We start from the raw sequence: 71867 nt of genomic DNA on the forward strand, positions 1-71867 counted from the left end.
ATCAGCTGTGCGGCTCCCTTTGGTGGTGGTGGTGGGAGAATTGAGGGGGGGGGAGGGATCCAGATCCGGATTAGCTGGGCAGCTCCCTTTGACAGGGAGGTGGGGAGAGAGAAAGGGCTGGCTTGGGAGAGAGAGAGAGTTGCTTTGCGGGGGGGGGGCTGGCTGGTGGGGGAGAGAGCTGCTTAAGGGGAGTGGGGGGATGGCTTGGGGGATACAGAGAACTGCTTTAGCGGGAGAGAGAGAAAGGGCTGGCTTGGGGAGGGGCAGGCCCAGAGGGGGGGCCACTTGGGCCGGGCCTCCGATTCCAAAGGGGGCCTCAGTCAGCATATTTATCTTGTTTTCCATTTTGTCTTTATATGCAGGTATGGGTCAAGCCTTGAAATAAAATTATTTGTCAGCATAACTTTTGTGAAAATTATTTAAATACTTATTTATAAGACTTCAGTTACCCCAGAGTAAAAAAAATAAAAAAGGTGGGCCACATTATCTACCTGGCCTGGGCCTCTGCCTGGCTCCACAAGGCTCTGGGGAGGGAGAGAGAGAAGCAGAGAAGCTGACTGGCTCCTCAGAGCAAGAACTTTTGCCTCCTTCCCCACCCCTTAAACTCCCCCCTCCCATGTCCAGTTAGCCACCTCCTTCCCCCCCCCACACACCTTTTGCGTGCTCCTCCACCCTCCAATGACAATGGGTAGATCACTGCCAATTTTTTATACTGCGTAGATGGCAGCAAATTTGACGTTGGATATGCCTGTTCTAGTGCAATAGTGCTGTTTCTCTATTAAGGAAAAATTTGGCAGAGCTGTGGAGGAGGCAAGAGAGGGCATTGGGAAATTTAATATGTCCATTTTTCTCCCATTTTATTGTACTCAAACAGCTCCCCTTTCCATTCCTCAGGTACTATGTGTACTCATGGTACTAGGTGTTGCAATCAACATCAAGTGTCCTTTTCTACGTGGTACATTAAAACATATATTTAATATAAGAACTTCCATCATATATGTATGTAGATTGGGACCTTAGTATACATCTGTTTAAATATGTTTTCCTCTCAATGTAGCTCTTCAAATGAACCTCAGTTTCTGCACAATTCTAAATGTGAGCAGGGAAAATGTCGGCTTGATGTTTAAAAACATTTGGCATAATTCATGAATTTCTTAGAAGAGCTTGTTCATCTGTGAATAAGGCTCTCCTGGTTTTCAGGAGGAAATCATGGATATCTTAATGTACTTCCTGCTTACTGATTTCAGTTTGGTTAAAGCCACATCTTGACAAATGCTGGCTCAGGGTGGTGCTTTTATCCTCCAGTAAACAGCACAGGAAAGATAAAAAACAAAACATTATTGCTGCCAGTCACTGAGAGAACCTGATAGTAGTATGTTCTGCTCAAATCAATTCACTTTGTGATATTTTCATGTAGGTCAGTCGTCATCACTTTTAGACAGATAGTGGCCATTGTTAATGGCAGGAGTGGTCTGTACAGTGGTACCTCTGGTTGCATACTTAATTCTTTCTGGAGGTCCATTCTTAACCTGAAACTGTTCTTAACATGAAGCACCACCTTAGCTAATGGGGTCTCCTGCAGCCGCCACGCCGCCGGAGCACGATTTCTGTTCTCATCCTGAAGAAAACTTCTTAACCCGAGGTACTATTTCTGGGTTAGTGGAGTCTGTAACCTGAGGTGTATGTAACCTGAAGCATATCTGAAGCATATTGTTAATGGCAGGAGTGGTCTGTACTCTTCTTCCTTAACCATTTCCCTCTTCCATTCCTCAGGAGTCTCATATGAGGGAGACAAAAGCTGTGGAGCCCTCAAATATCATCATAGCACCTCCATGCCATGTTTTTGTACCATGTGTTTCCCCATGAAAGCTTTAGAAATCCAACTACTTTACAGTTGGTTTTACACTGAATTAAATCACACTTTAGTTCACGGTTTTTGCAATCTCCGGAGTGATGAAATGAAGGACATCCTCCCAATAATCCCTACTCAATGACAATTCACTTTGAACTTCACTGGCGAAACTCCCCATACTCTGGGGGCTAGGTTTTCCTAAATCCCACTGTTTAACTACAGCTCATTGGAACTGGATGCAGTTGAATTACTGAACCACCACATATTTGTGTTTTTCAAACCATAAAGTCGTGATCTTATCGGCTGGCGCAGCATCAGATACAAACCAGGTAGGTGTCCTTACCCAATTGGCTGCTGCAGCAGCAGGTAGAAGGAAGGCAGGGTCATAAATGGAAGGCAACCTAGGGAGAAGAGAGCTTACTCTACAAGCAAGAAGGAAGAGCAAACATCTCAGCCCAAAGGAGCAAGTGTCAAAGTAATAAGCAGGACGTTTTGGGGGGAAACCCAGGTATGTATACAAACAATCTGGAAAATGTTTGTTGATAATTCACCATCCATAAGGGGCAGTGAAAGCTAGCTGAATGAGTGTGAATGGGGAGACGTACAGGTTAACATCAGGCCACTTGCCCCCCTTGCAGAAGTTTCTGACTCTCAAAGGCTGCTGTTCTAGGAGCACTAGGCCCTGGTGAGGCTGTATACCCCCTGCCTGAGTGGCTGAAGCAGCTCAGGGCACCCAAACTAGGGCACCCTTCATTAGTGCTGGGGAAGGGAGAATGCAAGGCAAGCCTGCTGAGGATGTTGGGCAGCATCACTGGCAAGGATGATTAGTGACAGGAAGCCCCAGGCAGTCAAAGCAATTTATGCAGATGTGTGAAGGGACAATAAGTAATACCCATTTACTGAATCATTTGATCAAATAATTTGATCTGACCAATAAGGGCACTGTAAGCTCCCAATGTCTGCTGGGATCCAAATCCTGGCAGAACGTACAACTCAGAACGTACAACTAGGCCACAGTCAACAAATGAGAATGACACATTCCCAATAAATGTTACCTTAGAACAAAAAGAATTCCTTTGAGTAGGTTTCCATAGAAGAGTGCTAATGTGTGCTAAAGAGAGCCAGTGTGGTGTAGTGGTTAAGAGCGGTAGTCTCGTAATCTGGGGAACCGGGTTCGCGTCTCCGCTCCTCCACATGCAGCTGCTGGGTGACCTTGGGCCAGTCACACTTCTTTGAAGTCTCTCAGCCCCACTCACCTCACAGAGTGTTTGTTGTGGGGGAGGAAGGGAAAGGAGAATGTTAGCCGCTTTGAGACTCCTTAAAGGGAGTGAAAGGCGGGATATCAAATCCAAACTCTTCCTCTTCTTCTTCTTCTAATATATGCTGGTGTTTTGTGTTTCTGTGTGTTTAGGAAATCTCAGATTGCAATGAAACTCGCCATCCATTTCTCCTTGTTACTGATTGTCCTTCAAGCCCACAATGGTCATGGAAGTAACGATCCACTTCAAGAAAAGCTAGCTTCCAGCATTGCTGACTTTGCATTTAAATTCTCCAGACAAGTTGCTTCACTCCAGGGTGGCAAAAATGTCTTCTTCTCTCCTCTGAGTATCTCCATGGCGTTTTCAATGATCGGCATGGGTGCTAAATCCAACACCCAAAATCAAATTTACGAAGGACTTGGATTGACATCAATTGACACAAGCAAGGTCCTGGAGCTAAGATGGACACAAGCAAGGTCCTGGAGCTAAGATGGACATAGGAAATGCCATGTGGATAAAACAGTCGTACCAAATTCTTCCTAAGTTTTCAGAGGATGTCAAAAGTTTGTACAAAACAGAGAGCTTTAACTTTGAACAATCCTCAGAGGCTGAAGGGCAGATAAATGCTTACGTGGCAAAGAAAACCCATGGGAAAATTACTAAAGCAGTTGATGGCTTAGATCCAAAAACCCTCATGGTTCTTGTGAACTATATCTACTTCAAAGGTATGTTAAAGAAAGATAAGTTACAAATATTTAATGCTTTGTATTGTTCAGTCTGCTAGAACTGGAAGGAATAAGTTATCCCTTCAAAACAAAAGCATTTCTACAGTGAAACCAACAATTTAGTTAAATGTTCTAAAACATACATAGGCGCCGACTCCATGGGGCCTGAGGGGGCCCGAGGCCCCTCAAAAATTCGTTTGGGGGGGCTCAACCCCCCAATAATCTCGGGTGCCCCTCCAGCAGAGCGCCGCCGCCGCGCTGGCTCTGCCTGTCAACGCTTGGCGCGTCTGCGGCTTTTATAGGGTGCCCGGCGCGCACCAGCTTGATAACGGGAACCGGCGCAGCAGGGGGTGCCGGGCCGGGGGAGGGGGCGGCCGGCCTGTCTCCTTGGCAACCCCATTGAGCAGTGCTGGCTCCCCCGGGAGGGCCATCCCCCCGCGCCGCCGATCGCCAACACCGCCGACGCTGTGGCTGCCCGAGCCCAAGCCCGAGCCCAAGCCCGTCAGTCAGTCAGGAAGGAAGGAGAAATGGGGAGGGAGATGAGGGAGGAAAATTGTGCGCAGGGTGAAGAAAGGAGAAGGGCGAACGAGACGAGCTTCCAACCCAAAAAAGAGCTGGAAGACTGGGAGGATGAAGGATCAGGAAAGAAAGCGACGCCTTCCCCGCCCGCGACGTCGCCCGCTTGTCATTGGCAGCGCAGCGGGCGCCCAGAGGGGCTGGGCACCGGCGCAGGGCCGCTCCGCAGCGCAGCCCTTGTGTGGCCCGGTGGCCAGGCAAGCTCGGGCGGCGACCCCCATGCGAATCTAAGACGGGAGAAGAGGGGGTCCCTTCCCCAACCTCCGTTTCTGAGACTTCCCTGCGCCCCAGAAAAGCGAAAGGATTTTCTCTTCTTCTTTTTTGTTATAAATATTTTATTAGATTTTCAAATACAAAGTTAGAAACATACACTGAAGAAGAAAAATAGAAGAACAAGAAAAAGAAAAAAAGAATAAAAGACGAAAAAGAAAAAACCAACCATTCAACACATTTTTTGTATAACTAACTGGACTTCCTCGCATCTCCCTTACCCTGCATTCTTTATAATAAAGATATCAGCAAATTATTACCTTGTTTCGTACCTTATTTTGTACTTTTCAAATACTGTACCTCTAAATTTAACATACTTTTCCTCAATTACTTATATCTTAAATTAAACATAGTATTACCTTAGATTTTAACCTTTTCTTACTTAAAATATAATTTCATACTTCCCAACTTTAATTGCTGAAGCTATAGTTTCCGAATCGTGTAAATTTTTAACATTCATACAACTTATATTGTTTTTGTAAATAGTCCTTAAATTTTTTCCAGTCCTCTTCCGTTGTTTCTTCTCCCAGATCTCGAATTCTGCCAGTCATTTCAGCCAGTTCCATGTAGTCCATCAATTGCGTCTGCCACTCTTCCAGTGTGGGCAAATCTGGTGACTTCCAATATTTTGCAATAAGTATTCTTGCTGCTGTAGTTGCATACATAAAGAAAGTTCTATCCTTCTTTAACACTTTCTGGCCAACAATGCCCAAGAGGAAGGCCTCTGGTTTCTTGGGAAAGGTATACTTAAATACCTTTTTTAACTCATTGTAGATCATTTCCCAAAAGGCCTTCACTTTTGGACAGGTCCACCAGAGGTGAAAGAATGTCCCTTCAGCCTCATTGCATTTCCAACATTTATTATCAGACAGGTGATATATTTTTGCAAGCTTGACTGGGGTCATGTACCACCTATATATCATTTTCATAATATTTTCTTTCAAGGCATTACATGCCGTGAATTTCATTCTGGTGGTCCATAACCTTTCCCAGTCCTCAAACATGATGTTATACCCAATATCCTGAGCCCATTTTATCATGGCTGATTTAACTGTCTCATCCTGGGTGTTCCATTTAAGCAGCAAGTTGTACATTCTTGAAAGTACCTTAGTCTTTGGTTCAAGCAGTTCTGTCTCTAATTTCGATTTTTCCACCTGGAATCCTATTTTTTTATCCAGTTTGAAAACCTCTTGGATTTGAGCATAATGTAACCAATCTCGCACCTTATTTTTTAATTTTTCTAAACTCTGCAGCCTCCAGTTGTCTCCAACTTTTTCTATTATTTCCCAATATTTCGGCCAACCAGCCTCCATATTGGGGTTTTTTCGAGCCTTGGCCTCCATTGGTGATAACCATCTCGGGGTCTTATTTTCTAATAAGTCTTTGTATTTTGTCCAGACAATAAATATTGCTTTTCTGACAATATGGTTTTTAAACATTTTGTGAACCTTTACCTTGTCGTACCACAAATATGCATGCCAACCAAAAGCATTATTAAACCCTTCCAGATCTAGGACATCAGTGTTCTCTAAAAGTAACCAATCCTTCATCCAGCAGAAAGCTGCAGCTTCATAATATAACCTTAAGTCCGGCAGGGCAAATCCCCCTTTTTCTTTTGCATCAGTTAGAATTTTATATTTTATCCTGGGCTTTTTGCCCTGCCAGACAAACTTAGAGATATCTTTCTGCCACATTCCAAAACATTCCACTCTGTCCACAATCTGTAGGGTTTGAAACAAAAACAACATCTTCGGCAATACATTCATTTTTATAGCTGCAATTCGACCCAACAAGGAAAGTTTCAATCTTGACCAAGTTTCTAAATCCTTTTTGATTTCTGACCAACATTTTTCATAATTATCTTTAAATAAGTTCAAATTTTTAGCAGACAAATTAACCCCTAGGTATTTCACCTTTTTAACCACATTTAACTCTGTCTCTTTCTGAAACCCCTCTGCTTCTAAAGGTGTCAATTTTTTCTCCAAAACCTTAGTTTTTTGCTTGTTCAATTTGAACCCCGCCACCCGACCAAACTCATAAATTAATTCTAAAACTCTCTTCGTACTAGATTCTGGCTCCTGTAATGTTAAAACCAAATCATCTGCAAAAGCTTTCAGTTTATATTGTTTCTCTCCGACCTGTATTCCTTGCACCAACCGGTCCTCCCTAATCACGTTCAAAAGCACCTCCAGGACCAAAATAAATAACAGAGGGGATAAGGGGCAACCTTGTCGTGTTCCTTTTTCAATTTTAAACTCTTTTGTCACCACATTGTTAGCTATCAATTTAGATTTTTGCTCTGAATAAATTGCCTCTATTCCATTTTCAAACCCACGTCCCACTCCCATCCCTTCCAAGTTTTTTTTCATAAACTTCCAAGAAATGTTGTCAAAGGCCTTCTCCGCATCTATAAAGATTGATACTGCTTTTGTGTTGATGTTAGTTTGCAAAAGTTCCAAAATATCAATGATATTCCTAGTGTTATCAAACAAATGTCTACCTGGGAGAAAGCCTGCCTGATCTTTATGAATTACTTCATTTAGTACTTTTTTAAGTCTACTTGCCAAGATATCTGCAAAAAAATTGTAATCCACATTTAGGAGTGAGATGGGACGGTAGTTCTTAAGTTGAGTCTTTTCAGTTTCCACTTTAGGTATCAATGTGATGAAAGCTTCTTTCCACGATTCCGGTGCCTTCTTCCCCTCCATAATCTGATTGCATACCTCCATTAATGGTTGTGTCAGAAAGTCTTTCAATATCTTATAGTACTTGGAGGTGAGCCCATCTGGGCCTGGAGATTTGCCTAGTTGCATATTCTGAATGGCACCCTCAATTTCTTGCTGTGTTATTTTGTAGTTCAGGATTGTTCTCTTTTCCTGGGCTAATTTTGGTGAAAGGATTTTCTCTTCAACCTGCCCTCCATCCTCTTGCGGAAAACTCTTTGCCTGCCCTGCCCGTATCTCGTTTTTGCTTTTTAATTCCACACACGCACCCTTCGGACTTCGTGGCAATCGGGCGCGCGGGTGCATTTCCTAAGAGAGTGAGGACCCCCACCTCCTCCCCACTTGCTCCCTCGCCAGCCAGCCAGCCAGCCAGCCGCGCGCCCTAGCCGGAGTGCTCACAACTCGGCCCGGGGACCCCCCAGCAGCGGATCTCCGGCCCAGCTGAAGAATCCGGCAACAAGCCCCCTCCTCCCCAATCGCTCCGCCAAAATACGCTCCAAAACCCCCCAGATAGGTCGCCGGCCACCAAGTCTCGTGGCGCCCTGAGCGAGGGTCTCTCCCCAACACCACCACCTCGAACTGTGTTCTCCTGGCTACCCAAGCGAACCAGCGGCAGGACCCCGGTATGGGCCCCCCCAATATTTTTTATAAGTCGGCGCCCCTGAAAACATACAGCATTTAATGCAGAATTAGAGAAAGATAGGTGTTGAGGCTGAAGTGGCTAACCTGAAGGATTCCAGATGTTCTTGGGCTACATCTCCCACCATACCTGACGATTGGCCATGCTGGCTGATACTGATGGTGGTGAAGTCCAGCAACATCAAGATCCTTGCCCCTGGATGCTTCTAAACCACACAGGAAGCAGTTCCATTTGACTCAGTCCATGATTTAGCCTGCAGGACCCCACTCTTCCCATTTCTTGCTGTCTTCTGAAACATCAATAGAAGGTTGACTTACCCTTGTCAATCCTTCTCCTTTGTCTGCACTCTCCTGATTCAACATACTGCTTTCATACCCATAGTTGAAGGTTCATTCTCTAGCAGGCAGCTGATCCAGTTCTGATCCAGTTCTGCTGGATCTCTCAGCGGCTTTTGATACCATCAACCCTAACATCCTTCTGGACCGTCTTGAGGGGCTAGGAGTTGGGGATCCTGTTATACAGTGGTTCCACTCCTTTCTCCTGGGTTCTTCTGGACATGGGTCCAGAAAGTGGGGGGGGGATGAGTGTTCAGACCCTTGGGCTCTCACTTGTGGGGTGCCTCAGGGGTCTGTCCTCTCCCCCATGCTTTTTAACATCTACATGCAGCCGCTGGGAGAGAACATCAGGCGGTTTGGGTTGGGTGTTCATCAATATGCGGATGATACCCAGCTCTACCACTCTGGTAAATCAGAACCAGTGAAGACAGTGAAGGTCCTGTGTGAGTATCTGCAGGGGGTGGGAGGATGGATGGCAGCTTATGGATTGAGGTTGAATCCTGACAAGACAGAAGTACTGTTCTTGGGGGACAGGGGGCGGGCTGGTGTGGAGGACACTCTGATCCTTCTTGGGGTAACTGTTCCTCTGAAGGACCAGGTACACAGCCTAGGAGTCATTTTGGACTCTCATCTGTCCATGGAGGCGCAGGTTAATTCTGTGTCCAGGGCAGCTGTTTACCAGCTCCATCTGGTACGCAGGCTGAGACCTTACCTGCCCGCAGACTGTCTTGCCAGAGTGGTGCATGCTCTAGTTATCTCCCACTTGGACTACTGCACTCTACATGCGGCTTGAAGGTGACTTGGAAACTACAACTAATCCAGAATGCGGCAGCTAGACTGGTGACTGGGAGTTGCTGCCAAGACCACATAACACCAGTCTTGAAAGACCTACATTGGCTCCCAGTACGTCTCCGAGCACAATTCAAATGTTGGTGCTGACCTTTAAAGTCCCCTAAACAGCCTCGGTCCTGTATACCTGAAAGAGCGTCTCCACCCCCATCGTTCAGCCCGGACACTGAGGTCCAGCGCCGGGGGGCTTCTGGCAGTTCCCTCATTGCGAGAAGTGAGGTTACAGGGAACCAGACAGAGGGCCTTCTCGGTAGTGGCACCTGCCCTGTGGAATGCCCTCCCAGCAGATGTCAAGGCAATAAACATCTATTTTACTTTTAAAAGGCAACCGAATGCGGCCCTGTTTAGGGACATTTTTAATGTCTGCCTCTTTATTGTTTTTAATATGCGGTTGGAAGCCGCCCAGAGTGGCTGGGGAAACTCAGCCAGATGGGCGGGGTATTAATATATTATTATTATTATTATTATTATTATTATTATTATTATTATTATTATACTTCTTTTTCATCTTAGATGACTGGAAATATCCCTTTAACCCTAAATTCACCCATAAACAAGATTTTTTTATTGACGAAGGAAAAACTGTGAAAGTTGACATGATGGAAGAAACGGAGCGTTACAGATATTTCCACGATGAAGCTCTGTCATGCTGGGTAGTTGAACTTCCTCACAAAGGCGGTGCTACTGCCTGGTTCATTCTGCCTGATGAAGGCAAACTGAAGGAAGTGGAGGATGCTATGGGGGAGGAAACTTTGTCCAAATGGAGAACATCTTTAAAAAGGGGGTAAGGCTTTTCTCTGCTGTTTCTAAATGCCTCTGTAGTAGTTAGTATTTATTAGAATTTGGAACGAAGGCATCTATTTTAAAACAGTAAAATGCCTCTATTTAAGGGTATGAAGGTCTGACACTGCAAATGCAGTTTATTGCTAAATGTTATAAAACTCTTCATCGCTGATGATTTAATGTTCTGATTCTCGTTTAGGAAAGAAATTCGTCTGTCCCTTCCAAAATTCTCGATGTCTGCATCCTATAATCTCAAGAAGGTGCTGTCTAGGCTGGGCATTACTGATGTGTTTAGTGACAATGCTGATCTATCTGGAATTACTGGAAGTAGCGACCTGAAGATTAGCAAAGTACGTGTGTAAATATCATGTCTTGGGTATTTTATGGTATGAGATCACGCTTTTAAAAGTAACTGACAAATTTACTTCTAAGCATTAAGAATCGGCCCCTGGACCTTTCCACCTTCTCTTGCAGTCTCTGTAGCAAGAAGACAGTGCCTGATCATTCCTTATCAGGAGACTCTTTGCCTCCTTGCCATAGTAACCAAGTGCATAGGGTCATAGGCAGTGTTAGTACCACTCAGCGATGACCCATTCAGAATAATTTTATTTATTTTGTTAGTTAGTTAGTTCCCATTCTTCACTCCAAGGTGCCAGGGTGAGTTACAACATTGAAACACAACATTAAAAATAGTTTGAAAACTACCTGCAATCATAAAAAGAAGGAGGGTCGTAGAATTGTAGAACTGTAGAGTTGTAAGAGAGCCCATGGGTCATCTAGTCCAACCCCCTGCAATGCAGGAATCTCAGCCAAAGCATCCATGATTGATGGCCATCCAACCTCTGCTTAAAAGCCTCGAAGGTATGAGAGTCCAGCACCTCCCTTGATCTGGATATTATACTGGGATGGACTTCCTTGGCCTAGATGCCCCTTTAAGCCCCTTCTAACTCTACCATTCTATGAGTCTATGAATTATTTTGCACACAGACTAAATTGCATTGCATGTGAGAATTTTGCTTGGGTTAGGGAAATGCTGCACTAAGTTCCAACACATCTGAAAGACGAATCATAAACCCAGTGTGGTGGAGAAAATTAAAATAAAGCAGCCAATCAAAAGACAGTCCAGACTGGAAGTTCTTTAAGACAGGCAGAACCCAGTCCCTCCATTCTTCTGTGCATATTTACAGGCAGCGCTTGTGGCCTTGGAACAAAGGTTCGGAAGGAATTCTTCCTCCTCCTTCCGAGCACCTTGGCCATGTGACTTGAGAAGCACCCAGTGGCCCAGTGGGCTTGGTGCTCACCTCACATGCATGCCAAGCCTCAAGTGCACATTCAGTGACTCAGGGAAAGACGGCATAAGGGGGACCAAGGTTTCCCTTCTTCTTTTAAAAAAAAATTAAATTCTTTTTTCTTTTTCATTCATTACATACATCTCAAATTCTTAACATTTACTATATATTCCTCCCTCCCTCCCCTCCAAGGCTTCCCCCAACTTCTGCTTCTGGTTTGTTTCTATTTTCACTCACTTCGCTAGCTCTTAACAGAAAAAGTTATTAATTACGTAACTTCAAGCCTAAAGACATGAAAATAACAGGAAATACACCATCATATTTCACTATCTTCTAAACATTTTCTAATGCTAATAATATGACTGTTTATTTAAATCCTGCCATCAAGCCTACTGACTTTCTTTGTTTCTGCAAATATAATATGAATGGTTCCCAATCTTTTTCGAAGTCTCTGTTGTCTTTTTCTCTTAGTCTATCTGTCATTTTTGCCAGTTCTGCATAGTTCATCAACTTCTCTTGCCATTGTTCTTTACTTGGTATTTCTCCAGTCCTCAAGATGGATCAAGATTTCCCTTCACCCAGTACAGTGGTGCCTCACAAGACGAAAAGAATCCGTTCTCTGATTCTCTTCGTCTAGCGGTTTTTTCTGTCTTTCGAAGCAAGCCCATTGAAGGATTAGCGGATTAGCGCTATTAGCGCTATTAGCGCTATTAGAGGCTTTTAGAGGCTTTTAGAGGCTTTTAGCGGCTTATCTGCTGATCGGATCAGCTGATAAGTGGCTTAGCGGCTTAGAAAGGGGTGGGGAGGAAAAAAAACCAGCAGGAACTGGCAAGACATTGTCGTCTTGCAAAGCAAGCCCATAGGAGATTCGTTTTGCGAAGCACCTCCAAAACGGAAAACTCTTTCGTCTAGCGAGTTTTCCGTCTTGCGAGGCATTCGTCTTGCGGGGCACCACTGCACTGCCTCAGTTATCTGCCCCACTGTCTCTTGAGTTGTCTTTCCTGCCCTGACTAACAGCCAATTAATAAAATGCAACTGTAGCCTAACCAATTAGTCCCAAACATATGAAGTTCTGTGGGGGGGGGGGAGATTCATGAAGCAAAATATTCCTCCTCAGCCCCCAAATAGGCAACTAACCAAACCCCATACCATGCAGGGACGGAAGGTGGGCACTCCAATGAAAAGACTGGAGTGTTTCCACAGATCGAGGCCTCAAAGCAGCTTCGTCCTCTTGGCTTAGTGCTTGTGTGCATTTTTGTTTGTGGGGTTTTTTTCTTTGTGTGTGTTTGTGTGTTTATTTCCTTGTTTGTGTTTTGATGGTGGGGGAAGCACTGGGAAATGATTCTTGGAATGAGGATAGGAGGATTATAAATGTGTTTCACTTTTCATCTGTGATATGTTGCAGGCTAACTAACTTAGTTGGTCTTTAAGGTGCTACTGGAAGGAATTTTTTTTATTTTGACTATGGCAGACCAACACGGCTGCCTATCTGTAACTGGAACCATGTTGCAGGCTGTGATGGTTCCAAAAATATATCTTCCCTCCTTCCTGTGCAGGCTACTCACGAGGCTGTCCTGGATATACATGAAGAAGGTAGTGAGGCAGCAGCAGTGACCACTGCACACATGATTTTAAAATCTGCGGGACCCCCCTCCCTTCCAATTAGACTAGTATTTGACAAGCCATTCTTTCTCACCATATTGGCACCAAATGATGGACCCATGCTTTTCTTTGGGAAAGTAGTGAACCCTGCTCGAAAATGAACACTAGTTGGACCATTCAGAAGCTTCCAATTACCAGTCATCTTAGTGATGAAAGAGGACTTTCCCCCTTTCTTTGATAGAAGAAAGCGTCATAACCAGTAGTTGTTTTTAAGGACAACTATGTCATCGACAGCAAACTGCGTGTACAATAAAGATAATTTTAAAACATGTCTCTATTTCATTTTTTAATATAATTTTTATGAAATTTTCTTTTTTACAATTAATAATATTCATTTAAACAACCTTAAAATATCAATGACTTCCCTCCTTCTCTTTCCATGGTTTGTTTTGCACAACATAAATCCCTGCATATTTTACATGAATTAAACCATTCAGTATACCATTATTACATCCATCACAACTTATTTACACTGTTGAATTTATCTTAATGCTGGCAACGTTTTCAAGTGTACACAATGCCCCCCCCATATATTCAAGTGTACACAATTCCCTCCCATATATTCAATAAACATTTTCCAATCTTCTTTAAACAGCTGTCCATGGAGGCACTGGTTAATTCTGTGTCCAGGGCAGCTGTTTACCAGCTCCATCTGGTATGCAGGCTGAGACCCTACCTGTCCACGGACTGTCTTGCCAGAGTGGTGCATGATCTAGTTATCTCCCACTTGGACTACTGCACTCTACATGCGGCTTGAAGGTGACTTGGAAACTACAACTAATCCAGAATGCGGCAGCTAGACTGGTGACTGGGAGTTGCTGCCAAGACCACATAACACCAGTCTTGAAAGACCTACATTACCTCCCAGTACGTTTCTGAGCACAATTCAAAGTGTTGGTGCTGACCTTTAAAGCCCTAAATGGCCTCAGTCCAGTGTACCTGAAGGAGCATATCCACCCCCATCGTTCTGCCCAGACACTGAGGTCTAGCACCGATGGCCTTCTGGCGGTTCCCTCACTGCGAGAAGCCAAGTTACAGGGAACCAGGCAGAGGGCCTTCTCGGTAGTGGCGCCCGCCCTGTGGAACGCCCTCCCATCAGATGTCAAAGAGATAAATAATTACCTGACATTCAGAAGACATCTTACGGCAGCCCTGTTCAGGGAAGTTTTTAATATGTAACGCTGTACTGTTTTTAACACTGATTGGGAGCTGCCCAGAGTGGCTGGGGAAACTCAGCCAGATGGGCGGGGTACAAATAATAAATTATTATTATTATTATTATTATTATTATTATTATTATTATTATTAAAAATCAATGGGGGGTGACAAGAAATTTTCCACACCGTGTACCACCTGACCTTCCTACGCTTCTGGGTGGGGATCACCTTTCCCTGTGCCCCCCCCCCATTCCTCCTGGAGTTTGTGTGTTTCCCTGAGTCTGGCCACCTGCCCTTTTGTCCTAGAATCCACGAGGGACACCTACAAGGGCTAGGGTTTTCTGAGCACAATACAAACAATAATAACATAATAATTTATTATTTATACCCCGCCTATCTGGCTGGGTTTCCCCAGCCACTCTGGGGGGCTTCCAACAAAGACACTAAAATGCAACTCCTGGCATTTATCCTGTGACATTCCGGTCACACAAAATCCAAGCTCTGATTAAAGATGGAGAGAGAAATTCAAAGGACATTCACTTTCCTTACTGTGCAGCAGCATGCTGTTCCAAATCACCCTGAAAGAGTGGTGATTCAGGTCCCTGATCTCTGAGAGACCCAGTCCTTGCTGTCAGAAAGGAAATGGCCCCCTTCAGCTCAATTACCCCTAAAGGAGGCAACCCACTGATTTCTTCTAGCAGTGGAGGAGAGTGCAGCTAGCCATAAACCAGAGAAGCAGAGAGACAGAGTGAAAACGGGAGCCTTCAGATCCAATCTGCAAGGTCCCAGTTTTGCAGCTTGGTCAGAGAACAGACTCACTCACACGGCATGCCACTTACATTCCTCCCTCCCTACTCACCCCTGGTGGATTTCTGGACATCCTGCTGGCTTCTAGCTGGGCTTGTCCTGGGAAAACCTCTTTATCACCAAGACCACTGAATCATCTGTGGATTTTCATCCACAAACACTCAATTTTGTGTTGTGCACTGATGAAATCCTTATCCAGGTCCCATTCAGATGGCCTTGAGTGACCTGGGTCCCCATACAGGCCACCAACTGTGGTAAGAATTCACCTCTACACCACTTTGTTCATTACTCAGGTGAGAAACTTTTGAATAAACCACAGAACCAAGGAAACTGTTTTCAAGTCCAGCATCCAGATTTATGAACCCAGCGTTTCTTGTAGCTATTGTAATAGGACAGAGCTCACTCAACTCAATGTGCCAGTTGAGAAGGTCTGCCCTGAGGAACTTCAGAATAAAAGCTTATATTGCAGTTCGAGCACAGCAAACAAAGTCATAAAACATCTTCACATATGCCAGGAAAGGTTACATGTCATGAGAAGTAAAGCACACATGGCTCCATACTGGTAACTTCACCCCCACACCTTAAGAAGTAGATTCTTCATAATCACAGATATTTTATCTAGCCACATCAGCTGGTAGCAATGTTCAGCATTCTAAAGATGTTGATGTCTCATTTAATGAACTTTTATGACAACAAAAAAAGACAGCAATATTTAATAACAAGCTATCATATATTCTTTTATTGTATTGTCTCAAGTCAATGCACGTGAAATTAAATCTAATCTGGCATTATCTGGTTATATATTTATTTTGCAGCCGGGAATTAAGTGGAACTGTTGCCTAACAGTTGAAATAGTGCCGGAATGTAATTCACAAGTTTCAACAACATGACAGCTGCATCATCAGCAGGAAGGGAGAGCATTTTGTATAGGCGCCTTGTTTAATGGTTTGAAATGCATCACACATTCGCAACAGCAGCTGAGGCTCCCCTCTTTGTCGATAAAGCCTTAGGGAGCCTTCCTTTTTAACACGTTGGCATTTCTCTAAGATTCAGCGATTTACTTTCTATGTTCCTTTTGAAGGCATAAATGACGTTACAGATCTGAAATAGCAAATGGATGTTCCCTTGGTGTGTCATGCTTGAAGTGGGTTCACTATTTTCCCCATGAAAAGCATTACCCAGTCCTCTGGTGCCCACATGAAGAGAAAGAACGGCCTGTCCAATTTGAGTAGAACAGGACTTGGGGCATTGGGTCCAATCTTGTCACTTCCAAAGCTGACTGCAGCTGCCTCCGTCCCTCTTTCATTAACATCCAAAACAGCCTTGTGAGAAGCCTGCACAGGAGGAAATATATAAATATATATATATTGTTGGAAACCATTGCAGCCTCCGACAGAACCACAAGTGAAGAGAGAGCCACTGATTTTTAAAAGGGCGCAGTTGTTTCTGCTCTTACACTAATGCATGTATTTACATACGTGTGCATATTGGCAAATATGCACACGTATGTAAAATATGTGCGATATAACATTGTGCCACCAGATGGCGATGTGGAGTCCTGTTTTTCTCTACCTGTTTTTCCCTCTTAAATTTACAATGCTTTAAACTTCGTCACTTTTTTGATGTGTCTAGATCCAGCCTAGGAGTTTTACTGATGGCAACTGAATGCACACAGACAAAACTGCGTTGCGTTAGAGAACTTTGTCTTGGCTATGGAAATTCAGCACTAAACTACTGTGGACCAAGCAGCAAATATACTGTAGCTGCTAATTTCATAAATGAATTAAAGCATACACAACATGCCAATGTAAAATGAATTTAGAAGCAATGAAAACAGCTTTGTGGCTAGAAATGACACCTTAAAACAATATAAAACAATAATGATGAAATGAAGGAACAGACCACGATGCTCGGCACCTATCCATGCTCTGCTAACCTCCAGATTGGGACTGCCCTAGAAGATTACTGAGCAACTGCAGTTGGTCCAAAATGCAGCAGCAGGGTACTGGCTAGATTTCCATTTAATAATAAATAATAATAATAAATTTTATTTATATCCCGCCCTCCCCAGCCGAAGCCGGGCTCAGGGCGGCTAACAACAATAAAACAGTACAACAGTACAACACAACACAACACTCTAAAATCATTAATTATAAAATTAATTCAAATCAAGCCACTGGCAACCATTGGGCCAGAGCTCTGCGAAGATTGCCAAGGGAGGGAGTCAGGCTGTGCCCTGGCCAAAGGCCTGGTGGAACAGCTCTGTCTTGCAGGCCCTGCAGAAAGATATCAAGTCCTGCAGGGCCCTAGTCTCTTGTGACAGAGTGTTCCACCAGATCGGAGCCACAGCCGAAAAAGCCCTGGCTCTAGTTGAGGCCAGCCTAACCTCTCTGTGGCCTGGGACCTTCAAGATGTTTTTATTTGAAGACCGTAAGTTTCTCTGTGGGACATACCAGGAGAGGCGGTCCCGTAGGTACGAGGGTCCTAGGCCGTATAGGGCTTTAAAGGTTAAAACCAGCACCTTAAACCTGATCCTGTACTCCACCGGGAGCCAGTGCAGCTGGTATAGCACTGGGTGAATGTGATCTCACAGCGAAGACCCTGTAAGGAGTCTCGCTGCAGCATTCTGCACCCGCTGGAGTTTCTGGGTCAGTCTCAAGGGCAGCTCCACGTAGAGCGAGTTACAATAATCCATTCTGGAGGTGACTGTCGTGTGGATCACAGTGGCTAGGTCAGTGCGAGACAGGTAAGGAGCCAACTGCTTAGCTTGGCGGAGATGGAAAAATGCTGCCTTTGTTATAACTGCAATCTGCGCCTCCATGGAGAGGGAGGTGTTGAAGATTACACCCAAACTCTTAATGGACGGTGCTGGCACTAATTGCACCCCCGCAAGAGATGGGAGTTGCCCCCCCATCCCATATCGTCCCGTCCCAGCCACAGGACATCTGTCTTCGAAGGATTTAGCTTCAAACGGCTCCCACGTAACCATCCAGCCACAGCTTCCAAACATCTGGTCAGTGTGTCTGGGGCCGAGTCAGGATGGCCATCCATCAACAGATAGAGTTGGGTGTCATCAGCATACTGATGGCATCCCAGCCCAAAACTCCGGACAAGCTGGGCGAGGGGGCGCATAAAGATGTTGAAAAGCATCGGGGAGAGTATCGCACCCTGAGGTACTCCACACACCAAGGAGTGGCGCGATGACAATTCCCCCCCAAGCACCACCCTCTGTCCCCGACCAGAGAGAAATGAGCGTAGCCATTGAAGGACTGTGCCCTGGATCCCCATGTCGGCAAGGCGGTGGTCCAGGAGTTTGTGATCAACCAAGTTGAAAGCTGCTGACATACCTAGAAGAATCAGCAGCCCCAACCCGCCTCGATCCAGCTGTCTACGAAGATCATCTGTTAGGTCAACCAGAGCTGTCTCGGTCCCATGACCAGCGCGGAAGCCGGAGTGGAATGGATCCAGAGCCCATGTTTCATCCAGAAACCCACCAAGCTGTTCAGCAACCGCTCTCTCAATTACCTTACCCAGGAACGGAAGATTCGAAACCAGGCGGTAATTGGATAGATCTAAAGGATCTAATGATGTTTTCTTTAAGAGCGGGCGCACCACTGCCTCTTTCAGTTCCCCTGGGAATGTTCCCATGCCAAGGGACAAATTGATGTGTCGGGCCCGAAACAAACTGGGAGAGCCCTAGTGTCGCCATGGAAAACACCAGGTCCAGAGCCTGTGAGGAGGGAGTGGCATCAGCATGGATGTTGAAGTCCCCCAATACCAATAGGTTAGGGAACTCCAAGGCCAAGCCAGCCACCGCCTCCAGTAGGCCTGACAGGCTGGCTGCTGGTGCGCTAGGTGGCCGGTACACCAGCCAGACAGTCAAGCTCTCCTTGGAGCCCCACACTAGGCCAACACATTCAATGCCAGGGATCGATGGTGATGGGAGAGCCCTGAAAGGACAATCTTCCCGGATTAATAATGCCACCCCTCCCCCCTGGCCCACAGTCCGCGACTGGTGGAAGACGGAGAAACCCGGGGGCACCATCTCTTGTAAGGTAACTGTTTCCCCTTCGCGCACCCAGGTCTCCGTCACACAAGCCAAGTCGACCCCCTGCGAGATAAAGAAATCTAGCAGGGTGGCGGTTTTGTTGCCTATAGACCTAGCATTGCACAGCACCAGTGACGGAGGTGAGTACTGAGAACATTTCGTACAAAGATTACCATAATAAAATACAAAAGTGGTAAGGACCTAACAGAAGCAGAAGACATCAAGAAGAGGTGGCAAGAATACACAGAGGAATTATACCAGAAAGATATGGATGTCTCGTACACCCCAGGTAGTGTGGTTCCTGACCTTGAGCCAGACATCCTGGAGAGTGAAGTCAAATGGGCCTTAGAAAGCACTGCAAATAACAAGGCCAGTGGAAGTGATGGTATTCCAGCTAAACTATTTAAAATTTTAAACGATGATGCTGTCAAGGTGCTACACTCAATATGCCAGCAAGTTTGGAAAGCTCAGCAGTGGCCAGAGGATTGGAGAAGATCAGTCTACATCCCAATCCCAAAGAAGGGCAGTGCCAAAGAATGCTCCAACTACCGCACAGTTGCACTCATTTCACACGCTAGCAAGGTTATGCTTAAAATTCTACAAGGCAGGCTTAAGCAGTATGTGGACCGAGAATTCCCAGAAGTGCTAGCTGGATTTAGAAGAGGCAGAGGAACCAGAGACCAAATTGCAAACATGCACTGGATTATGGAGAAAGCTAGAGAGTTCCAGAAAGACATCTACTTCTGCTTCATTGACTATGCAAAAGCCTTTGACTGTGTCGACCACAGCAAACCATGGCAAGTTCTTAAAGAAATGGGAGTGCCTGATCACCTCATCTGTCTCCTGAGAAATCTCTATGTGGGACAAGAAGCTACAGTTAGAATGTAAATCTTTTTAAAGATAATTATGAAAAATGCTGATCAGAGGTGAAAAAAGACTTGGAAAGTTGGACAAACTTGAAGCTTTCCTTGCTGGGTTGAATTGCTGTTATTAAGATGAATGCATTGCCCAGAATGTTATTTGTATTCCAATCATTGCAAATCATTGATAAGATGGACTGTTTCAAGAAGTGGCAAAGAGACATATCTAGATTTGTCTGGCAGGGCAAAAAGCCCAGAATAAAATTTAAAATTCTTACTGATGCTAAAGACTTTATTATGAGGCCACAGCTTTCTGCTGGCGGAAAGAATGGCTACTTCTGGAAAATACAGGTGTTTTGGATCTTGAAGGGAGTGACAATGTATTTGGGTGGCATGCATATCTTTGGTACGACAAGGTAAAAGCGCATAAGGCATTTAAAAACCATATTGTCAGAAAAGCACTGTTTAATGTCTGGATAAGGTATCAAGACTTTTTGGAGAATAAAACTCCAAGGTGGCTATCACCTATGGAGGCGAAAGCCTTGAAAAAACTTAACATGGAAGACAAATGGCCAAAATACTGGGAAATTTTAGAACAGGAGGGTGACAAACTGAAATTGCAGAGTTATGACAAGCTTAAGGAGAAGGTGCGGGACTGGCTACATTACTTTCAAATAAGAGAGGTCTATAACTTGGATTAAAAAATTGGTTTCCAGGTGGAAAAATCAAAGTTGGAAACAGAACTGTTAGAACCCAATGTAAAGATACTTTCGAGAATGTATAATCTGCTGTTGAAATGGAATACTGAGGAAGAAACAGTAAAATCGGCAATGATAAAATGGGCACAAGACATAGGTCATAACATTATGTTTGCTGACTGGGAGAAGTTGTGGACCACCGGGATTAAATTTACAGCATGTAATGCCTTAAGAGAGAATATAATGAAAATGATGTATAGGTAGTACATGACCCCAGTCAAGCTTGCAAAAATATATCATTTGCCCGATAACAAATGTTGGAAATGCAAAGAGATTGAAGGTACATTCTTTCACCTTTGGTGGACGTGCCCAAGGATCAAGACCTTCTGGGAAATGATATATAATGAACTGAAAAAGGTATTTAAATATACTTTCCCGAAGAAACCAGAGGCCTTCCTCCTGGGCATAGTGGACCAATCGGTGTTAAAGAAGGACAGAACTTTTTTTATGTATGCTACAGCAGCAGCAAGAATTCTCATCGCAAAGCATTGGAAGACACAAGACTTACCCACCTTGGAAGATTGGCAGATGCAACTAATGGACTACATGGAACTGGCGGAAATGACTGGCAGAATCCGAGACCAGGGAGAGGAGACGGTGGAGGAGGATTGGAAGAAATTTAAAATTTATTTGCAGAAATATTGTAAAATTTATGAATGTTGAGGACATTGAAATGAAATGCAGGGGTATTAGCAACAAAGTAAAATGTAAGATTGGATTAACAACAGATAAATTAATAGGCTATGAATTTGCTGAACTAATTTAAAAAGGGATACAGAAATGGGAGACGTGAGGAAGTCCGGAAAATAAGTCAATTGAAGATGTGATGGGATGATAAGCTGCTTGTGCGTAAAATCGTAATCCCTCAGAGTTTGTGCAACTCCACAAACCTCTGTGTGTGACAGAGCTCCTCAAACATGTCTGCTCTAATCGCTTGCAGATTCCGACAGTGGTTGTTTTCGGAATCGTTTCCAGCATAAGAGCTCCTTAACGGAAACCCGCCTTCTGGACTCACGGCGTGACAGTTTCCGGCGAGGCGTGGGTCTCCCTATGGGAGCTTCAGATACCTCCCCACTGTTCTCGCTGGAAGCGTCTCTGAGCCCTCCCTCCTGCTCGCATTCCCTCAGAGATCCACTCCTCCCCCTGCTGGTCCCTGCTTCGGCTGTTGAGTCTCTTCCTTCCTCCCTGAGCCCCTCCACCACCTGTTCCTCCGATGGCAGTTCCCTGACATCCACCTCCCCTCCAGGGCCCCCCTCACCCCTCCCATTTCCTCTCCTCTGGGAGGTGAGGAGGTAAAACCCCAAAAAGAATCTTCTTCATCTTCAGACGTCTCGAACAATTCCCTCCATCGATCGCCGTCCTGGCTCGCTGAATCCTCCTCCTCCTCGGAATCTGTGAACCCCTCCAACCCCTCTTCTTCGTCGGTGGTGGCAAAGTATTCCCTCCGGAACCTCGCTACAGGCTGAGGTTTACGTGGGAACCTCTGATGAAAAGCTTCTATTAAAACCTCGTCATTGACATCCTCTGCCCTGACCCAGGTGTTTTCCGACTCCGGTTCCCCTTCCCACATTACCAAATACTCTACTTGATCTCCCTTCCACCTGGAATCGAGGATCTCCGCCACATTGTAGCTTTGTTCCCTTTCCTCCATTGCTGGTCCCCGAGTGACCCTCCCTTCTCTGTCCCCTTTATACAGTGACAGCAATGACCTGTGGAAAACTGGGTGCAGCTTCATGTGGTTCGGTAACCGGAGTCTGAAAGCCACTGGATTGACCTGTTGTGTGATTTCAAATGGGCCCAGTCTTTTGGGTCTTAACTTCTTACAACCCCCTTTGAAGGGTAACCCTTGGGTTGACAGCCACACTTGGTCCCCCACCCTAATGGTTTCACCTTCTCTCCTGTGTTTGTCTGCCTGCCTCTTATATTCCTCCTTGGCCCTGTCTAAGTTAAGTTGGAGCTGGCGATGGATAGCTTCCATTTCTTCTACGAACTGTTCGGCAGCTGGAACGCTCCATCTCTCCCCTTCCCCCCCTGGGAAAGCCCTGGGATGGCACCCGTAATTTGCCAAAAAGGGGCTCATCCCCGTGGACACGTTCTCCGCATTGTTGTAGGCAAATTCCGCCAATGCCAACTTCTCCACCCAATCATTCTCTCTGTCATTGACGTAACACCGCAAATATTGTTGGAGGATGCCATTGGCTCTTTCCGCCTGCCCATTGGTTTCAGGATGCCGGGCAGTCGAGAAATTTACCTCCACATGCAGTAAGCTCATGAGCTTCCTCCAGAACCTGGAAGTAAATTGTTTCCCCCGGTCTGAAACCACCCTCAAGGGGGCGCCATGCAACCTAAACACATTTTCTACAAACAATTTAGCGGTTTCTTCTGCCGTGACCGCATGTGAGCAGGCTATAAAGTGTGCCATTTTGGTTAACAGGTCTACCACAACCATGATGGCTGTTTTCCCTCTGGACCTTGGCAGATCAGTCATGAAATCTATGGCCACTGCTTCCCATGGTCTTTCTGGTGTGGGTAGCGGTTCTAATAACCCTGCCGGCGCCCGCCTTTCCCCTTTGGCTCGCTGGCATTGGTCACAACTCCTCACATACTCCCGCACGTCTTCCCTGACCTTAGGCCACCAAAATTCCCTGGTCACCAGCCACATGGTTCTGTGCTGCCCAAAATGCCCCGCTGTGGGGCTATCGTGCAGCTGCTTGAGTACCTTCCCCCTCAACTCTCCTTCAGGTATATATAACGCTCCCTTGTAGTACAACGCCCCGTTTCTCTCCTCAAAACCTCCGGGTTTATCTCCCTCCCTCCTGAGTCCCCTGAGTTTGTCCTGTGCGTATTCATCGTTCTCCGTTCCCTCTACCAGTTCTCTTTGCCCCACCAATGCCGCCCCACACACCCAGCGGTCCTCTGGAATGACATGTCTCTCTTCGGGTGCTCCCTCCCCCTCCAAATATTCAGGTTTACGTGAGAGAGCGTCCGCCCTAACGTTCTCTGGGCCTGGCACATAACAAATCTCAAAGTTAAATCTGGAGAACTCCTGGGCCCATCTCAACTGCCGTTGGTTGAGCACTCGTGCCGTTCTCCAATACTCTAGGTTCTTGTGGTCAGTGCACACTTGCACCTTATGTTGTGCGCCAATTAGCAGGTGCCTCCATCTCCGAAAAGCCTCATGAATAGCGAGAAGTTCTCGATCATACACCGTGTAGTTCCTCTCGGATTTGTTCAGTTTTCGCGAAAAAAAAAGCACACGGTCTCCACTCTGACTCCTCCCCCCCTGGCTGCAGGAGAAGCACCGCCCCAATGGCTCTGTCTGATGCGTCTGTTTCGACTCTCATCTTTTTTTGTAAATCCACATGCAGAAGTTGTTCTTCAGAGGCAAAGGCCCTTTTTAGCTCCTCAAAAGATCGCTCCGCCTCCTCAGTCCAAACAAATTTCTTCTTACTGCTGAGACAGTCCGTTATGGGCGCCGTCAGGTGAGCAAAGTTTCGGATGAACTTACGGTAAAAGTTCCCAAACCCTAGGAACCTCTGCACATCCTTCTTTGTTTTGGGAGTTTTCCATTCCAGCACTGCCTGGACCTTGCCGGGATCCATAGCCAATCCCTTGTCTGACAGGCGGTACCCCAGGAACTCTACCTCCTTGGTATGAAACTGACACTTCTCCAGTTTCACCCACAGCCGGTTGTCTAGCAGCCTGCGCAACACTTCTCTGACGTCTCTCACATGCTGCTCCTCATTCTCAGAATACACCAACACGTCATGCAGGAAGGCCACACAATTCTTGTAAAGCAAAGGCCCTAGTACGTGGTTCATCAGCGATTGAAAGCACGCTGAGCCTGCTTGTAATCCAAATGGCATAACGAGATATTCAAAGGCCCCCAAAGGGGTGAACATGGTGGTTTTCCATTCGTCCCCTTTCCTTATACGTATCAGATTGTACGCCCCCCTTAGGTCCAGCTTGGTAAAAATCTTTCCCTTCCGCACCCTGTTCAAAATGTCATCTATTCTAGGCATGGGAAAGGCCAATGGTTCTGACACTGCGTTTAAGGCCCGAAAGTCACACACAAGTCTCGGCTTGTCCGTGTTTTTTTTATCCACAAAAAACACTGGACTACCTCCCACTGCCCTTGACTCTCTGATGAAACCCCTCTTCAGGTTCTTGTCAATGAATTCTCGTAACTCCTGCATTTCTCTGTCTGACATGGCATACAACTTGCCTGCGGGGAGCTGCGCCCCAGGCAGTAAATTGATTTGACAATCAAAGGGTCTATGCGGGGGTAGTTGGTCAGCTTCCCTTTCGCTGAACACGTCGCTGAGATCTGCGTATTGTCGTGGTACCTTCACCTTCTCCGTTACTTCCGTTCCTGCTAGGGTAGCTTGGGCTCCTGCTGAACCCTTTCCCTCCCTGCAGTGTTCTAAGCAATGTGCGGAACCGAAGGAAACCACTCTCTGATGCCAGCCCACCAGTGGATCATGTAACGCCAGCCAGCTCATCCCCAAAATAATGGGAGCCCCTCCCAAGGTGGCCACATTAAACGCTATCAGTTCTGTGTGCCTTGCCACCTTCATTGTCATTGGGACGGTCTGCAAGCTGACTTCCCCTCCCAACAGCTCCCTGCCATCGATCGTGGTCACCTGTAGGGGGTTGCTTAAAGGGATCGTCTGTATCTGGTGTTCAGCTGCAAACTCCTTGCTCATGAAATTGCAGGAGCTGCCTGAGTCCAACAGCGCCTTAATCTTCAGAGGGTATCCGTTTTGCAACTCTAGTGACACCTCTATCACTAGGGCAGGTTTGGGAGATTCTGGCGCGGGCACTTTCACTGCTCTTTGGCCTGGCTGCTGTGCCCCGACGGTGGCAGCCAGGCGTTGGCTTTTACTTGCTCCGATATCTCTTCCACTCCTCCCTCAACAGCTCCCACCATTCCTTGCCATTCCTTCCTCTGGGGGCAGACTCTGGCAAAGTGACCTGGCTGTTGGCAGAGATAGCATTTCCGGGCGCCTTTTCCCTCCTTCCTACCCCCTTCGCTGGGCTTTGAAACTGCGCGCGCGTGCGCTGTTCCGATTTCCATCGGCTCTGCCGGCGGGAAAGCTGGCTCAGGAATGTCTGGAATGCGTAACTCCTTCCAACGTTCCCCCTTACCTTCCCGCCTCTCCAAGGCTCTCGCCTCCTGGCGCGCTCCTATGGTCAGCGCAGATTTGGTCAGCTGATCCATAGAAACCGCCCTGGGGCTCCGCGACAATTCGTCTTTCACAGCCGAAGAAAGACCTTCTTCAAATAGCATCTGAATGGGTGCCGCCGATAAGTCCCACCCCAATCTGTGAACCAGCATGGTAAACTCAGTCCAGTACTCACGGACAGATCGGCTTCCCTGCTTGCAAGCCATTAGCTGTCTGTGCACCACTCCCTCCTCAATATCGCTGGAAAACATGATATCCATTGCACGAAAGAACTTCATGGTGTCCTTTAGGACGTCATTATGCGTTGCCATCAGGGGTCTAACCCAGTCCCTCGCCCCCCTCTCAAGATGCCCAATCACGAAAGCCACTCGCGATTCCTCGTCAGGGAATTCATCAAACTGCACATTGAGGGCATATTGCATCTCTGTCCTAAAGGCATGGTAGTCCTTGGGGTCCCCCCCCAAACTTCTGCACCAATCCTGGTACCTTTCTGGTGAACTGGGTGGCTCTCCCCTTCTTGTCTGCATCCTGAGCCCTTCTCTCCTCAAGCCTCGCCGTCTGCAGCGCCAGTTGGATTTCCAACGCTCGGTACCTTTCTTCCAAGCTTGGACCAGCTCCAACCCCTGCTCCTTCGGTTCCGGCTGGGTCGCTCATGATGCCTTCTCCTGCACAGGCAGCGTACAAAGACTGTCGGAATGCTGTGATGGGATGATGAGCTGCTTGTGCGTAAAATCGTAATCCCTCAGAGTTTGTGCAACTCCACAAACCTCTGTGTGTGACAGAGCTCCTCAAACATGTCTGCTCTAATCGCTTGCAGATTCCGACAGTGGTTGTTTTCGGAATCGTTTCCAGCATAAGAGCTCCTTAACGGAAACCCGCCTTCTGGACTCACGGCGTGACAGTTTCCGGCGAGGCGTGGGTCTCCCTATGGGAGCTTCAGATACCTCCCCACTGTTCTCGCTGGAAGCGTCTCTGAGCCCTCCCTCCTGCTCGCATTCCCTCAGAGATCCACTCCTCCCCCTGCTGGTCCCTGCTTCGGCTGTTGAGTCTCTTCCTTCCTCCCTGAGCCCCTCCACCACCTGTTCCTCCGATGGCAGTTCCCTGACAGAAGATAAGAAATTAAGAAAGAGGGAATTTTTGTTTTTTGTTATTATATGTGCTTTTGTCTCTCTTTTTTTCTTTTGATGTGTTTAATGTTTGTATTTTTGTCTTGTATTTGCTTTTTTCTTTTTTTCTTTTTCTCTGTTTTGTGATGTTGCATTTTCTCTGTTTTTGTATGTTTTTATTGTGAAAACCTAATAAAATATCTTATATAAAAAAAGAAGAAGCTACAGTTAGAACTGGATATGGAACAACTGATTTATTTTTCGCCCTATAGGACACACTTTTCCCCCTCCAAAAATGAAGGGGAAATGTGTGTGCGTCCTATGGGGCGAATGCAGGCTTTTGCTGAAGCCTGGAGAGGGAGTGTGCTGGTCCCGGGGGTAAGGTACCGTGAGTGTAGCAGAGTCCACACAAGGAGAGGCGAGGTCCGATGCAGAGAGCCGGGCGGGGAACAGGATCGCTGGAACAGAAGGCTGAGCAGGTAACAGGAACGCCGGATGGTCGGGAACAGGAGGCCGAGCAGGGAACAGGAGTACTGGATAGTCAGGAACAGGAAGCCGAGCAGGGGACAGGTGTACCGGATAGTCAGGAACAGGAGGCCGAGCAGGGATCAAGAACACAGGAAGGTTCGTAGCCAACAACAACGTTGCTCCCGCAACCTGGGACCGGCCTGACTGGGCTTTTATCCTCTTCTAAGGTCAGGGGCGGTCCCGACCCCCAGGAGCCCCGCCTCCTCTGGCTTTAAGGCGAGCACTCCTCCTGGGGGCAACCAGTTCCCTTCGCCTCTCTGCCCTAAGCCTCTGCAGATCAGGAGAGGCCGAAGGGTTACTGGGCCCTGGAGGAGGCTCACCTGTGGCCACTGAGTCATCAAGCCCCTCTGGGGCCAGAAGGGCTTCACCTGGGACCAGCTCCTGATGCACTGCCACAGGTGCAGGCTCCTCAGCATCTAGGCCTTGCCCCAGTTCAGCCGGCCCTGGAGGCGGGGACTCCTGTGCAGGCTGGGATTCCTCTGTTTCATCCTCCGAATTGGAATCCCAGGCCATCACAGGGAGAGGGGTCGGTGCGCACCGACCCCTCTTGCTCTCCAGGCTTCAGGAAGCTCTCCGCTAGCCTTGGGAGCCCGCGGGAGTTCCCTTTGGGCTTCCTAGGCTTTTGGATAGCAGCCTGCATCTCGAAGCCTGGGGCACGTTGCACAGCACGCCCCGGGCTTTGGTTCCCTGGTTTGTAGGCTGGCGGTGGGGAGAAGTGCGCTTCTCCCCGCTGCCAACCCCACAAGCTCGAGGGACAGCGGGGAGGCGCAGCACGCCATCCCGCTGTCCCCCAACCTGGTTTGGAGGCTGGCGGCGGGGAGAAGCCCGCTTCTCCCTGCCGCCAGCCCCACAAGCCTGGGGGACAGCGGGAAGGCACAGTAAAAAACTTTGAAGTTTTAGAAGACAGAAAGGAAAAGACAAAAGGGGGAAAGCAGGGTCCCATGTGCCAAAATGTGGACTAAGTAGAGGGGCACTGTTTTCTTTGGTAGAAGCTTCCAGGGACAGGAAATTTGGTGCCCTACAGATGTTATGCCCTACCTGGCATGGCAACGGTCAGGGATGGTGGAAGATGTAGTCCCAGAACATCTGTAGGGGCAGAGCTTTGTCACCCCTCCCTCAACCCTTGCCCTTCTTTAATATTGTAATATTTCATTGAACTTATGTATTTTGGAACTTTCAAATCTTTTATACTTTACAAACTCTCAAAAATTGGTCCGTAATATACTATTACAAATATCAGTTCAAGACATGCAACTTTAAAGCCACCCATTTGAAAGTGATAACTTTTCCACCATTGCCTGCCAGATTATGTACTTTAGAGAGTAAATGTTCCTTTGTTTGTCATTCCTGCTATCTTCAGGTGATTAAGTAATTCAAAGCATTAAATATTTGTTACTTATATTTTTTCAACATACCTTTGAAGTAGACATAGTTCGCAAGAAACATGCTAGTGCCTTGAGCTACGTTTCTAACCATTTCGGTTATTTTCCCACGAGTTTTCTTCTTCACATAATCATTTATCTGCTTTTCAGTCACTACATTGTATTTAAAGTCAATAGGAAAGATCTCAGAATTGTAGAAACTTTGGAGATCATTATTGTACTTAGTGGCTATTTTGAGGCCCTTAGTTAAGTAGAAGGTATTCCCTATGTTCACCTTGCCTGCTTTTTTTGAAGGGGTCAGCACCTTGAGGAGCTGTTGAAATCCTGTATGTATCTTGCTTGTGTCAATTGTCGTCAATCCAAGTCCGCTGTAGATCTGATTTTGGGTTTTAGACTTAGCACCCAGGCCAAGTGCTGAGAAAGCCATGGAGATACTCACAGGAGAGAATAAAATATTTTTTGGCACCTTGACGTGAAGTTACATGTTTGGAGAATTTAAATGCAAAGTCAGCAATGCTGGAAGCTAGCTTTTCTTGAAGTGGATCTTTATCTCCATGACCATTGTGGACTTGAAGGACAATCAGTAACAAGGAGAAATGGGTGGCAAGTTTCATTGTGATTTGGGATTTGCTTAAAACAAACAAACCGAACATAAAACAACACAGAATATGTTAGCACTCTCCTTTATAAACCCACTGAAAGGAATTCATTTTGATCAAACGCAAAATTCATTGGGAATGAGACACCCTTATTTGTGAGTGTGGCCCATTTCTACAGAACTATGTAACAGAAATAATTCACTCTGCATACAGGGATGCAACCCACCATCTCCAGCAGGTTTGCGTGATCTCCTCCCTTCCCCAGCACCAGTGCAAGGTGTGCTAGTTAAAGGAGTGTCCTGTGGAGATGGTGTACAGCCTCAATAGAACCTATTCCTATTCCTAACGTTACTTGCGTTTAAGAATGGCAGATAGCCTCTTAAAAACAGCCACTTCAGCAAGGAAGCACAGGGCTTGAGATTAAGCCCACACACCTTCATGAGCTATCTAGTTTACCTCCTACTGCTTTTGCCTGCAATTTCGTTCTATATTTCTACACCCCCCCCCCCAAAAAAAAATGCCCAATCATAAACATTTCCATCCTTGTCCCTTGTGGATCATGAATTGTGAACAAACGTCCCACGGATCCTATTTTATACCTAAAGTGGGTTTATTATAAAATGTTCCCTGGTACCTTGGCACTTGGTCTGTGGGGCCTGAGATGTGTGGTTTTCACTCTTGCCCATAGAGTAGGCTCTCTTGCTGGGTTGCATTCAGTTTATAGCCCTGGCTAACTTCTACTTCCTGCTGCAGCAGGAAGGTAAGGGCAATTAGGTAAGGACACCTAGCTGGTTTGAAAAACGCAAAAAGTACAAAACTGCCTTGGCTGCCCAGTTGGAAGAGAGATGGCAGTGGGGTGTGTGTGTGCGGAGCGTGACCTTGTTGGCTCTCCCTGAGGTTGTAGAACACAGTAGCTTTCTGGATTGGTCCAGGGAGATGGTGGATGGGGTGGGAGCACTGTATTGTTGCACCCTACCCAGTCTCTGAGCTTCAGCCTACAGCCCGTACTAGCTTCCACGTGCTGCCACTGGAACCAATTAGATCAGGGCATGTTTACTTATTCTTTTTGTTACAAACACGTCCTTCTCTAATGGGCTGCTGCAGTGGTAGCTGGAGGTTAGCTACATGTTCTGATCCAATTGGATCCAAATGTCCACGTGGGTGCCTCCCAAATTCAAGTCCAGTAGGTTGTAGTTTACTAGTGGGATTTAGGATAGTTCAGCCCCCTGAGTATGGGCAGTTTTGTCCATTGAGTGGGTGATGTTTGATATTTTACTATGTTTTAAATATGCTGTAAGCTGCCCAGAGTGGCTGGGAAAACCCAGGCAAATTAACATTCTCTTTGGATGCCTCAGAACTCAAATACTGTATTTTTCGCCTTATAGGACGCTCCGGCGTTTATTTCCCCCGCTCCCAGCCCCCAGAACAGCCTGCTATCCGCAAGCTGTGGGAGAGCTGCGCGAAGCCAGAAGCCTGGGGCGTGCTGAGCTCAGCACACCCCAAGCTTCTGGGTGCAGGCAAGCTCTCCGCTAGCCGTGGGAGAGCTGCGCGACTTCATGCAGCTCTCCCACGGCTAGCGGAGAGCTGCACAAAGCCGGAAGCCTGGGGCATGCTGAGCTCAGTGCACCCCAAGCTACTGGGTGCAGGCAAGCTCTCTGCTAGCCGTGGGAGAGCTGCACAAAGTCGCACAGCTCTCCCATGGCTTGCGGACAGCTTACAGAAGCCTGGAGAGCGAGAGGGGTCAGTGCGCACCGACCCCTCTCGCTCTCCAGGCTTCAGCGAAAGCCTGCATTCGCCTCATAGGACGCACACAGATTTCCCATTCATTTTTGGAGGGGGGAAAGTGCGTCCTATAGGGCAAAAAATATGGTACTTTACAACTGGTTTTAAAGAGAATTAATTGCTGAAATCTTTAACATGGACCAATGCTTACTCTTACACTATAGTTTATATTCAGAAACCAATGAACCTCTTAACTTCAGAACAGAGTTTGTATCATATCTCAAATTGCCTGATCAACCTGGACTATTGATAACCATCATCTCGACTATACTTGTTACACAGACGGCTCAAAGGAACTTAACGGTAGAATTAAAAACATGAGCATAAATAAAAATAAGCAGGTTTTGACATCCTAAAAACTCTGTTGATGCAGCGGACAGCCTTCTTCAACCAACTGGGAATCCCACAGAATTGCAAATATTGAATTAGATGGGAAAGTGGCTCTTTGAGGCTGAGTTAGTCAACATTGTGTCACTGTAGTCATTGTTCTCAAAAAATGAACCTGCTCTGAAAGTCCATTGTCCCTAGTTAAACCTTCCTGATTAATCATCTTTGATTGACTGACTACCTGCTCATACTACTTTTTATTATTATTATTTCTTCCTACAAATCTATTTAAGATCAGATCTTAGCATTGCTCATCTCTCCATTGCTGTTTTGCTCCAGCTACAGGTCCTTTGTGGGGAGTGTTTCTGCAGGATCACATGGGTCTCCAAATATACATGTCTGTCCGACCATCCCTCCCATTAACAATGGTCACCCTCTGGTTAAAAGTGACAACAACTGGCCCTACTTAAAAAAACCCCAAAGTAAAATTGACTTGGGCAGAATATTCTACAATCAGGTTATTTCAGCAGCTGGCAGCTATAATGTTTTGTTTTCATCTTTGCTGTGCTGTTTACTGGGGGATGAAAGTACCACAGTCAGATCCTCCACACCAAGGGAGTCTTTAGCATATGTGCCACCGGGGTGCAAAGATCCGCCCAGCACCCCCAAATTTAGTTTAGCCCCCAAATTAACTTTTATTATGCTTATGTCAGACACCACGCTTACGCCTTATCTCTTGATTATGAAAGAAGGGGGGAGAAAGAAACAAGCTTTTTTTTTATTTGCTCATTTATTTTATAATGCACTTATACTCGTTGAGTCTGACAAGTGCCGCCGTTGTGAATGACAAGCTGGCGCAGCGCGTCTTTCATAAATGAGTGCACAAAGTTGAAAGTCCTTTAGTAAAACAGTAGGTATACATTTCGGTAATGCCCAGGTATATATGTATTTTGTTTTTCTAGCATGATCAAAATTATTTATTATTTCATAACAGGTAGATAATTAAGAGCTTAGGCAGCTTCAGCAGCGGCCCTGCTCCACACTGAACCAGCATTTGTCAAGACGTGGCTTTAACCAAACTGAGGTCAGTGAGCACATAGAGATTTCCATCATTTCCTCCTGAAACCCAGGAGAGCATTGATCACAGAAGAACAAGCAATTCAAAAAAAAAAAAAAGCTAACTAAATAAATAATGCATGAATTATGCCAAATGTTTTAAAATGTCAAACTGGCATTTTCCATTGTGCAGAAGCTGAGGGTCACATCAACAGCTACATCTGCCTAGAATTCAATTAACCTTCCCACCAGAAACTCATCCCAGTTATGCGTCCTGATCTTGCTGAGAGCATTGAAGCTATAACACTTCCGTGTTCTGATGAATACTTATCAGATGCTCTACCCTCCATGCTTATCTCATCTTCCTATATGTGTTCTGTGCCCATTTAGATTGCAAGCGTGCATACTCTGCCTGTAACGCTTGTTCTGTTTGTTCTGCTAGTTTCACTGTCCATTAGTTCCACTTTTCCCTATTTTTGTGCCAGCCTATTATACCAGTATATCAACTTAGTAGAGTTCCACACAACCCTATATCCTCGATGTATCTAGTTTCCCCCTTCTCCTAATTTAGTTAGGTACCTTCAGCAATGAGCAATGTTTGCCTCCTTGGCAGCCCAGTGAGGCATCTGGCCTTTTCTCCTTCTGCTGGCAGCTATGAATCATGCTTAATTTAACCTTGAGAGAGCAGAACCTAGTATTCAAATAATTTCAATCAATAGTGGGGGGCTTCAGACATGCTTCACATTCATTCCCAAAACAACAACAACAAACATATGGTTACATGAAACATACTCAATAAACACACAAGACGTAACTGGCTGTACTTTTGAATAAATAAGGTATACTGTTCATTGACCCTGATGTTGGGAAAGATGGAGGGCACAAGGAGAAGGGGATGACAGAGGACGAGATGGTTGGACAGTGTTCTTGAAGCTACTAGCATGAGTCTGACCAAACTGCAGGAGGCAGTGGAAGACAGGAGTGCCTGGTGTGCTCTGGTCCATGGGGTCACGAAGAGTCGGACACGACTAAACGACTAAACAACAACAACAACATTCATTGTATCAAATTGTAGATTTCAACGGAAGTCTCATAAAGTCCAATGGAAAAAGCAGAAGACCCAGTGGATCAGTTCATTCTCTAGTCAGTTCATGCATAAGGTTCATACAATGAATAGTATACCTTATTTATTCAAAAGTACAGCCAGTTACATCTTGTGTGTTTATTGAATATTTATCACATCCATACCCATCTGCCTTCCAGCTTGGCCATAGCACCCAAACTGCCTTGGCTGCCCAGTTGGAAGAGAGATGGCAGTGGGAGGGGGTGCAGAGCATGACCTTGTTGGCTCTCCTGGACCTCTCTGAGGTTGTTGAACACAGTAGCTTTCTGGATTGGCCCGGGGAGATGGGGGATGGGAGCACTGTATTGTTGCACCCCACCCAGTCTCTGAGCTTCAGCCTTCCACGTTCTGCTGCTGCTGGAACCAATTAGATCAGGGCTTGTTTACTGTCGGATTTCTCAAGCCTTATCAGAGGAAACTGGCCACTCTCCAGGCACTCGGCTTGAGCTCCTGGCTGACCTCCTCGTCTGCGTCTCCCGGCAGGATACAGGCTAGGTCACTATCGGCGATCCTCCTCAAGCGTGAGAAGTACACACCACTCTTCCCTCCTCCCTGCCTCCCCCAGGGAGGGGAAAGAGACAGACAGAAATGTATTTACATGTCTTTATTTCTGTCTTTGCAGCAGTACAGAGAAACGCGTCTGTACTCATCAGACTCCAACAGCAGAGAGATAAACTCCACCCCTGTACTTCCAGTACAGGTCAGATGACACTCTGAGCTAACATCCAGTGCTCAGTACAGTGAATAGACTGTCCCTTTGTTCCCATGGTACAGTCCCAAACATCAACATCCTGCTTTGTTTTCCAGCCACCTGCAGCTCGCTCTCGCATTGCTGCTTTTCCGTAACATACTCCCCCAAAAGTATCAATGTGCGTTGCGAGCAAAGCGTGATCCAGAGAAGAAAACAAACAGTTGTTATACATATAACACTCCCCTGTTGTTTCAGTTCCACCCTTGGAACTCCCCGCCACTGGTTTCCCCAGTGTACCTCTCTGGTTGTCTGGCTTCCAAGGAATGAGTGCATCTGCATTACCTTGGCTTGCAACTCTCTGTTGTGTCTTTGTCTCTGACTTAGACACAGCTTCAACCTGTCTTGAGTTGTTAACAATAGCAACACATGCAACAGCTAAGTTAGCAAGCTTTTTTGAATACCTCTTGGGTGGTACACCCTTTGTAACTCTCTCAGACCTGCGTATGAGGTGCTGATCCTCTCTGCTCACTGGTTCAGCCTCTGGACTCTTAGGAGAACCAGTTCCAATAGTAAACAGTGGTTCTTCCTCCACCTGTGAAGGTCTATCCATTATGTGAGACTTCCTCTCAATGACTGTGTCAACTGAGCTCTGTGAGCTATCACTGTCGTTTTCATCACCACTGTAATCAGTAAAATCATCATCATCATCTGAATTGTCCTCTGTGGGAAATGTGTGAACAATTACTTTCTCCTGTTCAGGAGCACTCTCTAGAAATTTTGTGAGAATCACCTGACCAGATTCAGACAAAATTACTCTGTAGAGACCCTTCTCATATCCCACAAAAATGCCTCTGGCATTCTTTACTCCACCTGGAGCTTCTGTTCTCACTTGAGACCAAAAAACCTTAAAATAGGCAACAGAAGGTTTTCTATGGAACAGCTTCTCAAAAGGAGAACTTCCCAAATCTTTTGAAACCTTTCTCAACCACGTGTGACAATAAGACATTAATGACTCCGCCAATACTCATGTGGCTAATGTGAACTAAGCAATTGCGCATTCATCCCCTTTTGCAATTCTTTGTTCACCCTTACACAGACACCCCTGTTCCATGCTTCCGCTGAAACAGCAACCTGGTGGTTAATTCCTTTCTCATCCAGGAACTTCTGAAAATCCTGTAACAGAAAAATTGGCTTCTCATCTGTGAAGAGACAGGCAATGATAGCAGCATGCACATTTTTAACCTTGTCACAAAACTCTTTAAACCTTTCTAAGGCTTCTTGTGGTTTCTCCAATGTAAATACCCACACATAATGAGAGAAACAATCCACACACACAAGATAATATCTTGCATAGCCTCTAGATGGTGCTAGAGGACCAATCACATCAGCATACACCCGCTGAAATGCTCTGTCGACCCTAGTCACCTTCCGGGCGTCCTTGGTCACACCTGCGAGAGAAATTACGTTAGATTCAGATGAATTACATTTCATGTAATCACTTTGATCAAAAGACAACAAATACAGTCCATCTTTCTCTCTTGCAGAACGATACAACTCTCCATCTTTGAAGATCTTGCAGCTCTCATCATCATAGGACAGTTTCCTTCCTTTCTTTGCAATCTGCAAAACACTCAGCAGATTGAACTTCAACTCAGGAACCAGGTACACATTGTCTATAGTCAAGTTCACACTCTCAAGATACACAGTTCCAAACCCGGTCGCTTCCAGCTCCTGACCGTTGGCCTGTTTCACAGCGAAGTTTTGCTTCTTAAACGTCGGAAACAGACTTCTGTGTGGGGTCATGTGTTTCGTGGCTCCAGTGTCAATGACAAACGTGTTCTCCACTTCTGGTGTGGTTCCTTTCGACATCAAAGCCTTTTCAGGTTTCACCTGGGACTTGGTACGACTTTTGCCTGACGCCTCAGGCTTTGCAGAGCTCCCCTTTGCTCCTTTCTGCTGACGTGGCTTCTTACAGTTCCGCTGAAGATGCCCAGTCTGTCCACAATTGTAACACCGGACAGCGCTCAAAGCTACAGACTGCTCTCCTGTAGCAACAGCAGCGGGGGAGTCAGAACTCCGTGCCTCTCTCCCCCTGTCTTTCACATCCAGTGCAGCAAGTCGATCGTGTTCATTCAGAACCACGGCGCACACTCTCTCCGATGTGAGGTCCGCGGCCGGTAGGGAACCAAGCTGACTGGCAACCGTTTTATAAGTCCGATTAAGGGTGTTTATAATCATGAAGCAAAAGACCTCCTCTTGTAGAGGGAAATTGCGTTCCGCCATCTGCTGGCGCAGGAACTTCATCTCTGTCAAATGCGCTTGCACGTCTCCATCAGGCGCAAGCCTCAGATTGGTCAGCTTTTCAAAATGCAGCAACGCTGAAGAACCAGCATCTCTCTGATGTGTTCTACGCAGCGTCTCCCAAATCTCTCGCCTGTTATCTAAATTCCGGATATTCACGAGCTGGTCATCCGAGACACACAGAATTATAGCCGTCCTGGCTTTCACAATTTGTGAATTCCAACCTGGCGTTGGTGCTGCTGGAATGGGGTTCTCAATCACCCCAAAAATCCTCTGATTCTGTAGCAGGGCTTTCATCTTTATAGACCAAGATGAATAATTGTCATTAGTCAGGGGAGGTGGGTAAGGTAAGCCTCCCCTCTTCTTGGCATCCATTTTGAATCCAAGCCTCAGCTCTCCCTCTCGAGCCTGTAAAATTCCAAGAGTCACTCTTGGTTGTTTACTGCCTTCTCTTACTTGGCAGATAAACCGCAAGCTGCTTAAAAGTACTTGCACAGAACAGCGAGATAGTAAAAACACTTTCCGTGTTTCAGCCCCAGCCAGTAAGTTTCCACTCCACTGACTTCCCGTTGCTTAGCAACTGTGCATACCAGCGTTATCTAGGTATGCAAACTATTCGGCTGTTTCTCTGCCAGTGCTGGTTTCAGCCAAACACAGACACTTTAGTGAACCGAAGATTGCTTCTTAACGCGTTCACTTCACAGCCATAAATTCTCCATACCTTTGGGGCTCCGTTGTTTGGCATTCACTTCGCCTCAATGCCCAGCCGTCTGTGTAGCTTCCAGCTGCACGTAGTTTTATCTTTCTTCCCTTGGTGCAGAGGATGAAGAACGATCCATCAACCTCTCATGCAGATTTCAATGGATCAGAACCACCGGCATTGCTACCAGATGTCGGATTTCTCAAGCCTTATCAGAGGAAACTGGCCACTCTCCAGGCACTGCTCTAATTGGCTGCTGCAGTGGTAGTTGGTTAGCTACCTGTTCTGATCCGATTGGATCCAGATGACCATGTCTACATGGGCTCGACACAGCTATGCCACTGCATCCAATTCCAGTGAGTTGAAGTTTGATCCTGGGATTTAGGACAGTGGAGCCCCCTGGGAATGGGGAATCTTATCAGTGGAACGGACAATGTATTACAATTCAGTGGGATTAAAGGGAGGATGTGCAGAGTAGCAGTCCCTCTGGAAAAGCAAATAAAATAAAAATCTTTAGAACAGAAACGAGTTTTCAGTTCCTTTCAAACTGATCCAAATGATGAAACCTTTAACTTGGACCCAGGTCTACCCTTGCAATTTAATTTATATATTCAGTGATCAAGAAAACTGTTGGTTTCCGATCAGAAATTAGTGGCTATCTGGCACAGCATCCTTTTCTCAGTGAGGTCAACTGGAAGCCTCTGGCAAATCAGCAAGCACAAGAGTACTCTTCCCTCTTGGGTTCAAACAATTTGTGTTCAGAAGCATACTGCCTCTGAAAGTGAAGGCAAAGCATAGCCATCATGGTTGGTGGCCATTGACAGCCCTCTCCTCCATGAATTTTTCTAATCCTATTTTAAGGCCATCCAAGTTGGTGTTCTTTACTGTCTCTTGAGGGAGCAAGTTCCATAGTTGAACTGTGTGCTGAGAGAAGAAGTCCTTTCTTTTATCGGTCCTGAACCTTCCCCATTCAGTTTCTCACTCGCCTTTTCTCTAAACAAAAAAGTCCCACATGCTGCAATTTTTCTTCATACAGGAGCTGCTCTTCGTCATTTCTGAACCTGTTCTGCCTCTGCAGTATCCATTTTGAGGTGAGGCAGCCAGAACCGTACACAATATTCCAAATCATCTTGGGGGGAAAGTACAAGTGGAGTGCCACAGGATTCTTTTCTGGGTTCATTGTTGCTCAACATTTTTATAAATGGCCTGAATGAAGGCATTGAGGGGGAAGCTAATCAAATCTTCAGATGGTTCCAATCTGGTAGGGGGAGCTAATGTCACTGAAGATATAATTGGCATTCAAGATTTCCCTAACAGATTGGAGTGCTCAGCCCAAACTAACCAAGTGAATTGTAATAAAGATAGATTTCAGGTTCTGTACTTAGGCAGGAAGAAACAGCTGCAAAAAAATAAGATAGGAACACCTGGCTTGCCTGTAGTATATGTGAAAAAGAACTAGGGGTCTTCATAGATGAAGCGGGGGGGGGGGGGAGCTAATGCTATTCTAGGTTGAATCAACAGAAGAACAGTGTCCAAATCAAGAAAAGCATACAGTCGTACCTTGGAAGTCAAACAGAATTCGTTCCAGAAGTTGAAAAGTTTGACTTTCAAAGTGCAGCTTCTGATTGGCTGCAGGAGGCTCCTATTTATTTATTTATTCTATTTATGAAAAAGCAACATTTCCCTCTTCTTACACAGCTCAGTAGTTAGGCCACATCTATTTTTTCCCCTTCCAAATAATGACCTCATGAACTTAATGGTTGCTGATGTGGCTAGTTAGCTGTTCTGATCTAATTGGCTGCTGCAGGAGGAGGGAGATGCTATCCGGAGTTATAAATTGAAAGCAACTGGAAAAAAACCTGCTTTTCAAGCAAGACGGGAGTCTCGGAATCTCAGCCCAAACAATCAAGCATCAAGTGCCAAGCGGCACTTGGGAACACTTCCAGAAAACCCAGGTCTGTACAAAAGGGATGGGCTCTGTCTGAACCTGAATGGGAAAAGACAGTTTAAAATGATTGCCGGGGGGGAGTGTGAAGGATCTGAAGAGTGCCTGGTTCAGAATAAATCATCCATTAGGGATGAGGGTGAAAATGTTTATGATACCTTAAAGGAATAGTCCTAGGTGATAAATCTGCAGGATCACTTACTGTAACAACATTCCAAGGAAGCCAAAGCACTGTAGGGCAAAACACAAATGCCAAAAACATTTGGCAGAAGACACAGTTTACACATGTTTATATACTAATGCTATCGGCCTATGAGCCAAGTGGGAGACAATTCAACACCCGTAATATAAAAATACTGGACTTTACCCTCATCTTAGCTCTCACCTGGGATAAAACAATCACTCCCCTCTGTCTCCCAAACAGGGAACGGTTTCATGTTGGGTCAGCCTCTTACTCGAGGGCCTGAAAATACCATGTCTTTCTATGTACATTCAACACCAGTTTCTTTTTTTTTTCTTTTTTTGAATTTCTTTTTATTGAATTTCACTTAGATAACCAAAAGAAAAAATAAAACAACAGTTACAGAAAAAAGAATAAGGAAAAAAAAATATCCATGCACAACACAAGAATAACATCAATTTCTGTTACATTTCCTTGTCTTATTCCTTGAATCCTTATATCTTTACCTATTTAGATCTTTTCTCTACACACCTGTTGACCTCCTTCCCTCCTGATTTCGGGCTTCTTGCAGCTAAAAGTTGTTATGGTTTATGCGTCATAAGATTTATATCAAACCGGCAGTAGTTTTTAAGTTTCTATAGTTTCCTTCAATATATGCCATAAATTTATTCCAATCGCTAATAAACTTTGTATTTTTTTGGTTTCTAATTTTTGGGGTCATTTTTGCTAATTCAACATATTCAAATAATTTTGTTTGCCAATCTCTGACCGTTGGGATATTTGGACTTTTCCAGTTCTGTGCAATTAATATTCTGGCCGCTACTGTCGAATATTGGAATAGTGTTTTATCCTCTTTTTTAAATTTCACCCCCTATTATTCCTAATAAAAAGGCCTCTGGTCTTTTAGGGAAAATGTATTTAAATATTTTTTTTTAACTCATTATAAATCAGATCCCAAAATTTCTTCATTTCCTCACAAGTCCACCACATATGGTAGAAATTGCCCTCTTTAATTTTACACTTCCAGCAGGCCTTATTTCCTGATTTGTACATTTTTCCTAATTTTGCTGGTGTGATGTACCACCTATACATCATCTTTTCTAAATTTTCTCTAAGTGTGATGCATGCCATAAATTTCATTCCACAACTCCATAATTTCGACCACTTTTCATATTCTATATTGTATCCCAAATCCATTGCCCATTTTATCATAACCTCCTTTATTTCTTCATCTTTAGTGTCCCATTCCAATAATATATCATACATTTTGGATAATAACTTGGTTTTGCCTTCAATTATTTCAATCTGAAATTTAGATTTTTTCTCACTTATCCCTACTTTTTTATTTTCCATCCATATTGCGTTTATTTGATGATACTGCAGCCAGCCTGTTAATTTGTCTTTCAACTCTTCATATGTTCTCAATTTCCAGCCACTTACTGATCTTATCAGTAGGTCTTCGTAGGTCAATCTTTCTCCCTCCATAATTGCTTTTTTGGTTGTTAATATGTCAACTGGTGATAACCACCAGGGTGTCTTCCATTCTAAAAGTTTTTTATTTTTCTCCCAAACTTCATATAGTGGCCCTCTAATAATGTGACTTGAAAACCCTTTATGTACCTTTTCTTTATTTAGCCACAGGTAGGCATGCCAGCCGAACCTATTGTTGAAACCTTCTAGGTCTAGCAGGTCAGTATTTTCCAAATTGATCCAATCTTTGATCCAACAAAGGCAGGAAGCCTCGAAGTATAATTTCAAATTTGGCACCGAGAATCCCCCTCTTTCTTTTCGATCTGTAAGTAATTTGAATCTTATTCTCGGTCTTTTCCCTTGCCATATAAATTTCGAAAGAGTTTTCTGCCAGTCCTTAAACATTGTGGAACCTCTAATCATAGGAATGTTTTGAAACAAGAATAACATTCTTGGGAGTATGTTCATTTTTACTGCCGCCATCCTTCCCGACCACGAAAGCTTCACTCTATTCCACGTATCTAGATCTTTTTTGACTTCCTTCCAAGTTGTCAAATAATTGTCCTGGATTAAATTTATATTTTTTGTGGTTAGCCAAATTCCTAGATATTTTATTTTTTTGGCCACCTTAATTCCATTCTGAATCTCTAATTTTTCTCTTTCATCTTTTCCCAAATTTTTAGTCAGCATTTTTGTTTTTGATTTATTCAATTTAAAACCAGATAGTTTGCCATATTCTTCTAATATTTCCAGGGCCTTACTGACACTTTTTTGCGGCTCTTCTAGGGATAGCATCAAATCATCCGCGTACGCTTTTAGTTTGTATTCTTTTGTTCCTACTTTGATCCCCCGAATCTCTGGTGTTGCTCTTATTTTGTTCGTGATTACCTCTAATACCATAATGAATAAAAGCGGGGATAGAGGGCAACCTTGTTTTGTTCCTTTTTCAATTTTAAATGAATTTGTTAAGCTGTTGTTTATAATCAATTTAGCAGATTGATTCGAAAAGATTGCATTTATTCCTTCCATAAATTCACCCTCTAGCCCTGCTTTCTCCATGCTTTTTAGTAGGAACGGCCATGAGACATTATCAAATGCCTTCTCCGCATCAATGAAAATCAGCGCCGCAGGTACTTCATTCTTACACTCTAAATATTCAATGATATTTATGGTATGCCTTACATTGTCTTTGAGTAACCTATTTGGGAGGAACCCTGCTTGATCCTTATGAATTAGATCTACTAGACATCTTTTAAGTCTGCTTGCCATTACCTCTGCGAAGATTTTGTAATCGTTATTTAATAATGATATGGGCCTATAATTTTTAATATTAAGTTTGTCCGTATCAGGTTTAGGGATCATCATGATGTGGGCCTCTTTCCATGTCTCCGGTATCCTTCCTCCTCTTAATATATTATTCATGATGTCACATAGCACTGGCGTTAATTGATTTTCTAATACTTTATAATATTTAGCTGACAGTCCATCCGGTCCCGGGGCTTTCCCTAATTTCATCTTTCTTATCACGTCCTGGACCTCTTCTACTTTTATGGGTTTATTTAATTGAGCTCTTTCTTCCTCTGTTATAGTCTTTCCGTTGCAGTCTTCTAGATATTTTTCTATTCGTATTATTTCTTCCTCTTCCTTTTTATACAATTTCTCATAATATTTGAGGAAATTTTCCTGTATTTCTTTTGGGTCTTCTATCAATTGCTCCTCCAATTTTATCTTATTTATCACATTTTGTTTTTGCCTTCTTCGCAGTTGCCAGGCTAGTAATTTACCTGTTTCGTTAGCTTCAGTCACTGAAATGGTGAGATGGAACATGCACCCAATCTTTCTTTTTCATTTTGTGTCACCAAATACAGCCTGAGAGGCAACAAAAAATAGGAACCACATGGTTCCACCTTGCTTCAACAATATCCCTGGGGCAGTTCAGTTGAGCTTGTCTGAAGGACTCAGAGATGCAATCACAAAGTTCAGGGATGATTGTTCTGGCAGCATTGATTCGAGGCCGCAGTTTTTGCTTTCTGTTATGGGCCTTCTTTGGCTTGAGATGTCTATGTCATCACTGTGGTAGCTCTGCATGAGATGAACACAGTTCAACGTCGATTGTCCAGTGACCTTGGCTATCGTGAGGACACTTGGTGTTTTGCCTTAGTAGAAAAGAACTCATACAGCTAATAAGCTAATAGACACCACCCAACTGCAAACATTCTTTATTATGTCATGGTAATGAGAAATTTTAAATGTGATTCTTTCTGTACAGACTACTTTCAGAGGAAAACAATGTCTCATACCTACCTATATGTGCTTCTTGCTGGGCTCTGTGTTTTCCCCCACTGCCACTATACTTTTGAATGCCAGGAAGACCATGGCAGTGATCTACCCTCTTTGAAGATAGCCCCAGGAAATACTGGGTTTGCCTTTAGATTATACCACCAGCTTGCTTCCGAAACTCCTCACGATAACATTTACTTTTCACCTTTGAGCATTTCCACTGCGTTTGCCATGGTGTCACTGGGAGCTGGAACCACCACTCTGGGTGACCTTTTGTCAGGACTTGGCTTTAACATTCAGATATCAGTGAGCAGGAAATACATGAAGGTTTCCGCCATCTCTTCCAGATGCTAAGCAACCCCGATGGTTAAATCCACTTGAGCATTGGGAATGCCCTATTCACAGTTGACCAAGTGCAACTCCTAGACAAGTTCTTGGATGATGCAAAAACTTTTTATGAGACAGAAGTCTTGCCAACTAATTTCAAAAATCCTGAGGAAGCTGAAAGTCAAATCAATAGCTACATTGAAAAGAAAACTGATGGGAAATTAGCTAATGTTTACAAGAAGCCTGACCCAGAGGCTGTAACGGTTCTTGTAAATTATATCTTCTTGAAAGGTAAGTCATGAGGACTTGTTTTATACACTGTTGAAAGTTCTTTTTGCTTATTCCTGCACTAAAATTCAGTAGGAAGACCTAAGATTAAATTTCCAGAAATGAAAAAAAAAAGTTGTTATTGTTCCAAAAAGTCATATTCCTTTTAGAGTTTGTGAAATGGCTTTTTACCTTAAGCATGGTCTTATTTTGGCTCTCTTCCTCCTGCTCTCTGTCTCCAATGACCTGTATGCTGTTGTTCTTTCCATAAGCCTTTTGGGAAAAACCTTTCGATTCTCAGAAGACAAAAGAAAATGACTTCTTTGTGGATGAACAAACAACAGTGACAGTCCCTATGATGAGATGATGGACTCAAGGGCATCCTGATCAAATTTGCAGATGACACCAAACTGGGAGGGGTGGCTAACACCCCAGAGGACAGGATCACACTTCAAAATGACCTTGACAGATTAGAGAACTGGGCAAAAACAAACAAGATGAATTTTAACAGGGAGAAATGTAAAGTATTGCACTTGGGCAAAAAAAATGAGAGGCACAAATACAAGATGGGTGACACCTGGCTTGAGAGCAGTACATGTGAAAAGGATCTAGGAGTCTTGGTTGACCATAAACTTGACATGAGCCAACAGTGTGACACGGCAGCTAAAAAAGCCAATGCAATTCTGGGCTACATCAATAGGAGTATAGCATCTAGATCAAGGGAAGTAATAGTGCCACTGTATTCTGCTCTGGTCAGACCTCACCTAGAGTACTGTGTCCAGTTCTGGGCACCACAATTCAAGAAGGACACTGACAAACTGGAACGTGTCCAGAGGAGGGCAACCAAAATGGTCAAAGGCCTGGAAACGATGCCTTATGAGGAACGGCTAAGGGAGCTGGGCATGTTTAGCCTGGAGAAGAGGAGGTTAAGGGGTGATATGATAGCCATGTTCAAATATATAAAAGGATGTCACATAGAGGAGGGAGAAAGGTTGTTTTCTGCTGCTCCAGAGAAGCGGACACGGAGCAATGGATCCAAACTACAAGAAAGAAGATTCCACCTAAACATTAGGAAGAACTTCCTGACAGTAAGAGCTGTTTGACAGTGGAATTTGCTGCCAAGGAGTGTGGTGGAGTCTCCTACTTTGGAGGTCTTTAAGCAGAGGCTTGACAACCATATGTCAGGAGTGCTCTGATGGTGTTTCCTGCTTGGCAGGGGGTTGGACTCGATGGCCCTTGTGGTCTCTTCCAACTCTATGATTCTATGATTCTATGAGAAAAGCCAGCTGGCTTGAGTTTTACCAAGATGAGGATTTGTCCTGTAAGGTTGTGAAGCTTCACTACAAGGGCAATGCTTCAGCATTATTTATTCTTCCTGACAAACAAGGGCAAATGGAGCAGTTGGAAAATGCTCTCAATGAAGACGTTTTGTTAAAATGGATGAATTCACTGAAACCACGGTAAGTGAGCATGCAGTCATGGAAAGAGTGTTGCACTTGAATATATCAATGCTGTTGGTTATAGCACAGTGCTGATAATGCCAAGCTTCTTCTTTGGTGATCACTCATAGCCGAGTAAGATTTTCTTCCATATACACGGTTTTAACAATGAGTCCGCAAAGTGATTGTGGAGGCCAATTCTGGATCCACAATTGCAGGTTCGATCCCTGTATGAGACAGCTGCATAGTCCTGGATTGCAGGGGTTTGGAATAGATGAACCTCAACGTCCATCCCAACTCTACAATTCTATGATCCTATGTGTGCATATATAGAGATCTTAATACATTCTTTCAGCTTTATCTAATTGTAGTCCTGCTCAGAGCACATCCATTAAAATTAGTGGAGATATTTTAGTCTTGCCTATTAATTTCAAGGGGTCTGCTCCGAGTAGGACGAGCACTGGATATAACCCCATTGTTATAAAAATCTATTTATTGTGGTCATTGGCTACTATTTTTTTTTTAATCTTGTGCTTTTAGCAATAATTGACAGCCCCTTTTAATCTAGCCATATTGTAAATTTCCATTATTTGCCTTATGCATTTTTCTCAAAGTGTACCTCACCGGCCTCTGATTCCTCTTTCAACAGGAGAATACATCTATTTCTTCCAAAGTTTTCAATCTCGGGCAGCTATTCTGTCAAAGGACTATTAATAAAAATGGGTATTACTGACATATTCACAAACAGAGCAGACCTCTCTGGATTTACTGGGAACCCTGATCTGAAGGTTTCCAAGGTAGGCTTCTCAAAATCAATCATGTTGATCCAAAGGCTCTTTATTTTATTTCACCCTACACTCTGAGTCAAATGTTTTAGAGTGCTTGCACCACAATCCCATCTCCCATGAAGAGGAGGAGCCAAAAAATACTTGGTATTCCAGCTGTGCTGATGAAGAGGCACCACAAACTGTTTGATGACAGTTGAGGAAAAGCCCCAGGTCTTCTAACAGAACTGGTGGAGAAACCCTTAAGCCCCGGCTAACATTATATAAATAACACAGCATACATAAAAACAGGCATCAATTAATTAAAATACATCCTAAAATTAATTCAGACAAATTAAAATCTGGACAAGTGGCAGTTATCAGGTTAAGACTGAGAGCGGTTAGTACTTGCCAGGACCAACTGTTTTCACTGATCATATAAGGACCTGTGAACAGGCTGGAAGGCCCCCTTCATGCTTGTTCTTATACAAAGGAAAATAATTATGCACCAAATTTGTCTTGTCTGACTTCCTCCCATGGCTTCCAATTTCAATCAATCGTCATCTTGCATATCATTATTTTTCCTCTATAAATTTCAAATCTTATTTATGAATAGATTGTCCAAATTTAAGCCATCATAAATGTTACAACCCTGCTAATGTTTTAACATATTTACAGTGTTCTTTAACATATTCTATAATTTTTTTCCAAAATTATGTGAAAAAAATTTCTCATCTTGTTGCCTAATCCTCACGGTAAATTTTGCCATTTCGGCATAGTCTATCCATTCTTCCTTCATTGGTGTACCTTCTTCTTTCCATTTTTGGGTAAACAGCATTCTGGCGGCCGTGGTAGCATACTCAAACAATCTCTTTAGGTTCTTTGGTATCTCTCCCCCCACTATTCCGAGCAAAAAGGCTTCTGGTTTTTTATGAAAGGTTATCTTAAATAGTTTTTAAAACTCATTATAAATCATTTCCCAGAAGTCTTTTGCTCTTCTACAAGTCCACCACATATGCAAAAAGGTACCGTCATTATCTTTACATTTCCAGCATACTTTTGTGGAGTTTTTATCCATCTTTGCAATCTTAACTGGGGTTAGGTACCAACAATACATCATTTTCATGTAGTTTTTTTACCTTATTTCATGCATCTACAGGTTCATTATCGTCCTGATCTATTTGTCCTCCTGTGCTCCCTGTTCTTCTTCATCTCTACTTGGTCTCTTTATCTTTAAATGTCCCCCCCCCCCTTTAATAACATTTCTGCCTCGTTTGGAAACCTACATCTTTGTTTTTTCCCTTTATAAGTAAATGAAATGCCTTCCGGATACTCCCATCTGTATCTTATTTTGTTACTTCTCAAGGTTTCTGTCAGAGCTTTATAGCTGGCTCTTTTTTTCAATATTCTCATCAGGATTTCTTTCAAGATGATCACCCTTTGGTTATCAATCTGGAACTTCTTCTCATAGTTAGTCTATAGAGTGAGCAAGGTCTCAACTAAAGGAGACTGGCAACTTAAGTTGACAGAATATGCACAACTGGCAGACTTAACATATAGAATAAGAGAAAAATAAGATTGGAAAACATTTACTGATTATATGCAAAATAACTGTGTACAGCTGAAAATGCTGGCAGCAGTAAGATAAATTCAATAATCGTTGACAGATGGAATAATGGAAAAGCAATTGAAATAATTTTTGAAAAATATACAAGATATGCAAAATGAACCATGGAAAGGGAAGAAGGGAAGTCATTGATATTTTATGTAAAACATTTAGTTGAAATTGTAAAATAGAAAATTTAATAAAAATTATATATACACCACTCAGATCCAATTCTACCCCCCCACCTCCATTGATGAAGACTCTTAACGTGAACAGATAGATAATAATTGGGAGATCTAGTCAAACATATCTCTGTTCATGCCATGCATCACAATCATGATCAAAGTAACCTTGGGCTTACTTTGAAAATGTGAGACCAGATTTCATTTTGAAAAGAGTAAAACTTGTGATGCATTTTTGAACTAAACCTAGCAATGGTGAGGAAGAAGAGAAAGTGTACAGTCCCCTGAGGACAAATTCTTGAATAACTGGAGGCGTGCACAATACACTCATGATTGGTGGGAAAGAGAGATTAATACATCATAGTTGTGAGAAATAACAACATGAATTTTGTCTCGCATACCCTCTTCTGCTTGCAAGGGCCAGGGCCATCTCAGTCTAATCATAACATATTGGCCTATGTTGGGGACTAATTCTTGAGAGTTTGTAGGGCAGCAGTTGAAGAAGGAGCAAAAAGGGTTTTCTTGTGTGTGTGTGTTTCTTGGTGGCTGATTAGCTGTTTTCCCTGTGTAAAGGTCAGAGGGGGCAGGGTTTCTTTTGAGGCAGGGGATTAGCTGTGGGAGGAGCTTATCAGAGTTTGTAGGGCAGCAGTTGAAGAAGGAGCAAAAAGGGTTTTCTTGTGTGTGTGTGTTTCTTGGTGGCTGATTAGCTGTTTTCTCTGTGTAAAGGTCAGAGGGGGCAGGGTTTCTGTTGAGGCAGGGGATTAGCTGTGGGAGGAGCTTATCAGAGTTTGTAGGGCAGCGGCGCGCGCCTAGCGGCGCGCGCAGTTATACCCATCTTTTAGATTTAGGGGAGCTAGTCTCAAACGTTTGTTGGGGGAGACCTAGGGTTTTTTTTGTGGGGGAAGTTATTTGTCCTGTCTTCAAGCTTTTTATGATGGAGGACCTCTGTAGCCACCCCCAACAACACGATCTCATGATGGAAGGGGAGGGAACAGCTGCAGTCGCCTGCGATTCCTGCGCAATGTTTGCCATCTTGCCAAACGTTGCAGGCAGCTTTACCTGCAGCAATTGCATGTTGATTGCCCTATTAAAAGACAAAGTCCAGCAACTGGAGGAACGTGTAGCTACGCTCCAAAGAATTAGAGAGCTGGAGCTCTTCTTGGAAGCAACAGAGCACACCGTCCCCACCAAGGAGGAGACAGGGGACTCCCCTGAGAAGGAGGCTTGTTCACCAACACAGGAGCCAGATATATGGAGAAACGTGACTCAAAGAAGTAGGAGGCCCAGGGTCCACTCTGATTGTCTAGAAATACACAATCGCTTTGAGGTCCTCTCCCCTAGCATGGAAGACGAAGAGCAGACTCCATTTGAGGATCTCTCCCTCATTACAGTCGATCAGGTATATGAAGACGAGCAGCAAAGTCAGTCCTCAGGGAATGTGCAGGTGACCTTGGAACGGACAGCTCACGGAAGAACCCCGACCAAACCCAAGAGGAGGCGTGTAGTGGTGATAGGGGATTCCCTACTGAGGGGAACAGAAGCAGTGATCTGTGGGCCTGACAAGATGTCTCGGGAAGTGTGCTGTCTCCCCGGGGCTAAGATCCAAGATGTAACTGAACGACTGCAAGGAATCATAAAACCCACTGACGAATACCCCTTCCTCTTGGTTCATGTGGGAACCAATGACACTGCAAGCAATAGCCTCCAGAAGATCAAAAGAGACTACGAGGCTCTCGGCAGGAAATTGAAGCAACTAAATGCACAAATTGTCATCTCGTCTGTCCTCCCAGTTGAACGACGTGGCCCAGGGAGAGAGGGGAAAATAGTGGAAGTGAACAGCTGGCTTCGCAAATGGTGTAAACAGGAACGGTTTGGATTCTTAGATCACGGACTGCAGTTTCTTGAAGATGGACTTCTGGCAAGCAATGGGCTGCACCTCACAACGGTTGGGAGAAATGTTTTTGCCAAAAATCTCAGAAACCTCATCAGGAGGGCTTTAAACTGACTAATGTGGGGGAGGGAGACAATGCTCCTGAAGGTAGGAGTCTATCAATTAATGAAGATGATCATCCAAATGTCATAGACCAAATGGAGCAAACAGCACGCGGACCTAGTGGTGGGAGGAAAAAATCCTTAAATAAGAGACACGGGGGAATGATTAATGGACTTCAATGTCTGTACACTAATGCGCAAAGCATGGGAAATAAACAAGATGAGCTTGAGCTCTTGGTACAGCAAACTAAATATGACATAATAGGCATCACTGAAACCTGGTGGGATAAGTCCCACGATTGGAATGTAATAATGGGGGGATACAATCTATTTCAGAGAAACAGACCAGACAAGAAAGGAGGAGGAGTGGCGTTATATGTCAGGGATGTGTATACCTGTGAAGAGATCCAAGATTTAGAACCTCAAAGCCAAAGTGAGAGCATTTGGGTCAAAATTAAGGGAGAGAAGAATAACAGAGACCTCATTGTGGGAGTTTACTATAGATCCCCAAGCCAAACGGAGGACATAGATAATGCCTTCCTGGAACAGATGGCCAAGCATGCAAAAGGAAGGGAGATAGTAGTAATGGGGGACTTCAATTACCCGGATATTTGTTGGACATCAAACTCAGCCAAGAGCATAAGGTCAAACAGATTCCTCACTGGCCTTGCAGACAACTTCATTGTCCAGAAAGTGGGAGAAGCAACAAGAGGAACAGCCATTTTAGATCTGGTCCTAACCAATGTTGATGACCTGGTTAGTGGGGTAGATGTGGAAGGATCATTAGGCGTGAGTGATCATGCTCTTCTGAAGTTTACTATACAGCGGAAAGGAGCAGCCAAGCATACTAGGACTCAATTTCTTGACTTTAAGAAAGCCGACTTCATAAAACTTAGGGAAGTGCTGGGTGAGATCCCATGGACAGCAATACTTAAAGGAAAGGGAGTTCATGATGGCTGGGAGTTTGTTAAGAGGGAGATAGTAAAAGCACAACGACAGGCAATACCAATGAGACGGAAACATGGAAGGTGCCTAAAGAAGCCAGGGTGGCTATCTAAAGAACTTTTAACTGAATTAAGATTAAAAAAGGATGTGTACAAAAAATGGAAAAGGGGGGAAACCACCAAAGAGGAATTCAAACAAATAGCCAGCACGTGTAGACACAAAGTCAGAAAAGCTAAAGCACAGAATGAACTCAGGCTTGCTAGAGAGGTTAAAAGCAACAAAAAAGGCTTTTATGGGTATGTTCGTAGCAAAAGGAAGAACAAAGAAACTGTGGGGTCACTCAGAGGAGAAGATGGTGAAATGCAAACAGGGGACACAGAAAGGGCTGAACTACTCAATGCCTTCTTTGCCTCAGTCTTCTCCGATAAAGAAAACAATGCCCGACCTGAAGAATTTGGAGCAAATGATTCAGCAAAGGAAACACAGCCCAGAATAACTAAGGAGATAGTACAAGAATATTTGGCTAGTTTAGATGTATTCAAGTCTCCAGGGCCAGATGAACTGCATCCAAGAGTATTAAAAGAACTGGCAGATGTGATCTCAGAACCACTGGCAGTCATCTTTGAGAATTCCTGGAGAACAGGCGAAGTCCCGGCAGACTGGAGGAGGGCAAATGTTGTCCCTATTTTCAAAAAGGGGAAAAGAGAGGACCCAAATAATTACCGCCCAGTCAGTCTGACATCAATACCAGGGAAGATTCTGGAGCAGATCATTAAGCAAACAGTCTGTGAGCACCTAGAAAGGAATGCTGTGATCACCAATAGTCAGCATGGATTTCTGAAAAATAAGTCATGTCAGACTAACCTGATCTCGTTTTTTGACAGAATTACAAGCCTGGTAGATGAAGGGAACGCAGTGGATGTAGCCTACCTTGATTTCAGCAAGGCATTTGACAAGGTGCCCCATGATATTCTTGTAAAGAAGCTGGTAAAATGCGGTCTTGACTATGCTACCACTCAGTGGATTTGTAACTGGCTGACTGACCGAACCCAAAGGGTGCTCATCAATGGTTCCTCTTCATCCTGGAGAAGAGTGACTAGTGGGGTGCCACAAGGTTCTGTCTTGGGCCCGGTCTTATTCAACATCTTTATCAACGACTTGGATGATGGTCTCAAGGGCATCCTGATCAAATTTGCAGATGACACCAAACTGGGAGGGGTGGCTAACACCCCAGAGGACAGGATCACACTTCAAAACGACCTTGACAGATTAGAGAACTGGGCAAAAACAAACAAGATGAATTTTAACAGGGAGAAATGTAAAGTATTGCACTTGGGCAAAAAAAATGAGAGGCACAAATACAAGATGGGTGACACCTGGCTTGAGAGCAGTACATGTGAAAAGGATCTAGGAGTCTTGGTTGACCACAAACTTGACATGAGCCAACAGTGTGATGCGGCAGCTAAAAAAACCAATGCAATTCTGGGCTGCATCAATAGGTGTATAGCATCTAGATCAAGGGAAGTAATAGTGCCACTGTATTCTGCTCTGGTCAGACCACACCTGGAGTACTGTGTCCATTTCTGGGCACCACAATTCAAGAGGGACACTGACAAACTGGAACGTGTCCAGAGGAGGGCAACCAAAATGGTCAAAGGCCTGGAAACGATGCCTTATGAGGAACGGCTAAGGGAGCTGGGCATGTTTAGCCTGCAGAAGAGGAGGTTAAGGGGTGATATGATAGCCATGTTCAAATATATAAAAGGATGTCACATAGAGGAGGGAGAAAGGTTGTTTTCTGCTGCTCCAGAGAAGCGGACACGGAGCAATGGATCCAAACTACAAGAAAGAAGATTCCACCTAAACATTAGGAAGAACTTCCTGACAGTAAGAGCTGTTCGACAGTGGAATTTGCTGCCAAGGAGTGTGGTGGAGTCTCCTTCTTTAGAGGTCTTTAAGCAGAGGCTTGACAACCATATGTCAGGAGTGCTCTGATGGTGTTTCCTGCTTGGCAGGGGGTTGGACTCGATGGCCCTTGTGGTCTCTTTCAACTCTATGATTCTATGATTCTATGATTGTCTCGCTGGTAGGTTTTTCATGAAGCTGTTCTGAATGTCGACGAGGCTGGCACTGAAGCTGCAGCTGCCACTGCAGTGGAAGCAGTTCGCCGGAGCATGCATTTTCTAGTGAGGTTCAACACGCCCTTCCTCGTTCTTCTCTTCCATGACATCACCAAATCTATCTTGTTCATGGGAAGAGTTGCAAACCCTCAGAAGAAGTAATTACACAGCTAGGATACATTTGCATGACTTACAATTATGTTCTGGTTTAGTGTACATTGTGTATGAAATTTTATTTTGAGTTAAGGCCGCTATTGGCACAAATTATTAAACAACTGAAGGATTCATGGCATTGTTGTTGTTGTTTTAGTTTGACTAGCTATTGCTTATTGTAATTCAAATGATGTTTGCCCAAGGTGGACTTGAAGTGCTTGAAACCCAAGAGCGATTTCACACATATGTCGTCATTATTTTATTTATTATTTTAATTTATTATGAACATTCACAGCCTGACCTTCATCTTGGGTGGCATAAAAAACAACAAAAATACAGCACACAAGATTACCTTAAAACACAAGAATGAACACACACAAAAACTTGCATAGCAATTTTACACAATGCCGCTCTCACACTTGAACAGGGGGCGAATTTGCCACACCCTGATTCCCCTGGGAAAGAAAACACAGGTGAGCTCCCTCAGAGGTGCTGTGCTGCTAACCCATGTGCAAGCTGTTGGAAAAACACCCACCCGGGAGGCTTGCCAGCTCCCAGACCCACCGGAGCATTTATCCGGAGGTCCACACTCTGGCTGGAACCCAGGAATCCTCAGTCCAGAGAGACCATTAATAAGCGACTTCTCCCTTGTGAGAAAAGCACACTCACTTCCTCCTGGCAACCCATCAGAAGAAAAAGGCAGTCCGTAGTCTCCAGGCTACTTTATTAAAACTGCATACAAAAGCATGGCTGCTCGTCTTGAGCAGTACAGCCTTAGAGTCTCCGACTCAACACTGCTTCAATCCAGAAGCGGAAGAAGCACTCAGCAAACTCCACCCGGTTAGACTGAGTACTCTGAGAACTGACTCAGACTTCCTGTCCCACGGTCAGTAACATCACCTGATGTAAACAACCCAGCTGCTTCCTGGCAGCTTGTGAGAACTGAAATCCCAACACAAGCATGGGTCGAATATGGAGGTGGAGGAGCAGACCCCCTTTTCAGCCCTGCTCCTCCCCAAACATGCCAGTCTCCACTTCAGTGTGCCCTCCTTCCCTATGCAGGATGGGCTTTTGCAAAGAACTGCATAGGAATTTTGGAGGGAGCCCCTAATTTGCCTGGGACTCCTCTTTTTCACCTACTTCATCCTGCTGGGAGTACTTTGTTGTACTGGTGTATTTTTTTCTAAATAATTTTTATTAATTTTTCATTAATAACAGTCCAATACAGCAGGGGGGAAAACAGAACGAAACCGACCTGGGTCCTTAAGAGACACGATGGGCCTGCAGGATACTAGATGGTTCCTGTGGTCGGAGAGAAATAAACTAGACGACAACCAAAGTAACTTAAAGCGAAGCAGCTGTGAAGCCTGACCTTTATTTTGATAGAAAGCAACTGCTATGGCTTTCTATCAAAATAAAGGTCAGGCTTCACAGCTGCTTCGCTTTAAGTTACTTTGGTTGTCGTCTAGTTTATTTCTCTCCGACCACAGGAACCATCTATGGCCCCCTTCATGGATCACTGCCTTGCCGTGGCGAAGGGGCTTGAAGAACTCAGAGAAGCTATGAACTACGCCGAGCAGGGCACACAAGATGAATAGGTCATAGTGGAGAGTTTTGACCAAACGTGATCCACCTGGAGTAGGAATCGGCAAGCCACTCCAGTATCCCTGCCAAGAAAACTCCATGGACAAAGACAACAGGCATATAAAAGTTATGACACTGGAAGATGAGCCCCTCAGGTCGGAAGGTGTCCAACATGCTACTGGGGAAGAGCGGAGGACAAGTACAAGTAGATCCAGAGCTGATGAAGCGGCTGGGCCAAAGCCGAAAGGACGCTCAGTTGTGGATATGCATGGAAGCGAAAGGAAAGTCCAATGCTGTAAAGAAAAATATTGCATAGGAACCTGGAATGTAAGAACCATGAACCTGGGTAAGTTGGATGTGGTCAAAAATGAGATGGCAAGAATAAATATTGACATCCTGGGCATCAGTGAGCTAAAATGGACGGGAATGGGCGAATTCAGTTCGGATGACTACCATATCTACTACTGTGGGCAAGAAACCCGTAAGAGAAATGGAGTGGCCCTCATAGTCAACAAAAGAGTGGCGAAAGCTGTACTGGGATGCAGTCTCAAAAATGATAGAATGATCTCGATACGAATCCAAGGCAGACCTTTTAACATCACAGTAATCCAAGTTTATGCACCAACTACTGGTGCTGAAGAAACTGAAATTGACCAGTTCTATGAAGACTTACAAAACCTTATCGAAGTGACACCAAAGAAGGATGTTCTGCTCATTATAGGGGATTGGAATGCTAAAGTAGGGAATCAAGAGATAAAAGGAACAACTGGCAAGTTTGGCCTTGGAGATCAAAACGAAGCAGGGCAAAGGCTAATAGAGTTCTGTCAAGAGAACAAGCTGGTCATCACAAACACGCTTTTCCAACAACACAAGAGACGACTCTACACATGGACATCCCCAGATGGGCAACATCGAAATCAGATTGATTATATTCTCTGCAGCCAAAGATGGAGAAGCTCTATACAGTCAGCAAAAACAAGACCTGGAGCTGACTGTGGCTCAGATCATCAGCTCCTTATAGCAAAATTCAAGCTGAAACTGAAGAAAGTAGGAAAAACCACTGGACAGGTAAGATACAATCTAAACCAAATCCCTTATGAATACACAGTGGAAGTGAGGAACAGGTTTAAGGATTTAGATTTGCTGGACAGAGTGCCTGAAGAACTATGGATGGAGGCTCGCAACATTATACAGGAGGCAGCAACTAAAACCATCCCAATGAAAAAGAAATGCAAGAAAGCAAAGTGGCTGTCCAACGAGGCCTTACAAATAGCGGAGGAGAGAAGGCAAGCAAAATGCGAGGGAGATAGTGAAAGATACAGGAAATTGAATGCAGATTTCCAAAGAACAGCAAGGAGAGACAAGAAGGCCTTCTTAAACGAGCAATGCAAAGAAATAGAGGAAAGCAACAGAATGGGAAGAACCAGAGATCTGTTCAAGAAAATCGGAAATATGAAAGGAACATTTCGTACAAAGATTACCATAATAAAGGACAAAAGTGGTAAAGATCTAACTGAAGCAGAAGACATCAAGAAGAGGTGGCAAGAATACACAGAGGAATTATACCAGAAAGATATGGATGTCTCGTACACCCCAGGTAGTGTGGTTGCTGACCTTGAGCCAGACATCCTGGAGAGTGAAGTCAAATGGGCCTTAGAAAGCACTGCAAATAACAAGGCCAGTGGAAGTGATGGTATTCCAGCTGAACTGTTTAAAATTTTAAAAGATGATGCTGTTAAGGTGCTACACTCAATATGCCAGCAAGTTTGGAAAACTCAGCAGTGGCCAGAGGATTGGAGATCAGTCTACATTCCAATCCCAAAGAAAGGCAGTGCCAAAGAATGCTCCAACTACCGCACAATTTCACTCATTTCACATGCTAGCAAGGTTATGCTTAAAATTCTACAAGGAAGGCTCAAGCAGTATGTGGACCGAGAACTCCCAGAAGTGCAAGTTGGATTTAGAAGAGGCAGAGGAACCAGAGACCAAATTGCAAACATGCGCTGGATTATGGAGAAAGCCAGAGAGTTCCAGAAAGACATCTACTTCTGCTTCATTGACTATGCAAAAGCCTTTGACTGTGTTGACCACAGCAAACTATGGCAAGTTCTTAAAGAAATGGGAGTGCCTGATCACCTCATCTGTCTCCTGCGAAATCTCTATGTGGGACAAGAAGCTACAGTTAGAACTGGATATGGAACAACTGATTGGTTCCAAATTGGGAAAGGAGTACGGCAAGGCTGTATATTGTCTCCCTGCTTATTTAACTTATATGCAGAATTCATCATGCGAAAGGCTGGGCTGGATGAATCCCAAGCCGGAATTAAGATTGCCGGAAGAAATATCAACAACCTCAGATATGCAGATGACACAACCTTGATGGCAGAAAGTGAAGAGGAATTAAATAACCTTTTAATGAGGGTGAAAGAGGAGAGCGCAAAATATGGTCTGAAGCTCAACATCAAAAAAACGAAGATCATGGCCACTGGGCCCATCAACTCCTGGCAAATAGATGGGGAAGAAATGGAGGCAGTGAGAGATTTTACTTTCTTGGGCTCCATGATCAGTGCAGATGGTGACAGCAGTCACGAAATTAAAAGACGCCTGCTCCTTGGGAGAAAGGCGATGGCAAACCTAGACAACATCTTAAAAAGCAGAGACATCACCTTGCCAACAAAGGTCCGTATAGTAAAAGCCATGGTTTTCCCAGTAGTGATGTATGGAAGTGAGAGCTGGACCATAAAGAAGGCTGATCGCCGAAGAATTGATGCTTTTGAATTATGGTGCTGGAGGAGACTCTTGAGAGTCCCATGGACTGCAAGAAGATCAAACCTCTCCATTCTGAAGGAAATCAGCCCTGAGTGCTCACTGGAAGGACAGATCGTGAAGCTGAGGCTCCAATACTTTGGCCACCTCATGAGAAGAGAGGACTCCCTGGAAAAGACCCTGATGTTGGGAAAGATGGAGGGCACAAGGAGAAGGGGACGACAGAGATCGAGATGGTTGGATGGTGTTCTTGAAGCTACTAGCATGAGTTTGATCAAACTGCAGGAGGCAGTGGAGGACAGAAGTGCCTGGCGTGCTCTGGTCCATGGGGTCACGAAGAGTCGGACACGACTAAACGACTAAACAACAACAACTGCTATGGCAGGGTCCTACCCAATCCAACAGAGAGACAGGCAAGACCTCAAACAAAAGAGGACCGAAACGTTTATAAGTTTCTAAGTTACATATGCACACCTCTAAAAGTACATCATTACTACATCATAGATTCGTCACACAAGGGGAGGTTTGGTGGCAGTAACCTGAGTATGGGGAGACTGCCCCTTCCCTCCACATGACCTTCACCAGACACCTATAGATGAAGACAAAGGGGATATTTACAGTTTCCTGACCCTCCCAGTCAGGTTAATCACAGTCTCTTTGTTTAGTCAAGACCCAAATTCCTTCTTGGGTAGTCTGTCTTTGTTCTTGAGATGGCTACCTGTCTGACACCTGGGTCTGATATTATCTCTTGGGCAAGGCTCGCTGAGTATGTGATCTCCTGCTTTGGGGGTTATGGTTGCCAGGTTCACATCTCAAGCCCTTCCCTTTGGTAGCCATCTTTCCCCTTAGCAGACTTAAATTGGAAGGGTGAAGATCCGTGGAACGGTCAATTTATAAGAATATTTTGAAAGTTTGCGTAATTGGAGAAGGCCCTTATAGACAGGAAGTAATTAATTACAGTGGATACATTGTAGCAATTCAGTTACGCTAATCAATTGCTCTTTGACATAGTGGATCAATGAAGGGAGCATATGGGATTACACTGCAGTACCAGTGTAGTAAACACAAGATGGCGCTGTTTGGTTGTGTTCATTGGTCCGTGCTTGACAGGTCATTTAAGTAAGTTGTTTTGAACCCCCAGTCTACCTTGCCTTTGGGCAGATCGCTTGTCTCCCTTTGAGTTTTTTCTCCTGGCTGCCCTTATTTGCAGGAGCCGTTTCTTAATACTCAAAACTATTATTAGGGGAGCAAGTTCTTTCTTGGACATGAATGCAGATTGTTGTATAAAGTTTTTCCTAGGTGGGGTTGTGGGGCGCTGATGTTTGTCCTCTGGCTTTTGACAGGAACGGAACTGCTGGAAGCGCTATCGGTTCCTGACTCCGTGGCATGTCTGCCCCCCCCCGGGTGTCCTTGCATGTTTGCATCACCATGGGCATATGCCCCAGTTGTCTGAAGATTTGTATCTGTTAAATAAACGGTCTTTCGTTATTTTCCTGTCTGACCGCTTTATGTTTTTTCTGAGCGCTAAGAGTATTGGAACAGTGTAAAGGGAAATGGCAATCTAATACCCTTAGGGATATTTACAGTTTTCACATATTCAGTTACATAGTTGTCAACTTCGTTATATACACACATTTGAGAAGATACGTTTTTGAAAGCATATCTGACAGTTTCTTGGACCGGATCAAAGTCACGCTCTTTATTCAGTTGGTCCTTATTCTTTTCGGTAGCCAGAAACAAACCTCCTTTAAAAGCAGACACACATCCTGTCTTGTCCTGATCACAGGACACATTACTACAATACCAAATCATACCAAATCATAATGCAATCAAAAGAGCCAATTACCGTTTTTTCATTCTATAAGATGCACTATTCCCCTCCTAAAAAGTAAGGGGGAATGTCTGTGCGTCTTATGGAGCAAATGCAGGCGGGAGGCTCTGCTCAGCGCTCCCTTTAAAGAGCCGCATGGAGCATGTGTGCGGCTCTTCAGGGCTTTTCCCCGAGGAGGGAGAAGGGCTGCCCTTCTTCCTCCTGGGGAAAAGCCCCCAAGACCTGCACACACACTCCTCGCACTCTTTAAAGGGAGCGCGGCTCTTGGGGGAGCCTTAGCCACGTGCAGCCTCTCCCGGGCAGGGAATGAAGGCTCCCCTTGCCCAGGAGAGGCTGCGCGCGGCCAGGCAAGAAGCCAGGACAGCTGCGATCCCGCTGGCTGATCTAGGTTTTGGCTTAGCCACGCAAAGTCTCCACAGGGCAGCGGGGAGCTATCCCTGGCTTTTGTGGGAGGTGGGAAAATGGACAGAGCACACGGCCCCCACCTCCCAGAAAAGCCGCCAAGAGCCGCGCTCCCTTTAAAGAGCACACGGCTCTTGCGGGAGCCGTACAGTGGTACCTTAGGTTACATACGCTTCAGGTTACAGACCCTGCTAACCCAGAAATAGTGCTTTAGGTTAAGAACTTTGCTTCAGAATGAGAACAGAAATTGGGCTCCGGCGGCGCAGCAGCAGGAGGAGGCCCCATTAGCTAAAGTTCAGGTTAAGAACAGTTTCAGGTTAAGTACGGATCTCTGGAATAAATTAAGTACTTAACCTGAGGTACCACTGTATTCAGGGCTGTGTAGGAAATTGCCTTTCAGGCAAATTGGGTTTTGTCTACATCATACCAATCATCACATGTTTGGTGGTTTAGGCACTGGGTAACCTTGGTCTTGGCTGGAGGGGGCGTTTGTACCCTCGCCTCACCTTCCTGAAATTGGGTACCCCGATAAAGGGATCTGTGTAGGAGTTGCTTCTGTCCGTATGCCCAAATGGGGACCTGAGCCTCAGTGCTCCTCTAGGCAGCAATCCCTGCCAGGATTACCCCATTTGATGTAAGTCATAGGAATCCCCACTGCTGGGTTGACCCTTGAAGTCATTTCTGGCAGACGGTCCAGAAGTAAATTGTTATCCATTGCCTAGGCCAAACCTCTTCATCTGTAGTCAATAAAGTTGTGGCCTGATTCGATCCCATACTGATTGTGTGGTGCCCTTCATTTCTGGTCCGCATGGTGAAGTGGCAGGTGGGATGCATGACCTGGGTCTGCAACTTTCTGCTTTGTGCACGTGTGGGCACTCACTGGGGGCCTGACTGGTATCTGTGGTATGCAGTACAGTGGTGCCTCGCAAGACGAAATTAATTCGTTCCGCAAGTCTCTTCGTCTTGCGGTTTTTTCGTCTTGTGATGCACGGTTTCCCATAGGAATGCATTGAAAATCAATTAATGCGTTCCTAGGGAAACCGCCTTCAGACCAGGTCCGGGGACAGTCTGTCCCCGGACCTCTTCTGAAGGCTGGGGGGGGACAAGGGCTTTTCTTCCCACCCCCAGCATTTTAAAAAACCCCAGGACAGCGGAGGACTTCTCCGCTGTCTGGGCGATCTTAAAATGCTGGCAGGCGGCATTTTAAAATCGCCCCGGACAGCGGAGGACTTCTCCGCTGTCCGGGGCGATTTAAAAGCCCCTGGGAAGGCAGGCAGGGGGGACAAAAACTTTTGCCCCCCGCCAGCCTTCAGAAGAGGTCCTGGACCTCTTCTGAAGGCGGGGGGGGGGCGAAAGTCTTTGCTCCCCCCCGCCTGCCTTCAAAAGGTGTCCCCGCGGCGGCGGGAGGTGTCCCCTGCCCCCCGCCCGGCTTCGGAGCACCGGGAGAAGCGATCTCCGCGCAGCCCCTTGCTTCAAAAGTGGTCCGGGGGTAGCGGGAAGCGAAGCGCTTCTTCCCCGCTGCCCCCGGACGTCTTTTGCAGCAAGGGGCTGCGCGGAGATAGCGATCTCCCTGCAGCCCCTTGCTTCAAAAGAGAAGACCCGCTGTCCCCGGGGCAAGCTTCGTTTAGCGAAGCAAGCCCATAGGGAAATTCGTCTTGCGAGGCAACTCAAAAACGAAAAAACCTTTCGTTTTGCGAGTTTTTCGTCTCGCGAGGTGTTCGTCTTGCGGGGTACCACTGTATCTTCTACCAGCCTTTGTTTGAAGGAACTTGCACATTTTGCCCCATAACATTCTTTCTAGGGGGGAAGAACATTACTATTCTTGAAAGCTCTCTTTGGGGTTCCTGCCCAGGGGCACCAGTGAAAGCCTTTGCAGATGCCATGGAACCCACAGGTGCCAGGAAAGAAACTCCTGGCTTAATTTCAGTAACTCAATCACTCATGTTGTTCCCCTGAAATACACTGCTTATTTTTAAGTCTGTGAAGAAAGACAGAAAGATGGAAGGAAGGAAGGAAGGAAGGAAGGAAGGAAGGAAGGAAGGAAGGAAGGAAGACACCAAATGATTTTGCAGACAACTCAACTAGTGTTTAATTTGTTTGGGAACATGTTATAGCAATGGCCCTAGTACCTGATACCTAAAAGCATCTTTTCAAACATGCCTCATATTGGAAACCAAAGTTTTCTGTGCTGCGGCACAAGTTGTTCAGTCATGTCTCAGTAGGATTCTTCACTTTTCCCATGAACAAGACGGTGTTGGTTTTCTCATGAACAGTTACCATCAGAAAGGGGCGGTTGAACTTAACTTCAGGGGGCACGGAGTAGGGGACACTTTCAAAAACAGCAGTAGCTGCAGCTTCTGTGCCATTCTCATGGACATTTAAGTAAGCCTTGTGAATCGCCTGCAAAGAAAGATAGCAATACTCCAGTACAACATAATGACTGAACCAGGGTTTTAGTACGAGAAAATCTAGTTCTTCGAAACAGACAAATCCATTGAATGTCTTAAGAAACAGCTTCACGTGGTCACTTCTCATTCTGATTGGCTATTAATCTAGTCCTCCTAATCATCTCTAAGCATCATATTTTTGTATCAGTCAGCTTCAAGGAAGTGATGGAATTTTCAGAAAATCTTGCCTCTCCCTTAATGATGATGAGAAGCAAGATCCCTGTCCGTTCTGATGGTTGCCCCCCCCCCAAAAGCTCAGCAACTTTGAGGTTCATTCCCCTCCAAAAGTTGAACAACTTTTGTCTCCAGATTTTAAATTCTTGAAATATGGCAACTCTATAAAATACATTATATACTTATAATATACTTACAAAATTATGCTGCAGAAACATAGTGTATGTGTACACACACACACGGTTAATCAAAGGTTTGTTTGTTTGTTTGTTTGTTTGTTTTAAAAAGAGACAATGCATGAGCAGGTCAGACATAAGCAGGTATGTAATACAAGTATACAAGCAGGTACGTAATACATATAAATTACATTCCTCCTCCATCCCCATTAGCAAAGCTAATGAAACCTAATTTTCTGCTCATTAGCATTCAGAAGTGAGGAAGCTCTCCTGATGTTGTTAGATCCCAACTCCCCACAACCCCAGGCTACATGACCAAGGGTCGGGCATGATGGGAAAAGGAAGAAGTAGAGCTTCAGGGTCTCTCAATAAGTTCTGTTGGGAGACCAACTGCATTGGGGCTTCCCTTCAACTGTCTTCAAGCAAAGTTGGGATACAAAATATGTTTGGCTCCTCCTCTCCATGAGAGATGGGATTGTGGTTCAAGTACTCTAAATCCCAAATTATATTCATCTGAACCTTCAGACAAGTGTACCTCTGGCCTAAAATGCAGGGTGAAAGAAAATATAGAGCCTTTGGATAAGAGGGTGAATTGGAGGCACCTACCTTAGAAACCTTCAGCTCAGGCTTCCCAGTAATTCCAGAGAGGTCTGCTCTGTTTGTGAATACCTCTGTAATATTCATTTTTCTTAACATCTCTTGGAGAACATAGTTGCTAGAGATTGTAAACCTTGGAAGGGCAAGCTCTATTCTCCTGTTGAAAGAAGAACCAGAGGCTAGTGAGGTATTGCATGGGGTGGGGTGCATAATACAAATAATGACAATTTACATTATGGCTAGAGTATAATTGCTAAAAGGATTTAAATTTAAAAATGCTAGTCCATGATAACATTGCTAAAAAGGAATATATTAGTTTCTTTTTTGTAACAATGGGATTGTACCCACTACTAGTCCCACTCATTCCCAATGAAATGAATAGACAGGACTAAAATAGCTCTGTTACTATGACTACCCTCACCTGATATAGTCAGGTGAGGGTATAAAGGCTGTTCCTGGGGTGTGGCCATTGTCACACGCTGAGCCACATGCTAGAAGCCACAGATGAGAGCTGAGTGCAGGGGGGGGGGACGGATCAATAGTGGATGAGCTACCCAGAAGAAGCATGATGTGTCCCCCATCAAGGGAGTAGCCAGGATTTATTTTAGAGTGGGGCAGGCTTTATGTTATGGGGGCAAAACAGAGTTATCTGTGACACAATTGGTCAGTTAGTTAATTTTTTTGTTTTTTAGGCAGGGAAGCTGCCCTTGTGGCTACACCCATGTCCCCCATCAGATATATTGCCCCTCGCCTAACACCACATAAATAATAATAATAATAATAATAATAATAATAATAATAATAATAATATAATATTTATACCCCACCCATCTGGCTGGGTTTCCCCAGCCACTCTGGGCGGCTCCTAACAGAACATGAAGAAGGAGGAGGAGGAGGAGGAGGAGCAATAAAATATAAAACATTAAAAACTTCCCTAAACAGGTGGTCAAGATGGTCTTGTTTATCCCATAGTCATCACATTGGGTTCCAACAGAAATCAAGCATGTCTCGCAGTCTCTGGCTTCTGCTTGCTTCAAACCCACACACAAACATTTCCCCTGGCCTTTGACCTTCTCACCACCAGTCAGGAAAAAGAGATTGTGTCCCAAAGCAACTTCCTTTTTTATACTAATGACCCATACTTAGGGGCCATTATGGTCCTGTCCTGGATAATTCCACAATGGAATCGTTCACTGATCCAGGAATTAGAAGGGATCATAAAGCCTAATCCCAACCCCCAAATTCACAGCACATGCATTGAAAAGTGTGTGTGTGTGTGTGTGTGTGTTACATACTTTCCACTATGATCTCTTACCATGGTTTCACCAATTTCATCCATTTTAACAAAACGTCTTTGCTAAGAGCATTTTCCACCTGCTTCATTTTTCCTTGGTCAGGAAGAATAAAGAATGCTGAAACGTCACCCTTGTAAAGGAGCTTCACAACCTCACAGGATAGGATGTTATCACGGTAAGTGTCGAACCGGCTGTCTTTGTTCATCATCGGGACTTTGACCGTTGTTTGCTCATCCACATAGAAGTCTCCTTCACTTGTATGCAGGTAATTGAAAGGATTTTTCCAAAAGGCTCATGGAAATAACAATAACAGCATACATGTCATGGAGGGGAGTGAGGAGAAAGAGCAAACCAAAATAATATTTCACGCATAAAGGTGAATAGCTATTTCACACACTCTAAAATCAGGAATACATCAGGATTGACCTTCCCCTGTCCCCTGGAGTGTGAACAGAGACTGGGGGGGGGGGTTGGAAGGTTGCCATGGCAACTGGGTGTGAGCTGACAGGAAGAGTCTTGGGCAACTGTTGGTGGGAAGAAAAGGAAGAAGGCCTGGGAACCATCTTTGGGCAGGCTGGCTGAAGGTCTGAGCAGGAGATATGCCATGGCTGCACTGCTGTGGGAGATAAGCCCCTCTTGAAATGACCTTGTTGCAAGATCTGGACTCCCTCCATGCAGACTGAAAGTGTAAATAGGTGAATAAACCATGTTTCTTAGAGCTACAACAATCTCCCAGTGTCTCAGTTCTCCAAAGGAGAACCCCATGGGCTCTTGTTGCAGCTCGGCACAGAGTGTGGGTGCCCCACCACCACTTTTGTAACAATATGTTAATAAAGCTTTGCCTCTTCCAGGTAAGCAATGCAGTAACTTCATCATTCTAAGATGTGGGGGCAAAAGAGAACAGATGCTACCGTTCAGCCTTATTTTAGCTACTACAGTGGTACCTCGGGTTAAGAACTTAATTCGTTCCAGAGGTCCGGTCTTAAGCTGAAATTGTTCTTAACATGAGGTACCACTTTAGCTAATGGGGGCCTCCCGCTGTCGCCGCGCCGTGTTCTGTCCTGAAGCAAAGTTCTTAACCCGAGGTACTATTTCTGGGTTAGCGGAGTCTGTAACATGAAGCGTCTGTAACGTGAAGCGTCTGTAACCCGAGGTACCACTTGTATAGCTTTAATCCAAACCCCATAATCCTAATGGCTGGAGGGGTTTGGATGAAGTGGCGGCGTCCCTCAACTCCACACTCTGGCACTCTGCAAGGCTCTGCTGGTGGGGAACCTCTTTCCTCCATGCACCTGATCAAACAGTGGGTAGAAGCTACTGCAGGTGCTACCCCTTTCTGTGATCACCAAGTAAGTGCTGGGCGGAACTGGGTCAGATACAGATGTATGGATTACAATGCTGAAAAAAGGCTATTTAATTCTTCAATATATTTAATTCTTCAATATTATTATATTATATTATATTATATTATATTAATTATATTATATTATAATATAATATTATATTAATTATACAGTGGTACCTCAGGTTACATACACTTCAGGTTACATACTCCGCTAACCCAGAAATAGTACCTCGGGTTAAGAACGTTGCTTCAGGATGAGAACAGAAATCGCGCAACAGTGGCGCAGTGGCAGTGGGAGGCCCCATTAGCTAAAGTGGTGCTTCAGGTGAAGAACAGTTTCAGGTTAAGTACGGCTCTCCGGAACGAATTAAGTACTTAACCCGACGAGGTACCACTGTAATATTATTATATATTATCATACTCAGAGCCTTTAATAAACGCTCATGTTTTAGTGGTATCTTGAGACACATGTCTTTATAGCTCTGTTTCTACTTTAGTGCCCAATTGCTGAATCACATTTCCAGGAAAATGGGTATCACAATATATTTGATTTGTTTTGATAATGGTGGAGGTCAAGTTTCTGACAGATTTAAGGAACTTCTCTTTGATCAGAAGTCTGAGAAGTTTCTGCTCACACAATAGGCAGACGATGATTCCAGACTAAAGCACCAACAAATCTGGACGTAGAACCACAACTTAAAGTTTAAACTTCTCAGTTTAAAGAACATCTAAGAAGCAAAATGTGTATAAAAGAAGTCCATCTGACTTACCTGTCATGTAAATATAGTTCACAATAATCATCACAGCCTCTGGGTCAAGACCCTGGACAACATCATCTAATTTCCCATTGGTTTTGTTCTTTATATATCCATTGATTTGACTTTCAGCTACTGCAGGATTCATAAAGTTAGTTGGAAGAACATCTGCCTCATAAAAATGTTTGGCATCATCCAGGAACTTCTTCACGAGTTTCACTTGGTCATTTGTGAATAGGGCATTCCCAATGCTCAGCTGGATTTCAGCATTGGGGAGGTTCAACATGTGTAATAGATGGTGGAAACCCTCATGTATTTCCTGCTCGCTGATATCTGACTGGTTAAAGCCAAGTCCTAACAAAAGCTGACTTAATGTGGTGTTTTTAGCACCCAGTGACAGTATGGTCAAGGCAGCGGAAATGCTTAGAGGGGAAAAGATAATGTTCTTCTCAGCGGTCTCTGAAGCGACATGGTGATAGAATCGAAAGGCAAAGTCAGCATTTCCTTGGACTATCTTCACAGAAGGCAAATCTCTGTCACCTTCAGCAAGAGGAGAATTGCCATGGTCCTCCTTGTGGTCAAGAGTATGGTGACAGTGGGCAAAAGCACAGAGCCCAGCCAGAAGCAAAGACAGGTAGATGTGAGGCATTGTGTTCCTCTGGAAGTTCTCTGGGGGGAGGGGATCACATTTAAAAATGATCATTGCAACTATACAATGAAGGATGTTGGCATTGTGTTTAGGTCTACTTTATATTAACACCGCAGACAATCTTTATTTGTTGCTTTTGTCCTTTCCGGTCTCTTAAGCTTCTCTGGCAGCGGCGTAGCGTGAGTTCTCAGCACCCGGGGCAACGCAAGTAATTTGCGCCCCCTAACCCGGGGCAAGGCAAGTAATTTGCGCCCCCCCTAACCCGCGAGTTGCCGCTGGCGCTGCCGCCCAAACAACGCCGCTTGCCCGGAGGAGGAGGGGGGCAGAGAGGCGAGGAAAATGCAACTGCCCAGCAGCTGCAGCAGCACCGGCGGAGGCGGGGCTGTGAAGAGGGGCTGCCTGGCGCATCCTCCGCGGCGAGCGCTGAGAGCCGCTGCCTGCCGGGCGCCTTCAGCCCGGACGCGCGCACAGCTCGGCGGTTCCGCGAGACATGCGACTCCGCTACAGCCTGCGCCCGAGGCTCTTCGGCGACTCCGGAGGCAGCGAGCGCGCCCCCCCAGATGTTGCGCCCGGTGCGGCCGGCACCCCTGGCACCCCCCATGCTACGCCACTGTTCTCTGGTACTGTTGTGCGGAGGACTCTGGCTTGCATTTCAGCTATTGTCTGGCATTCTGGCAGAAAATTTTTAAAAACCCACTTTCCCTACTTTGGGGACAAAGTGATCTTTGTTAAAACCCATGTTTTTGTTTTAAAAAAAGAAACAAACATGCCAGCACTCATCCTGAAGACTCATCATGAAGTTGCTATAGGAAGTTCCAAAAATTTAACAATTAAAAAATAAATAAATGGTGCCAGTACTGTGTGCCCCCAGAAAAAGCACAGGTTAAAACCTTGTCAATAACCCAAAATGGAATAAGGTAAAAGACAGCAAAATTTGCCTGATGCTATTTCTTTTTTCTTTTTTTCGTTTTAATTTTGCATTGTTACATTCAGTTACACCTTTTATCATTCTTTACAATACATACTATCAACATTTATATTACTGTCTATTCATTTTTCTGATTTATACCATTGTGACTTCGCTCCATCCATGCTCAGCTTTCAATATTATTCATTACTATAATATTGTGTTAAGGAAAATTATTTACATATTCCCCATTAGTCACTTTTCTTTTTTTAACCTTAATTTTACGAACTTCAGTCAATGCATATCAATAAATTTGTTTTGAAACAATGTTTTGTCATATATTCTTCCACACATTCCCATTCTTTCTTTAATTTTTGATTTGATTGGAATCTAGTAGCTGCTGTCATTTTAGCCAGATCTATAAATTCACAAAGCCTGTTTTGCTACTCCGCTACTGAGGGAATGGTGTCCCCTTTCCAGTTTTTGACTAATGGTAGTCTGGCAGCAGCTGTGGCACATAAAAACACATTTTTCTTATCACTGGTGATGTCTTTTGAGACTAAGCATAGTAGAAATGCTTCTGGCTTTTTCTCAAATGATGTTCTAACATCTTTTTTAGTTCTTCGTGAATGTTACTCCAGAATGTTTTTATTTTCCCAAATCCCCACCATACATGATACATCATTCCCTCCACCTCTTGACATCTCCAACACAAATTTGATTTTAGTTTGTATATTTTGGCTAGTCTGACGGACGTCATGTACCACCTACTTGACTTCAGTACATGCCTGATGCTATTTCTAACCACCCTTTGCAACTCCCCATTTCTAAAGCTGCTTCTATTCTGCAGCCTCCTTTTCAACCCATTTTTCACCATCACCTCCTTTTTCATACCTGCTCCTCTTCTCTCCTTTCCTGACATCTCCATTTGCACACAGACCACCCCCATGGTTCCCTCCAAGCCAACCTCTGCTGTAGCAGCATCGGGAAAGGCACGCTTGATACTTACAGAACGTTCAGAGGTGTCTCTGGGAAGAAGCAGGGGAAACTCTTTGCAGTAAGCGGCTATTTATCTTGGGGCACTGTCTCCTTCATTAAACACAACGGACTAAGCTAAGAACAACAAATATTGACCATGGCTTGCACTGCTGGACACCAATAGTCCCAAGTCTACAGCGTTGTGACGATCACACAGGGTCCCTGGACGTTTGACGGTCTATTGATCCCTGTGCCACCACTGTGATTGCTTCCCTGCTGCCACTAACCCGTTTCTCTCGGGTACACACTGAGTCCAGACAGTTGTTAACATTAAACCAAATAAATAAGTTTATTTTATAAGCTTTAACAAGTTTATGGTTTCAGACAATTTTTCTTGTCAGTTTCTTAACCTTAGTTTCTTTATCGGCCTATACCTTCCTAATACTTTCTAACCGATCATCCCAACTGTTTAACTGACTCCTCTTAACATATTCTCTCACTCTCTCACATCAAACTAGCCCAACCTACAGACTTATCCTCCCTCTCCCTTCTCTAACTCGAGACTGACTTCTTCACAACTCTAACTCTAACTCCTCCCCTTGGGATCCTATAGGTTAGTCATTTTACAATTAGTTAACCCTTTCCTTATGAACCCAGTATGACGCCACCAACCTAGGAGGGCAAACACCACAAGCATACTGTCCCCTCTAGTGAGGATAAAATTGGGGGTGGCAGTGGGTTCTCCTGGCAATCTCATACCCCCAATTGTTCCATTTTAAGTGGGACATCATGGATCACAGAAGCCAATCCTGGATCCTGTTTGGATCCTGAAATGTCCCATTTAAGACGGACACTCTGGCACAAATCAACAGGGCCAACCCTGCTGTTTCCAAAGGTCCTGAAGGCAGGCCAAGGAGAAAGGGGGAGGAAGGAAAAGGAGGGAACTCATGCCTGTAGTAAAAAAACTTCCAGGGCTTAAGGGAAGGTCTTGGTTTTCGGGTAAAGTGTCTCCCTCTGTGTGTGAGTGACAGCTGTAGTTCTCTGGTGACAGAGAGAAGCAAGAGATAGAACTGGCTGATGTGTGGATGTGGGTCAGAAAAATGCAGGTCACACAACTGAAGTTGAAACCTGAAAAGAAAGAGGTGCTTTGCATTCTGGGCAGTGTTGCACATCCTTGGAAGGAGCAGCTCTGTAGTCTGGCGGTACTCCTGGATACAAAATTGTCACTATCCAAGTACTCCCTTGAATATCAACTTAATTGAAGTACATTGTCCACTGCACTGATAAATCTCCTCATTCCCAGAGGGCTAAACTATCCTAAATCCCATTATCACTTTTGAACGCCGGAAAGTCCATGGCAGTGATCTGCCCTTTTTGAAGATAGTTCCAGGAAATATTGGGTTTGCCTCTAGATTACACCACCAGCTTGCTTCCAGGCTTGCTTATAACAACATTTTCTTTTAATGTAAAGAGTGTCTGGTTCACAAAAAAGCATCCAATGTCAGGGGCTGGTCTGAATCGGATGCATTCAAAAATTCATCAGTGGGTTGTCGTTGTGGGAGTGGGACCTAGCTACCACCTCCCCTAAGGCCTTCTCCGCCGCTGTCTTGGCTTCTTGTACACTTTCTAATTCTGCCACCTTGGCCTCAAAGGAATGAACTTGATCCCAGGGGACCAGAAACTCATTGCACCTCTGACATGCCCATGACTTCTGCCCCATGGGGAGATAATCATACATACGCCGAGGGTGCAAAACATTGAAAATTCCTCCAAGTCCCTACTGACTTTCTGCATGCATGGTTGGTTATGTTGTCGTTGTTTTCATCATCCGATTAAGAGTTAGGGATTACATTGGGCAGAATGGGGTGCCCTGGTCGCCTCGCCCTGCTGATGAACTCACATGTCTAAGGCACTTTATCAGCCGGAGCTGATTCTGGTTCTAAATTTATATTCTCCTGAGTAGCTCCTCCCAGCTATTGTAGTAGGCAATAAGATCAGGGTGTGTGGCTCAACTTCTGTTAGCCTCCTGGGGATGGGGAGTGAACAATGGGTGCTCATTAGGTGGCTAGTTAATTAAGTTTAAATAGTTGATTAATCAACCGGCCCCCTTCCTGAAGAAAAGCTACTGGAAAAGCTCACTGCTGTAGCTTTTACTTTATTTTTGTTTTATTTACTGCCATCAACACACTTTTAAAAATGCCTGTTACCATATAGTTTTAAGTGGTACATGGCACTCTTCTTTTGGATCAATTAGCTACCAAGGCTTATGGTGAAGAGTTGAGGGAGTTGGTCTGGAGAACAGAAGACTGAGAGATAATATGGGGGTCCTCTTCAAATATATGAAGGGCTGCCTCATGGAAAGGGGAGGAAGCTTGTTTTCTGCTGCTCCAAAGCCAATGTTGCGTGTTGAGTCCCACAATGCCACCCACCAAAAATTTGCACTCCACACATCAATTTTTGTTTAAGGTTTTTGGCATAATTTTGGCCACAACTTTATTCAAATACAAAAAATGTGAGTGGTTGCTTAGGCATTGGTTATGATTATCTGTCCTTGCCCTCAAGGACAGAGCTGGCCCTTCCGGACACCAACAGAAGCCAGCGTGGGAAACAAGTATTGGGTGAGAAATGAAGCGGGGAATCAGACCCTCACTTCTCACCCTCATGTTCCTGTGGGGCTTGCACGGCCCAAGTCCAACGCCACGGACAAGGACGAAAAGAATGGCAAGCCCCTGGATTCCTTTAACGGAATTCCCTTTCCGCATCATTTGGAGGGATAGGCACTTACCCCTCCAAGCACCAATTTAACCAATGCCTAACTGCCATGGAGCCCTCAGCTCACCGCCAAACCACTCACAGACCCAACCAAGACCTCAGCTTGGCCACCACCGCACCTATCCAAGCCTCATTCCCTGAAGC

At 44.8% G+C, this 71867-nt stretch overlaps 2 protein-coding genes and 1 long non-coding RNA gene across 3 annotated transcripts; 2 read left to right on the forward strand and 1 right to left on the reverse strand.

Annotated features, from left to right (window-relative positions):
• Window positions 1-3601: 3601 nt before the first annotated feature.
• On the forward strand, window positions 3602-53054 carry LOC309535930 (serine protease inhibitor A3M-like; the record flags this gene model as incomplete). The annotated part of the gene is made up of 6 exons (XM_082229433.1): window positions 3602-3836; window positions 9806-10013; window positions 10212-10362; window positions 45171-45304; window positions 45933-46080; window positions 52863-53054. The coding sequence occupies 6 exons, from the start codon at window positions 3602-3604 to the stop codon at window positions 53052-53054; spliced, it is 1068 nt and encodes a 355-aa protein (XP_082085559.1).
• On the forward strand, window positions 32497-43699 carry LOC309535688. Its single transcript, XR_014221345.1, has 3 exons — window positions 32497-32587; window positions 38411-38465; window positions 43598-43699. It is a non-coding gene; the product is annotated as an uncharacterized lncRNA (long non-coding RNA).
• An 8638-nt stretch (window positions 53055-61692) lies between the features above and the next one.
• LOC309535624 (kallistatin-like) lies at window positions 61693-69115 on the reverse strand. Its single transcript, XM_082228920.1, has 5 exons — window positions 68983-69115; window positions 66433-67086; window positions 64338-64608; window positions 63032-63179; window positions 61693-62028 (listed from the first exon to the last, which is right to left on the reverse strand). The coding sequence occupies exons 2-5, from the start codon at window positions 67064-67066 to the stop codon at window positions 61837-61839; spliced, it is 1245 nt and encodes a 414-aa protein (XP_082085046.1). The 5' UTR covers window positions 67067-67086; window positions 68983-69115; the 3' UTR covers window positions 61693-61836.
• Between the last annotated feature and the right edge of the window lie 2752 nt (window positions 69116-71867).

The sequence above is a fragment of the Podarcis vaucheri genome (genome assembly GCF_965113315.1).
Source record: "Podarcis vaucheri genome assembly, chromosome: 1".
NCBI classification, from domain to species: Eukaryota; Metazoa; Chordata; class Lepidosauria; order Squamata; family Lacertidae; genus Podarcis; species Podarcis vaucheri.

Excerpts from the sequence above, each read along its gene's own strand:
- LOC309535624 (XM_082228920.1), bottom strand. The coding sequence starts at position 67,066 with ATGCCTCACATCTACCTGTCTTTGCTTCTGGCTGGGCTCTGTGCTTTT. Across the intron at positions 64,609-66,432 it reads GAACTATATTTACATGACAG|CCTTTTGGAAAAATCCTTTC; the intron begins GTAAGTCAGATG and ends TATTTCCATGAG. Across the intron at positions 62,029-63,031 it reads CTGAGCTGAAGGTTTCTAAG|GCGATTCACAAGGCTTACTT; the intron begins GTAGGTGCCTCC and ends CTTTCTTTGCAG.